At 43.9% G+C, this 63578-nt stretch overlaps 1 long non-coding RNA gene across 1 annotated transcript; it reads right to left on the reverse strand.

Moving 5' to 3' along the window:
- Positions 1–8957: 8957 nt before the first annotated feature.
- Positions 8958–58937, reverse strand: LOC140897783 (uncharacterized). Its single transcript, XR_012154810.1, has 3 exons — positions 58783–58937; positions 36869–37043; positions 8958–9046 (listed from the first exon to the last, which is right to left on the reverse strand). It is a non-coding gene; the product is annotated as an uncharacterized lncRNA (long non-coding RNA).
- Between the last annotated feature and the right edge of the window lie 4641 nt (positions 58938–63578).

Below are 63578 nucleotides of genomic sequence, written 5' to 3' on the forward strand. Positions count from 1 at the left end.
TTTGGTTAGATTAGCTCACTGCACTGGCTTCTCAGTTGTGTACGCTTTGGAAATGGAATGTGGCTTGAAGAGCCCAGTGGCAGCCCACGTAGTTGTAGATGCGTGTGTAGACTGCTTTTGCAAAGTAAGGACTGACACATTGAGGTCAAGTGATTCTGGAGGACTTGCTGATTCTAGGCTGTCTCTTACCTTCAAACTGCCTTTGAGGTCTGATGGTGCTGAGCTCTTCCACTCCCTTGTAGGGGAGGAGAAAGTCATGAGACTGAACAGGAAGTTAAAGGTGCTCAGCACTGCACAGAGTTAAGCCCTTAGAGTTAGATCCACAAAGGGGGGTTCTGAAGAACTGGGCCTGTTCCATGAACTCTCCAGACTAGTTAATATTTCTAAATATCCCTATGTATTACTTGTGTTATGGTGGCGCCTCAGAGCCCCAGTCATGGACCCAATGGTGCTAGGTACTGTACAAACAGAACAAAACAATAGCCTCTCCCCCAAAGAGCTTACACTCAAAAGCCAATTTTGATGTTGCTAATGGTAATCACTTTCCTGACGCCAGGACCCTGAATACTCCATTCTGTAGGAAGAATTAAAACATAATGCGGCAGATGTATCCTGGGGCTACCCCGTTCATTTCAGTGGCTGGATCTGGCCTGAGTTGTCTTCCTCCCATAAGCCATTTCCCAGCTGTCCCCTCAGATCGTCAGCCTGTTCCGAATGTGCATTAGCTTCTTGTATGTCTGGGGAAAGGCCTAAAGAAGCACAAATCTAAATACCTACGTCCCCCTCCCTACCACTGTGACATTGTTACAGCCACTAACTATTGAAAGGTATCCTAAAGGTTTGGCTACAAGTCCCTAGATCAGATTAATGACATTCCTCCAAGTTGAAGGTCTGACATCAAGGCTGACTTCACTAACTGCAATAATACAGGCTCTTGATGAGCTATTAATGATGCAGAGAGCATTCCAAGTCCAGGAGTTGATATTCGCTCCCTTGGGCTTCCTATGTGCAATTGGAACAGAATTAACACAGGAGGCCCCTGATTAACCCTCAATTTGATTAACCCTACATGGTGGGGCTGGATTAAAAACATATATATCCGGAGTCTAAGGCCATGTCTACACTAGCGCTCCTGTTGGCAAAAATTTTGTTGCTCAGGGGTGCATGGCATAAGTTTTGCCTGCATAAGTGGTCATGTTCAGAGCGCTATGTTGACAGGAGAGCAAGCGACAAGGGGGGGGGGGGGGGGATGGAGTGAGTGGGGCCGGGACCTCAGAGAAGGGGCAGGGCCTCAGAGAAGGGACAGCCCTGAGAGCAGAATGTTACTTTCTACAGAGCTTTGAGAAAACGGGAACATGTGCCAGGGAATCACCTGCTACGTTTCATGTTTTCTGACTCATTTCTGGTTGTCCCCACACCATGCTAATAGAAAAAGGTGGGAGTCCAGCCTCAAGGAGCTCACAAAAGCTGACAGAAGGGAAGGGAAGGGACCTACCATATAAGAAAATTGTTCAGGGAGGTGATTGGCCCCATCTGAGTGATATAAAGTTATATTAACACAAAGTTATCTGTAGTCCCCCTTACTCCTCTAACGTGTCATTATCCAGCTGCTAGTTTCCCATATGGGTCATGGCGCAGAAGAGGCCTTTCAGGAGGGACTTGAATGCAGAGGGGAGTGGAGTGGCCTGACAGATGAGCTCAGAAAGGACGTTCCACGCATAGGAGGCTGTGCGGAAGAAGGCGCAGAGATATTGCCATGCGAAGCTGACAGACTGGCTGCTGGGGTAACAGGTGGCAGCCACTGGCTCAGGATGGCACAGGGGGGTGTTGGAGGCAGGCAGGGGCAGGATGGATGAGTGGCTTGGGGCTAGTGACACCAATCCTCCAAAGGCCGGTGCTGAGTCAGGCTCCATCATCTGCTCCATGGCAGCCCATCCCGCTCTCTTTCACCCAGCGTAGTTCAGAGGCTGGGGAGAACGGAGTCCTGTATTTATAAAAGTACACGTGGTTTCACGGTTAAGTGAAAATGATCCCAGTTTAGCATCCCTCGGCTTTATGCCTTGTTTTTGCGAGAAGTGAAGCCCATTGAAAGTGGAGGGGACTTCGGCAGGAGTGGAGCGCATGGGTTCGCTTCCAAGGCTGCGTGAGTTCAGCACACAGAGGAGATGCACGGAATCAGTGAAGACAGCTCATCCCGCCACTGCGTGGCGTCTAGTCCAGGTGCAGGTTGTGCGACCTTTCAGACCATTGCTTCTGTGGCAGCGTTTGTTGGCTGCGATTCAGCCCCCTCCCAGGGTAACTGGAATGCTGGCATTTAGTCCAGGCCATTGTCACAGCCCTCCTGCACCCACGGTTGTTATTAACACAATTTGCAGCGCCAAACAGAATCTTTTCCATTCTTAATCTCTGGTTAACAAGGCTGTTAAAATCATTCGCTGCTCTGTTACACCAAACAGAATTTCGTATGACATACTGGCCAAAGGCTATGTTTGAAGTAGTCTTTAATCTCAGTTCGAGGACGGAATCATATGTAAACAGTTACAGTTTATCTGCTCTGCTGCAGTGTAATTTATTTGCTGGTCTATTTTTAGCAAAATCTAAGTGCTTCAATATTATTTTAAACAGGTTCGATGGGATTAAGTGGAACTAAATCCTCACCGGTATAGAAGGTGATTTAGGTCCGGATCCTGCAAAGAGTTATCCACATGTTTTACACGTTGCAAGTAGCTGAACTGATTTCAGTGGGGCTTTTGCAGGATTGTGGCCTTACGGTATTTTTTTTTTTTTGGCCACTTCGTAGGATATTACGGTAGATTATGTGAAAATTTTGGAATCACATCTCTCCCCCCACCAAGCAATTAACTATTTAGGGTACGGTTGTAAGTATAGTAAATTAAAGTCATTGAAAAAAACCCAGCATTTGCTAAAAGTGACTAAAAGTATCACAGCATATGGGATAACGTAGCATTTTTCCTGTCATTAGAATAGGAAACAACTCGCGCACGTCAAATTCTGTAATGTCGAAACCGTTGGGGACTGTTGGCTTTTTAATGGCTACCATTATACACTAATTCAGTCCTGTAACAAGACTGTGTAAGTCCATTAGCCACATGTGCTACATGGGACTTCAAAGGGGTTTTTATATGTTTGTGAACATCAGCTCGGACAAGTCATTACTGTAGGAATTAACTTTGCCTATAGGAAAAGTTGCTTTATAAAGTGCGTTGCACCCCCATGGAGATCTGAAAAAATTTCTTGCACGATATCGAACTGGATGCAGGTTGTGAAACCACTGTCCCCTCCAAAAACGCTTTCAATGGGATTTGGATTGTACATTGATTTATTTGTCCGATTATTGGTGAAGCAGCTGATGAGACCTCAGGAGCTGAGTCCTTTCAGGCCTAGACCTCATGTGAAGTTAAACTTTGCCCAGTATCATTTTCAGATCTACACCTTCCTCCGTCTACAGCACCTGATCTTTCCCTGTGATTTCAATGGGAGTTGGGGGCACTCAGCATCTCACTGGCTGCTAGGGTTGCCAACTATCTAATCGCACAAAACCAAACACCCTTACCACGCCCCTGCCATGCCCCTTCCCTGAGGCCCCACCCCTGCCCTGCCCCTTCTCCAGGGCCCCGCCCCCACTCACTCCATCCCCCCTCCCTCTGTCGCTTGCTCTACCTGACCCTCACTCACTTGCTCATTTTCACTGGACTGGGGCAGGAGCCTGGGGTGCAGTGGGGGTGAGGGGTCTGGCTGGGGTGTGGGCTCCAGATTGGGGCCAGGGATGAGGGGTTTGGGGTGCAGGAGGGGGCTCCGGGCTGGGGCCAAGGGTTTTGGAGTGTGGGAGGGGGTACAGGTTCTGGACTGGGGGTGCAGGCTCTGGGGTGGGGCCAGAAATGAGGGGTTCAGGATGCAGGATGGGGCTCTGGGCTTGGGCTGGGGGGTGAGGTGCAGGGGGGGTGAGGGGTCTGGCTGGGGTGTGGGCTCTGGGATGGGGATGGGGATGAGGGGTTTGGGGTACAGGAGGGGGCTCTGGGCTGGGGCTGAAGGGTTCGGAGTGCAGGAGGGAGTTCGGGGGGCAGGCTCCAGGAGGAAGTTTGGGTGTGGGACGGGGCTCAGGGTGGGGGCAGAGGGATGGGACACAGGAGGGGGTTCAGGGCTAGGGGTTGGGGCATGAGAGGGGATGAGGGCTCCAGGAAGCTCTTACCTCGGGCGGCTTCCCGACAACAGCGACATGTCCCTCAGCTCCTAGGCGGAGGCATGGTCAGGCGGCTTTGTGTGGTGCGCGCTGCCTCTGCCCACAGGCGCCACCCCCACAACTCCCTTTGGCCGCAGTTTCCAGACAATGAGAGCTGCGGAGCCAGGACTCGGGGCAGGGCAGTGCGCAGAGCCCCCCTGGCTGTCCCTCCAGCTGGGGCGGCAGGGATATGTTGCCGCTTCTGGGAGTCGCGCGGAGGCAGGTAGGGAGCCTGCCAGCCCCGCCAACTGGACTTTTAACGGCTCGGTCAGCAGTGCTGACCGGAGCTGCCAGGATCCCTTTTCAGCCGGGTGTTCCAGTCGAAAACTGGAAACCTGGCAACTCTACGTTGCAGCCTACAGGCTTGTAAAACAGAATGTTTGTATTTCCCGTTCCTGATTCTAGTTAGATTTCAGAGTTCCCCACCAAACAGTTGCACTGTGTGCCACTTAACTCCCACTTAAGGCCTATTTGATGCATGGGCCCCAAGCAGATTCTGTGCCCAGCGGCGAATTTCACCCACAGGTGCTTCTGCTTTTCTACTGGGAAAATGGCATGGAATGGAGCAACTCCATAGACAGCTTAAAACTTTCCCCAGCTTTTTTGCCTAGTATCTTGCATGCTTGAATAATGGTTGTATCCAGTGCTCTATTAATTTACCCTGGTAACAGAGATTTCCTCTCCAGGGAACCAGGTTTTACATTGGGAAATGTCAGTGCCTAATTTGTAGAGAATTGATTTAATCTGGGGCCCTGTAGCATTTTACAGCAGTTGGCCTAAGGTCCTGGCCACATACATGATCAGCTCTCATTGTTCTCCTCTTCCGAAGGCGTAAGATTTTTAAGAATGTTTCGCTGTATCCAAGGGATTCAGTCAAAGCCATTTCGTGCCCTGCCTGGCTTGTTGTGATAGTGTCTGTGTACAATTGGGGATGATCTGCATTTTATACCTGTTTTTAATAACCCGAAATCATAACCCATGGGCTTTCAGTTGCCCAGGAAGCTTGGATTTCAGTGCAGACTGAAAAGAATAATGTGACTCAATTGACTGTGAAATCCTTCTTGGAAGAGGTGTACTTGTGATCATAAACATCCATGTGATAATTTACTACCAAATTTAATCCCTACAGAGGGGAACACTTAGGGCTCGGAGAACAAGTCTGAAAAGAACTTCAAAGGCTGGGTTAAAAGATCACAGACAAGATCCTTAGCTGTGGTTAAAGACCATTTGGTACAGATAAGGGGCAGGGCTTCAGTGGTAGCTTTAGCCCATCTTTGTGTTCTTCCAACCCCGTGTAGCGATGGCTCCCAGGTAGCCAGGGACAGACCCTCTTTTCCCCATGCCCCTTCGCCAGGGCATGATTTTGAATTTCTCAGTTAATTCAGTACTTGTGGCACCTTAGAGACTAACCAATTTATTTGAGCATGAGCTTTCGTGAGCTACAGCTCACTTCATCGGATGCATACCGTGGAAGCTGCAGAAGACATTATATACACACAGAGACCATGAAACAATACCTCCTCCCGCCCCACTGTCCTGCTGGTAATAGCTTATCTACAGTGACCATCAAGTTGGGCCATTTCCAGCATAAATCCAGGTTTTCTCACCCTCCGCCCCCCCCCCCCAACTCACTCTCCTGCTGGTAATAGCTCATCCAAAGTGACCACTCTCCCTACAATGTGTATGATAATCAAGATGGGCCATTTCCAGCACAAACCCAGGCTTTCCAAACACCCCCCCACACACACCCCATTACCAGCAGGAGAGTGAGTTTGTGTGTGTATGGGGGTGGGGGGGTGAGAAAACCTGGATTTGTGCTGGAAATGGCCCACCTTGATTATCATACACATTGTGAAGAGAGTGGTCACTTTGGATGGGCTATTACCAGCAGGAGAGTGAGTTGGGGCGGGGGCGGAGGGTGAGAAAACCTGGATTTGTGCTGGAAATGGCCCAACTTGATGATCACTTTAGATAAGCTATTACCAGCAGGACAGTGGGGGTGGGAGGAGGTATTGTTTCATGGTCTCTGTGTGTATATAATGTCTTCTGCAGTTTCCACGGTATGCATCCGATGAAGTGAGCTATAGCTCACGAAAGCTCATGCTCAAATAAATTGGTTAGTCTCTAAGGTGCCACAAGTACTCCTTTTCTTTTTGCGAATACAGACTAACACGGCTGTTACTCTGAAATCAGTTAATTCAATCTCCTAATTGTTCTGTTCCCAGGTTTGGGGTCAGCCTCTCACCGATACTGGGGCAAAGGGTTGATATCAAGATGCCAGTTTTGCAGCTTCAGTCCCATCTCCACTGCGATGGATTGAGAGTTGGGGCAGTTGCCTGGCAGAGGGAGGTGCAGAGGAGAAATGTGACATTTCCTCAAAACCATTTGTTGGTGCAAAGATTTTCTGCAAGACAGATGGACAGGAATTTAAAGAGCCCTAAAAGGTCTGAGGCTCTATAAGGAAGTTGACAGGGGGATTAATGTCACCCCTGTGCTCTGGGCCAGCGCAAGGAGCCACTTATGTCCCACTGAAGCTCTCTTGGGCATAGGCCTTCTGCAGGAGATGTGTGCTGGGTTGAATGTCACCCACTGCAGCTAAGGAAATGCTCTTGGCAGTTTCAATGAGGGAAAGCGAACAGCTATAAAGACAGACACGTAGGAAGTGTTACAGAGTGATAAGGATACCAAAATGGTAAATCAAAAGCAGAGGAAGGATATAAAGCAGCATATACATAGTAAATCTTTTTAAAGGCTGACGATCAGGCAAGCAGACACTGGGGCCCTCAGAGGGATGTGAATTGGGAGAAATTGCTGAAAACTTGATTTCCTTGCCTTGATAATTAAGGAAAAGAAACTGAAGGTTGCATACTGTATTGAAGCCTGGGAAGCATGATATTTTCCTGTGTGTGTAAAGGGAGCGGGGGAAGAATATGAAAAGGTTTTATGTTTAACCAAAGCAGACAGTTGGGTAATTAAAAGTATTAAAGTGGCCAGGTTACCAGGCCTCAGCAGAATTACAACTTAGGAAGCAGAAGAACATTGCCAGGGAGCTAGAATGGCCTCTGGCAATGGCATCTCAGTGAAAGTGGCAGTACGATAGGATTGATAAGCAGATAGCCTAGTCTCCAGGCTAAAGGCACAACCTCCCCCCAGAAAATAAGTTGTGGAGAAAAAAAGGGAATATGGATAAAAGCACAGCAGTAGTCAATATTTGGAGGCCATTTTATGGACAATGGAAGAGGTCGTCAAGTACAAGATGAATTTGATTTCTATGAGCATTTCAATAGGCTAAAGATAAACTCTTTGGGGCAAGGACTGTCTTTTGTTTTGTGTTTGTACAGCACCTTGCACAATGACAGCCTGAGGCTCCTAGGTGCTACCACAATACAAATATACGCGGTAGAAATGTAGAATTCCATGCAGTTTCCCACTGTGACACACCGCATACTTACAGCAACACTCCTGCTATGTTCTCACCAGTTCTCAAGGTGAATTCCACTTAAGACAATGAAAGGAAATTCTGTTCTTAAGGTTTCAGGTTGGGTTATTCTAAATTACCCATTAAAAAGCCCCAACAACAACACAGGCTTGATTGGCTGTGGAGTCATTCACACCTGTGCAAAGAGAGCAGTGGCTTTGGAACATGCTGTAGCATTTTACATCCACTGGGTACTAATTATGGCCACTATTGTGTTGACAACTGCCAGTAAGTACAAACTGTCAAATTAAGATTCAAAGCGCCCGGCTGCACTGATCCTCCAGGGCTAATGACACTGTTGAGCCATATCCAGGAACAAGTCCCATTTCCCAGTCTTCTACAGAGTGGCCAGATCCTCTGGTCAGCATTTGTGGGAGCATATCCCATGGGTTTCTGTGCTCAGCGAGTCTATGATTTTTCCCCAGAAAATTATGGGAGAACCTGTCTGTCCTTCTGGGCACATGGGGGAAATTGTGGGCCGGTACTTGAGGACTAGCAGCAGTCATGTGATTTAGCCTGCAACCTCACTGCATAGTGGGTGGGTTACCAGCCCAAGTGAAAGCAGAATCTCTAACCCCCATCCGAAGCCATTCCAGCTATTGCAGGTTGAAAGCACCCCTGAAATTAGGTCAGAAGTTTGTGTATGTGGAGAGGAACCAAGGCAGTACCTGTGTAAGAGCCTGAGATAACTGCAGTGAAGACGTACTCTCAGAGAGAACCATATTGGGTACATTATCTAGGTTTAACTCAACTAAAATGCATCATCGTAAAAAGATCCTGCTGTGTTGAGATGCTTTCATTAATAAGGTAACATCCATTTTGTATATTATCTAGACTGAACTGCTTGGCCATCTGTTGGCTCAAGGTGCCAGGGAATGACCAAAATTGTTAGATACCTGCCTGTAGTGTTCCTCGTTATTTAAACTCTCTTTCAGTCTAATATCCCCTAAAAGCCTGCAGGACCAAGGTGTCAATTCTGACATACAGTACAACTTCAATGTCTTAATAAATTGGTAATCCCTGTCTGGGATATATAGGCAAGAGAATGGGTGGTGTCTAGAATAGATTGGCTACAATTTTCTAAATTTACAGGATTTAATATTAACTGATGTTAAACATTTCGCTTTACATTGAGAAGTCCCTGGCACCTAATACCTAAAATATCCTTCGCCAGGTGAAAGAAGAGGCAACAGATTTCAAAATTTAAGCCACTACAAAACCCAAAAACTCCAAGTCATGCTTTTCTTTTCTTTTCTTTTCTTTTCTTTTCTTTTCTTTTCTTTTCTTTTCTCAACTGGTTTCCTGGTTGAAGTCAGTTCCTGGTTAACCTGTTCCAATGAAACAAAAAAATAGTGGCAGGTTTCAGAGTGACAGCCGTGTTAGTCTGTATTCGCAAAAAGAAAAGGAGTACTTGTGGCACCTTAGAGACTAACCAATTTATTAGAGCATAAGCTTTCGTGAGCTACAGCTCACTTCCTCAGATGCATATCGTGGAAACTGCAGCAGGCTTTATATATACACAAAGAATATGAAACAATACCTATTCCCACCCCACTGTCCTGCTGGTAATAGCTTATCTAAAGTGATTTCCAGCACAAATCCAGGTTTTCTCACCCTCCACCCCCCCACACAAATTCACTCTCCTGCTGGTGATAGCCCATCCAAAGTGACAACTCTTTACACAATGTGCATGACAATCAAGCTGGGCTATTTCCTGCATAAATCCAGGTTCTCACATCCCCCCCACCCCCATACACACACAAACTCACTCTCCTGCTGGTAATAGCTCATCCAAACTGACCACTCTTCAAGTTAAAATCCAAGTTAAACCAGAACATCTGGGGGGGGGGGGGGTAGGAAAAAACAAGAGGAAACAGGCTACCTTGCATAATGACTTAGCCACTCCAAGTCTCTATTTAAGCCTAAATTAATAGTATCCAATTTGCAAATGAATTCCAATTCAGCAGTTTCTCGCTGGAGTCTGGATTTGAAGTTTTTTTGTTTTAAGATAGCGACCTTCATGTCTGTGATCGCGTGACCAGAGAGATTGAAGTGTTCTCCGACTGGTTTATGAATGTTATAATTCTTGACATCTGATTTGTGTCCATTTATTCTTTTACGTAGAGACTGTCCAGTTTGACCAATGTACATGGCAGAGGGGCATTGCTGGCACATGATGGCATATATCACATTGGTGGATGTGCAGGTGAACGAGCCTCTGATAGTGTGGCTGATGTTATTAGGCCCTGTGATGGTGTCCCCTGAATAGATATGTGGGCACAGTTGGCAACGGGCTTTGTTGCAAGGATAAGTTCCTGGGTTAGTGGTTCTGTTGTGTGGTATGTGGTTGTTGGTGAGTATTTGCTTCAGGTTGCGGGGCTGTCTGTAGGCAAGGACTGGCCTGTCTCCCAAGATTTGTGAGAGTGTTGGGTCATCCTTTAGGATAGGTTGTAGATCCTTAATAATGCGTTGGAGGGGTTTTAGTTGGGGGCTGAAGGTGACGGCTAGTGGCGTTCTGTTATTTTCTTTGTTAGGCCTGTCCTGTAGTAGGTAACTTCTGGGAACTCTTCTGGCTCTATCAATCTGTTTCTTTACTTCTGCAGGTGGGTATTGTAGTTGTAAGAAAGCTTGACAGAGATCTTGTAGGTGTTTGTCTCTATCTGAGGGGTTGGAGCAAATGCGGTTGTATCGCAGAGCTTGGCTGTAGACGATGGATCGTGTGGTGTGGTCAGGGTGAAAGCTGGAGGCATGCAGGTAGGAATAGCGGTCAGTAGGTTTCCGGTATAGGGTGGTGTTTATGTGACCATTGTTTATTAGCACTGTAGTGTCCAGGAAGTGGATCTCTTGTGTGGACTGGACCAGGCTGAGGTTGGTGGTGGGATGGAAATTGTTGAAATCATGGTGGAATTCCTCAAGGGCTTCTTTTCCATGGGTCCAGATGATGAAGATGTCATCAATATAGCGCAAGTAGAGTAGGGGCTTTAGGGGACGAGAGCTGAGGAAGCGTTGTTCTAAATCAGCCATTAAAATGTTGGCATACTGTGGGGCCATGCGGGTACCCATAGCAGTGCCGCTGATCTGAAGGTATACATTGTCCCCAAATGTGAAGTAGTTATGGGTAAGGACAAAGTCACAAAGTTCAGCCACCAGGTTAGCCGTGACATTATCGGGGATAGTGTTCTTGACGGCTTGTAGTCCATCTTTGTGTGGAATGTTGGTGTAGAGGGCTTCTACATCCATAGTGGCCAGGATGGTGTTATCAGGAAGATCACCGATGGATTGAAGTTTCCTCAGGAAGTCAGTGGTGTCTCGAAGGTAGCTGGGAGTGCTGGTAGCGTAGGGCCTGAGGAGGGAGTCTACATAGCCAGACAATCCTGCTGTCAGGGTGCCAATGCCTGAGATGATGGGGCGCCCAGGATTTCCAGGTTTATGGATCTTGGGTAGTAGATAGAATATCCCAGGTCGGGGTTCCAGGGCTGTGTCTGTGCGGATTTGATCTTGTGCTTTTTCAGGAAGTTTCTTGAGCAAATGCTGTAGTTGCTTTTGGTAACTCTCAGTGGGATCAGAGGGTAATGGCTTGTAGAAACTCGTGTTGGAGAGCTGCCGAGCAGCCTCTTGTTCATATTCCGACCTATTCATGACGACAACAGCACCTCCTTTGTCAGCCTTTTTGATTATGATGTCAGAGTTGTTTCTGAGGCTGTGGATGGCATTGCGTTCCGCATGGCTGAGGTTATGGGGCAAGTGATGCTGCTTTTCCACAATTTCAGCCCGTGCACGTCGGCGGAAGCACTCTCCGCACAGACACAGCCCTGGAACCCCGACCTGGGATATTCTATCTACTACCCAAGATCCATAAACCTGGAAATCCTGGGCGCCCCATCATCTCAGGCATTGGCACCCTGACAGCAGGATTGTCTGGCTATGTAGACTCCCTCCTCAGGCCCTACGCTACCAGCACTCCCAGCTACCTTCGAGACACCACTGACTTCCTGAGGAAACTACAATCCATCGGTGATCTTCCTGATAACACCATCCTGGCCACTATGGATGTAGAAGCCCTCTACACCAACATTCCACACAAAGATGGACTACAAGCCGTCAAGAACACTATCCCCGATAATGTCACGGCTAACCTGGTGGCTGAACTTTGTGACTTTGTCCTTACCCATAACTACTTCACATTTGGGGACAATGTATACCTTCAGATCAGCGGCACTGCTATGGGTACCCGCATGGCCCCACAGTATGCCAACATTTTTATGGCTGATTTAGAACAACGCTTCCTCAGCTCTCGTCCCCTAAAGCCCCTACTCTACTTGCGCTATATTGATGACATCTTCATCATCTGGACCCATGGAAAAGAAGCCCTTGAGGAATTCCACCATGATTTCAACAATTTCCATCCCACCACCAACCTCAGCCTGGTCCAGTCCACACAAGAGATCCACTTCCTGGACACTACAGTGCTAATAAACAATGGTCACATAAACACCACCCTATACCGGAAACCTACTGACCGCTATTCCTACCTGCATGCCTCCAGCTTTCACCCTGACCACACCACACGATCCATCGTCTACAGCCAAGCTCTGCGATACAACCGCATTTGCTCCAACCCCTCAGATAGAGACAAACACCTACAAGATCTCTGTCAAGCTTTCTTACAACTACAATACCCACCTGCAGAAGTAAAGAAACAGATTGATAGAGCCAGAAGAGTTCCCAGAAGTTACCTACTACAGGACAGGCCTAACAAAGAAAATAACAGAACGCCACTAGCCGTCACCTTCAGCCCCCAACTAAAACCCCTCCAACGCATTATTAAGGATCTACAACCTATCCTAAAGGATGACCCAACACTCTCACAAATCTTGGGAGACAGGCCAGTCCTTGCCTACAGACAGCCCCGCAACCTGAAGCAAATACTCACCAACAACCACATACCACACAACAGAACCACTAACCCAGGAACTTATCCTTGCAACAAAGCCCGTTGCCAACTGTGCCCACATATCTATTCAGGGGACACCATCACAGGGCCTAATAACATCAGCCACACTATCAGAGGCTCGTTCACCTGCACATCCACCAATGTGATATATGCCATCATGTGCCAGCAATGCCCCTCTGCCATGTACATTGGTCAAACTGGACAGTCTCTACGTAAAAGAATAAATGGACACAAATCAGATGTCAAGAATTATAACATTCATAAACCAGTCGGAGAACACTTCAATCTCTCTGGTCACGCGATCACAGACATGAAGGTCGCTATCTTAAAACAAAAAAACTTCAAATCCAGACTCCAGCGAGAAACTGCTGAATTGGAATTCATTTGCAAATTGGATACTATTAATTTAGGCTTAAATAGAGACTTGGAGTGGCTAAGTCATTATGCAAGGTAGCCTGTTTCCTCTTGTTTTTTCCTACCCCCCCCCCCCAGATGTTCTGGTTTAACTTGGATTTTAACTTGAAGAGTGGTCAGTTTGGATGAGCTATTACCAGCAGGAGAGTGAGTTTGTGTGTGTATGGGGGTGGGGGGGATGTGAGAACCTGGATTTATGCAGGAAATAGCCCAGCTTGATTGTCATGCACGTTGTGTAAAGAGTTGTCACTTTGGATGGGCTATCACCAGCAGGAGAGTGAATTTGTGTGGTGGGGTGGAGGGTGAGAAAACCTGGATTTGTGCTGGAAATCACTTTAGATAAGCTATTACCAGCAGGACAGTGGGGTGGGAATAGGTATTGTTTCATATTCTCTGTGTATATATAAAGCCTGCTGCAGTTTCCACGATATGCATCTGAGGAAGTGAGCTGTAGCTCACGAAAGCTTATGCTCTAATAAATTGGTTAGTCTCTAAGGTGCCACAAGTACTCCTTTTCTTTTTTTTTTTTTTTTAAAAAAATAGTGGGTATTTCTAATTCACTGAGTAACAATTACATTCCAAAGCCCACCCCTGTCAAAGAAGATCCAAACGCTTTTCTTTTCTTGCTTCATTCCGGGCCATGGTCACCATGCCCAGTTTACAACATCTGCAGCTTTCTCCTGAGCTACAGAGGGGATTATGGCTCCCATTACTCACGCCTGCCTCTTGGAACAGTGTACCCTTCTAGGTCGATCCAATGCCCATGGAAGTCTGCATGTATCTCTCCATTTATTTCAGTGGGCTTTGGATCAGGTCCATGGGGCCTGATCCTGAGTTGTGCCAAAGCACCTCCAACTCCTAGTGAAACCAGGGAACCATGGATGTGCAGTGTGTGAGCTCAGCCCTGAGGCCTTGAATCCTGACTGAGGTCTGGAGGAGTTTTGCCTGAGTCAGTCCTTTAGAGATTAATCCAGGTAATCAATAATGTTGAACAATTCGGCCTGGCAGAGGGTTTATAAATAGTGTTCGAAGAGGAAATGTTAACTGTAGCGCTGCATCTATGAGCCATTGTAATGCTGTTCACTAGCAGCTCCATGGTAACTCATGCTGACTAGCATGAAGGGAGCATAGAATTTGCTTCAGTGCAAAGCTATCCCCAGTTGTGACTGTCTCTGCCAGATCCCACTAACGCAACAGAGTCAGAAAGCAGATGGGAGAGAAGGAACAGAAGAGACCAGATGGCAGATGTCTATCTTTCCAGCCTCTTTCCAACTCAGAGGTCCCCATCCAAATCGGCGAGAGCTTTCTGGACGTCAAACATGGCTGGTGGGTATTTTTGGAAGCCAATCAATCAGCGGTTACTGTTTAAGTTCAGGCAAATCAAACACAGCCTACAAAGTTACACAGAAACTCTGTGTGTAATAGAAGAGGCTGGTGAGCCTGGCTAACTGGACATGCTGTGCCAAAATCCATCAGCTAACAGTGCTGGAGCTCCTTTTAGCAAGATGTCTATGAGACATAGGAGTATAAACAGGCTGCTGATTGTCAAACACACACACACTTTTTTTTTTTCATACTGAGGCAATAAATTACCATTTATGCTTCTATAGAGGCCTTCATTCAAGGATCCAAAAGTGCTTTGCAAAACATTAACACGCCTGTGAGGTTGCCCTTTTTACAGATGGGGAAACTGAGGCAGTAAATGTTTGTTTGGCAACTAGCACAATGGGGTCCTGAGCCTTGCTAGGACCTCTGGATGCTACTTTAGTGCAAATGAATAGAACAATAATAATAATTTCATCCCAGGAGAGCTGTGGATGCTGAGCATTCTGCAAATTGGGCCCAACCTGCCTCAAATTGGGGACCCAAAAATTGATACATCCTGAATTAGTGACATAATATTTACCTTATCCTCTCTGTGCCTCAGTTCAACCATCTGGAAGATGGGCGTACTACATATTTACCTCACAGAAATAGTAAGTTAATTAATGCTTGAGAAAGGCACTGTGGAAGTAGTTTTGTTCCTGCTTCTTTGCTTCCTTTTCCCCCTTCTCCTCACAATTGCAAGTCATCCTCCCTGTCTGGAGTCTGCATAGCTGCACAATCTGTAATGCGTGGCATGATCTGAAGCTTGAGATTAACTCACATGTTCCCAAGCCAGCTGGAGGGACCTACTGGGCTTTTGCTGATGCATCAGAAATATATATTTAGGAAGGTTTCCTTATAATTATCACATTATAGCTCCTTCTGGATCTCTCAGAATATAGTAAACAATCGCTATACTTGTTACAGGTCATGAATACATAAATTCATTCCTCTCTGTGAGGTCTGCTATTAAATAGTGACTTAGTTTGCACACATGTGCGCGCGCGCACAGAGTGATCAAAGGAACATTCTGACCTTGTTCAAGCCAGTGATCCGGTTCTTGTAATTTACCCGGCTTTCCTAAAGTTGCTTCTCTGAATTGTAACAATGAAAGAGCTAAAGGACACCCATTGCATTGGCTTCGTTGGTTTCGGAGCAAGTGGGGTTATGTCCCATTCTCCAAAATACTTCCCACTTTCTATGAGTTTTACATGTCACTGCTGTGTCTCATTCTTCTTTTGTTATTTATACCATGGTACTGATTAGGGACCCCAAACAAGGATCAGGACCCCACTGTGCTGTACAGACAAACAACAAAGACAGTGTTTATCATAAAGAGCTAGGTGTCAGCCAGGATCCAAGAGATGGACACAATGGGCCAAACGGGTGGAGGTGAGTGGGAAAAGGAGTAACAAAACGAACGGAGTTTAGTGGTGAAAAAAATCACAGCTCACCATCCACCATATATCTTGTGGTTTTCAGATGCCCTGATACAGAAGAAATGCAAAGATGTGGCTGTTCAGATGTTCTGAAGAGCTGCAGTACTATCCATCCCAGCAGAGCATGGAAGGCCCACATATTGCTCGACAAAGCCAGGCAGAAATTCAAAGAATACTTTGATCCACACAAAAATGATGCTTAGAGAAGAAATATTTCCGAAAAAGCCAGTTGTCAGGTGAGACCATTGACCATTATGTTACAGAGCTACATGATAAAGCCAAGTCCTGTGAATCTGAATACTTAGCCAATGGACTAATTATTAGTGGTATGACTGGGTAGCCAGGTTAAAGAAAGGTTATCATGAGCAATAGGACTTGGCTTTTCAAAGAAAGTGGCTGGTGAAACCATACTTCCCAGATGAAAATGTTAGCAAGCAGTGGAAGAACTGAAGTGTACCTCGTTAAAATGGATACACAGGTATCAAGGTACATTACTCAGGTGAATTAATCTATCAAGGCTTGACCTTGAAGTCCTAAATTTACTGTCTATAGCCATTCTATTCTTAGCTTCGGCCTAGACTGCCAACAAAGGTGCCAGCTGTGGTCATTACTCGTCCTCCTTTACTATACGTTACTGATCTCCTTCCCTATCCCATACACGATGTTGTCAATGGCTCTGAAGCGTAGACAGCATGCATGCCAACAAAACCAGAGGTAGAAAGGCGAGAGAGCCACAATTTATTCCAGCTCTAAAACCCACCCACTGCTCTATATTATAGGATAAGAACATGCTCCTGCTTTTCAGCTTTAGATCTTTATGGCAGTTTGCCTCTTGTCCTGTGTATGCATACAGCACTACAGAAGCCATAAAAATAACTTGATTTAAGAAATCTCCACTGCTGAGATATGTGCCACATTAGTGTTTCTCGTGGAAATGTTTTGTAGGTTTTGATTTATGCTGTAAACCAGCTTGAGCTACTTTTAAGATACATTAGTTTGGACAAAATGATGTCAAAATAACTCAAAGCTCTGAACTCCTCCACCTCCAACGTGTCACTCTCTAACCTGGAGACTGGAGCAGAGGATAGCATGCACAAACACACACCAGGAAGGGGAGCTAAGATTTTGACATTAAAGAAAAGAGGATGGGCAATTCAGAGTTCACTGTGCCACTTGATCCTTAATTCATCTACTCTCCCTGGTAGGATCTGTTATAAAGAGCTGCACAGAGGAGGTAATTCGCAGTGCACATCACCACCAAATTTTATTGCTTCTACAAAATCCAGGAGCTGTGCTATGCGTTCTTGAGCACCACTTCTAGCTCCTTATCTATTAACTCGCTATTTACATGTCTGCGGACTTGTGACGGTGCCTGCAGATGATATTGCACAGGTTGGTGAAATAATTATGATGCTTTATGCTTCTATAGCATTATTCCTTGGCAGATTTCAGAGAGCTCTGCAAACATTAGTGAATTAATCCTCCCTACATCCATGCGAGATGGGGATAATATAATACTGACATAAGTGGGGAAATGGAGATACAAAGAGTTTTTAGGTCTTTTTGAAAGCTTGGGCCAGATTGTAAGAAATACTCAGAAGTTAGTTGTGGGCATTCAGCAACTCTGAAAAGAAATCTCATGTCATACTCGAAGTCCATCCCTACCTTGGGCCAAGCAACCACACGGCAAATCAGTGGAAGGAGCCAAGAATAGAATCCAGGTATTGGGGTCCTGAGGACTTTGCCCTAACCACAAGCTCATCCATCCAAAGCTTGTAATGCTGGTTCCATAAAACTGAAGTACAACTTAATGAGCAAAGGATAGAATGGAAGTCTGAACAACGAAACCCCTTGCTTTGTTTGGTTTGTGTTGCATGCTCCATGTTGTTTTAATATAGACTCTAATATGCAATGCATTTTTATTGCTTACTCTAATAACTGACTGAGTGCTAAGAGCCAAGCCAAACAAGTCTTGCCAAAAAGCCAAACACTTCACTTCAACTAGCAGAACGGATGCCTCAAGTCTTACTTAGACATGTAAATCGAGGACCTTACCAGCCCATTAGAGAAAGCAAAACAAACTGCACCTCTGATGTCTGGAAAGCAGCCAATGGGTGACAGTTTCACTGGACTAGCAGCTGAAACTGCCATGGATTGGGTTGGTCTTTCCTTCTACCATTGCTCTCAATAGGAAAGAGAGAGAAAACGAGAAAAACGAGGCATGGCTATGCAAAAAGTGCCAGCTCTTCCCAAGTTGCATAAAATGGAGCTCTGGGCTGATTTTCAGAGACTGTAAGCCCCTGCAGATGCCTGGAACATCTGTAAGAGCAGGAGTCGCTCAGGACCTTTGAAAACCAGGCCACTACTTACGGACTTGTTATTTTCAATACAATTTGAAAATCCTCCCTCACCTGGTGCAAAATGAGTGTAACTCCATTGACTTAAGTGCATTTATACCCATTAACACCAGGTAGGGATCTGACCCAATTAACATCAGTGGAGTCATACCCTTTTACACCTACTGACTTCAACGGAGCTATGCCCATTTACACCTGTTGGGGATCTGGCCCTGGCATGTGTCCATTTTTTGTTGGCTCCCTTTCCTTATATTTTCCCACAATATTCTGCCTAATTTCCCTTCCCTCTCCTTGTATTCCCCTCCCCCCCAACATTCTCCACCTTCTATGCCTCTCCTCGTAAATGTTCTCTGTTGTTCTCTGTGCTCTCCCTTGTTCCTTATTTCTCCTACTCATGCTCATTTTCTCCCTTACAGGTTAGCCCTTTTCCTTCACATTTCTCTCTGCATAGATTTATTTTCATTTCTTTACCCTTTGTTTTGTCTTGTAGGTGTCTCCTTGTAAAAGCATTTCTTAGTGTCTCTCTCTCTCCCTCATCCTCCCAAAGAGATTAAATTTTAGGGCCCCAATCTCACCTTCATTCCCCGTTTCTCTCCACCTATCCCAGGGCTATCCGAACTCTTTTCCTTTCCTATAGGCCTCTCTTGCCTTTCCCATGGTCCATCCCCAGTCCTCTTCCCTGGACCTCCCATATGTAACCCATTTCCTCCACAGCAGTAACTGAGAAAGAGAGAAAATGAAGTGGGGGGAGGAACATTACATTACATCCAAGAGTGATGGTTCCTGAGAGATGCCAAGTATTGTCCTGCTAGCATTAGTCTGGACTGTTTTAATCTGGATAGACAAGTTGAACCAACCATCTCAAGCACTGACAAGAAATTCACTAGTCTTCATCCCATGTAATCGATCATTGCTCCCGAGTGATGGAGGCATTTTATTCTGCACAAGCCTGCAAATTATAAGTGTTTCAGCAAAGACGTCACAGGATGTAAACATGCTCTCCGTTCTTTTCTTTGGGATATGCACCCCGTTTTTTACTTGTTAAGCTGTAAGCATCTGTAGCTGCCAGCTAGCCGTGCTATGGCCCATATAATTAAGTAATTATAGAGATGCAGTCTCAGCTGGGACAGAAAGTAATCAGTTCTACAAGTTACAGAAGAGGCAGTCTGCTACATTGGTTCTGCCACCTTTTCCTTCGCATAAGTTGAGCACACTGTAGGAACAAAGGACCACTGAGAGCTGGCCATGCTACAGTACAGCTCTGTGTTTGCAGTGTTGGTGTAGCCATGTTGGTCCCTGGATATTAGAGAGAAAAGGTGGGTGAGGTGCTATCTTTTATTGGCCCAACTTCTGTTGGTGAGAGAGACGAGCTTTCAAGCTACCCGCAGAAGAGCTCTGTGTGGCTCAAAAGCTTGTTTCTCTCACCAGCAGAATTTGGGCCAATAAAAGATACTACCTCACCCATCTTGTCTCTCTATTCTGCTATGGTGTATTAAATGTATACCTCAAAGGTACTAAGGAATTTTCCCTCAGGAGATAATTGGGCTACATTTTAGGTAGTAGCTTCCGAACTATAACACCTCTGCCTTATGCATCCATGCAGCAGCCTGTCTGTGCATTTGTATAGGTTTGGGGAATGATCAGATATAGGAGGAGGGATGATCAGTCACTGAAGGAGGAACTTATGATCCATTCTTAGTACACTGCAGAGTCGCTTCTAATTTGCCGCGCAGAACATAACGCCTCAGACAGCCCAGAACTGCTGCATCATTCATTCACCAGCTGTGATTGACTCTCACACACTCCCACTGCCCCAGTTAATCCATGACTCATGCTTTGCCTTTCATTAACAATAAAGAAGACACATCTTTTTTAAAAAAAAAGAATACAGCTGCCCAGTGTCTTGGGGTGTAACATACCCCCTAGGACTCAGCGTTTAGAAATGACCTTCAGCCTCCTATGCCCACAGCATGTGGGTCAGGACCAGAGCTATTATGGAAGAAGGTTGGGACCAAGTACCGTAGTTTGGGTTACAACTAGCTAATCTAAGTGATCAGAGCCAAGAAGAAAGCACTGTATAAGTGGTACATTTATGAATATATGCATAGTTTGTGTTTAATCATAGAGCGCTCTCAATCATGCTCAATTGCGCTAAATATGCTCAAGCTGTGTATATTGTTTTAACAGTATGAGCCCTCAATAAATCACCTGTCACAGCCTCGCGTACATTTTAAAGCATTTATTGCTAATGGATTTTCACAATGTGGTTTAAAGGACATTGTTATTAACTAACATAACTGCATACAGTTGTAAATTTGATAAGAATGAAAGTTGCATTTATAAATTACACTTTACTTTCAACTGTTGCTAGGATTTTTAACTGATTCAAAATAAACTGGATTTAACCTTGATTTTTCTTTTTGCTAAAGCTAGGCTCTTACAATCTGAAGCTAAAAGGAATTTATAAGCACCGTAGTCCTAATTCTGTGTTCCACAGTGCTGGTGAAAATCCAATCAACTCTAATTATGTCAGTGATGTTACCCTGGCATAAGAGAGAGCAGAATTGGCCCCACTATCTGCCAACTCATGCCTTAAAACACACCAAAAGCAGGGGGAGGGGGGAATTAAAAAGGGATGATTAATATCCCTTAATAAGGATAACTTGAAAAGAAAATTATTTGTCTGTTTCTAGACAACCAATTTTTGCTAATGGACTGCTCTCCATTTCATTATCATTGCAATGACTAAAGTACTTCTTTGTGTATAAATTAATTGTGGAATTATATTTCAGTGCCAAACATCGATAGCACAGAATGCCTGGTATGGCTTAAGACTGGTATCCACCTCAAGCATGGGGGTCTGTAAACATTCATAGCACACAATGATGGGAAGTGTTATGAGTTATGTTATGGCTGCACCCTCAAACTAGCATAACATTAAATGGACAGTTGTGAGGTGGAATGTGAGAGGCAAACACTTTCATTTCTGAGATTTACTAGAAGCCAGTCCAGGCCAGGATTCATGTCTCTGGCAAAGGAGACAAGGAGTAATCACAGGAAAGCATTTGTTTGCACAATTACCAGAAAGTGTTCATTAATCAAGGAATTTCTTGGTCAGGTTGGGCTTTCTGTTGAAGACACATGATGTCCACACTTCAGAATAGCACAGAAAGGAGACAGGGGGCTAGTAGCTAGGGCACAAGACTGGGTGTCAGCAGACCTGGGTTCTATTTCTGCCAATGAGCTGTTCTATGACCTTGAGCCTGTTACTTCAGCTTTCTGTGCCTCTATTTTGCTTCCCAGGGAAGGGGCTGTCTCATACCATGTGTTTGTACAGTGCCTAGCTCCTCAAGCTGCAATACACACATACCTATCTTAGTTCTATTATGACACACAATATACCAAACCTTATATTGCAAGGTGAAGTTCGCGGTCTGCTCCAGCCTTCCCCCTAGTGGTGACTGTATTTTATTCATTCATTATAATCATTCAGTTTTCTTAATTAATTTCTGCACATAGTAGGCTATAAATAATCGTTGTTATTGCAAGGCAGCTGTGAGTTTCTGAACAGAAATGACCGAAATCTCAATTTGTCTGTTGCTGGTACAATGCAGCTGTTTTTCTAATTTTTATTGTTTTGGTATTTTATATGCACAGAAAGAAATTCTGAAGTTTACAGAAAGTTTCTTCTTCCTAGATTCATGGAGTAATCATCTCTCAGGTGCCTCTATGACTCTCTTTGCATTCAGCACTTGTAGATACTGGATTCTGGCTGATGTCGTTTTGTTTATATAGTTTAGAAGTGTAAATCCCTAACCCCCCAGCAGTTCCCCAACACAATCACCAATAATTTATCAGCTTCCACTGGGGAACATCTTATTACTGGTGGATAGCGCTCTGCAATGAAAATATTGTTTTATCCTTCTCACCTTGCAGGGGTGACTTGCCAAAGTCAGCCAAAAATCCAGAGGCACCTACCTTATTATGACTTTTGAATCATTAATATTCACCTAACATGCTATGCACACAAGACAGACACAGCCCTTCCTTAGGTTTTCGATTTGTATCGTGTCCAAGAATTGCTACTTCTATTTCTTAGAGCCCAATCCTGCTCCTGCTAAAATCCATGGGTCTGATTCTGCTCTAGTTACTCTGGTGTAAGTCAGGGGATAACGCCACTGAAAATCAATGGAGTTACAGTCATGTAAAAGTGGTGCAAATGGGACATGAATCAGACTGTGTGTGGCCAAAATCCCATTGACTTACATGGAAGCAGACAGGGTTAGATGCACAATCCATCTGGCTTTACTCTTGTCTTGCATTCAATGATTCGTGCTTCCACATTTAAGGCTCTGGACTCCGTGTATATTAAAGCCCCCTGGATGTTCTGCGTAACATGGCGAATGAAAAATTCTGCACAAATAGCTTCCAAAACAGCTTTCTCCAATGGATCCCTGCCACAGAGGGCAGACCACAAGGGCAGAGCCTTTTGGACAGTGCAGGCATTAGAAATGTACAGGAAATGTGTAGATGCTGTTGGGTTTCTTTTTCCCTTGGATCAAGTAGTCTGAGGGCCAGATTCCAATTCGAGTTCTGCTAGTATAAACTCAGTGCAAAGGAAGGCCCCAGACCCCACTGCCCCCAGCACCGCAGACACATTTGACCCTTAGTGCACAAACAAGCCTGCTCTGACAGCGAGCTCAGTACCACTGTTTGGTGTCGCAGGCCTTTACTCACAGTACCGCCTCTAGGAATGCAAAGGCCTAAACTGCTGCTGAGCTCTGTGCTCACTCACACCAGCGTAACTGAAATGAACAGGGATCCTGTGAGCAGAACAGGGCCCGAGTCTGGTAACACGCGAGGTGGGGACGGTGTCTCTCAGTCCTCCTGATTAATCAAATCTGCTGCAGGAGAGCCATTAACAATGCCCAGTTTCTCTAGGGCAGTGGAGTCTGTCAGTGAACTGAATGCAGAACAACAGCCAACAGCACATTATTGCCCAGAGCATAAGGGAAACGATGGGCAAAAACGTTAAAGGAGCCACAGGAGGCACCTGTGGGAGTTAGAATTTAATAGGCTATGGGTGCCTCCATTGAAAATGCCAGCTATTGACTATGCAGGCCCCTGGAGAAATGGGCCCAGGGCTATTGAAAGGAAATGTTACCCTGACCTGCTTTCTTTATTCAATACTCAAACTAACCAAGCCTCTGTGGGCCTGATTCTGGTCTAGGTTCTAGCCTTGCTAACTAGGAGTGCCTGTGATGAAGTCATTGGCATTGCTCCCTTTTTACACAAATAAGTAAGAGCAGAGTGAGGCCCAGCAGAAACCAGCTTTTGCAGGCATTTGTTTTTTTTTTGTTTTTTTTTGTCTCCTCCATTGCCTTTCATTGCAAGGGGCAGATTCCGCTTGTAATTTTTGTTAACTGGACACTGTCCCTTTAATGCTGAGTTCTGTTTTTCTTGCAATGCCAAAACCAAACGTTACTGAAGCAATAACCAGGCACGAAGAGAAGGCCCGGACACCAGGGAGACAAGTCTGCTTTGCGCTTCCTGCAGTGATGGGGCTGTTCAAGAAACATTTGCTCTTTCACAACAAAAATCTAATTCCTGCAAAGCTGCCAAGGTCAATAGGTGCTCGGCCCAGCACTGGCCAGGCAAGTCCAAGATGCCTGAGGGCACATGTCACTTACACACCCAACTATTTCAAGATTTCAAAGTATTTTGGAGGGGAGGAGAAGGGGAGCTTGCTCTTCTATTCCAGCACCGTGCTTTCTACAACTTGCTTTTAGACTTTAGCCCATTCACCTGCAGAATCTTTGCTATTACAAATGGTGGATTATTTATCCAGGGTATGAATCTGACCCCCCCGCCCCCATTGCCACAGTATTTGAGCGTCTCACAGTCTGTTAGTGTGTATTTATCCTCACAACACCCCTATGAGGTAGGGCAGTGCTGCTCTCTTCATTTTGCAGATGGGAAAGCAGAAGCCCAGAGAGGATAAGTAACATGCCCCAGGTCACACAGCACTTCCCTGGCAGAGCAGGGTGGTCTTACATTTCACTGCTGGCTGGGGACTTAAAACATTGGGGTTCGTCTGAGGGGGAGCCGTGTTAGTCTGTATCCACAAAAACAACGAGGAGTCCGGTGGCACCTTAAAGACGAACAGATGTATTTGGGCATCAGCTTTTGTGAATGAATGAAGAAGTGGGTTTTTTTACCCACGAAAGCTGATGCCCAAATACATCTGTTCGTCTTTAAGGTGCCACCGACAGCTCTGCCACCGACTCCCTGTGTGACTTAGGGCCAGATTTTTAAAGTTATTTATTTAGGCACTGGAAGATCCAGGTAGGTGCCTAGTGAGGGTTTCAAAAGCCCCGGTTTGAATATTGGGCACTGGTAGGGAAGGATCGGAACACAGAGCCTTACAGCACCTCCTGCTCCCGGAGCCCAAGAGCAGCAGTGGCATGGGTGATGTTGACATGATGAGTGCCCCTGAGCGCAGGCAAATGCTCAGTGGTTTGAGCATGGGCCTGCTAAACCCAGGGTTGTGAGTTCAATCCTTGAAAGGGCCATTTAGGGATCTGGGGCAAAAATTGGGGATTGGCCCTGCTTTGAGCAGGAGGTTGGACTAGATGACCTCCTGAGGTCCCTTCCAACCCTGTGATTCTGTGAAATGTGGCTTTTTTCCAGCGTGAGAACAAAAGAAACGGAGGAGAAGTTAGGCACCTAGGCGCTCTTGAAAGCCCTACTCAGTGCCAACCTGCATATTGAAGCATCTAAAGACCTTTAAAAAAATCTGGCTCTGAATTTCCTTGTGCCTCAGTTGTCTGTCAAGTGAGAATAGCCGCACTTCACCCCGCTCATTAATGGCCATGCTCAGCTATGATGGTGGTAGGGGCCATACACGGAGGAAGAGAGGAGTTTGGGGTTCTTTTACCGTCTCTGAATCACAGACTTGTGCGGCAATTGTGTCCATCTCGAAAGGATGCTCTGTTAATGAAAAGAACATGCTCAGTCCAGCAGGACCAGATGACACATGAGCCTCAAGCATGGTCTATAACAGGGAGTCAATTACTTTTTGTCCACATTTTTCAGTCAAGTTATAGGTAAGGTCCAGACTCCGGAGAAAAAAATACAAAAATAATAATATTGATGATAATAATAAGTAAATAAAAAGATTTCTGGGTCTGTTCAAAAGCATCTGGCAGTCCAGATTTGGCCCATTGTCCACCTATTGACCACACGTGGTCTATAACCACAGACCTACCAGTGAAGAAGTTATCAGCCACGTTGGTCACTTGGGGTGAGTTAAAAAGAATGGCTCCAAGTGGCGTTATAATTGTTGTGTCGTTCCAGGGGATGGGGGCACATGCGTTGCTGCTGGCAAATTAGCAGGTCTCTCACTCAGAGTCCTATTATGAAGCTGAGGGCAGCGTGAGCTCTGAGTAACTCAGCCAGTAACAGTGCCAGGTGTGTTTGATAGATGGCCCCTCTAAAATGCACTTATAATGGGGTTGATCTCTAGCTTTTCCATTAAAAACTAAAATCTCATTTCCCTTCACTGCAGCTGCAGACACTTCTGTCCTGACACTGCAAAACAGCCACATTCACCGGCTCTCAGGGAGCCCTTGCCATGACAATATCATCCATGCATCCAAGCAGCAAAAGGTGCTATGAAGCTCTGTATTCCAGCCTTCTATTATCCATTCTTTTCCCAACAGCTCCCAAGATTCAAACTTCCAGTTCATGGGCAAATTTTCTATGCCTCCTACCATTGACACTCAACAGGCAGAGTTTCCGTAGTGTAACAAGCTAGCTAAGTGTATGGTGTCTCACCTCTCATAGCCTTTCCACAAAGTGGATAACAGCCCACTACTGCTACTAGCCACCAGAATTAGTGCTTTAGCTAAAGTGGGAGAGGCCTGTGCTGGAGCCCCTACAGGTCAAACAATGGTGGTGCTATTTCATTAGTATCCTGCTACAGCACAGACCAGCTTGACCACTAAGACACAATAGCACTAGAAGAAAAATACTTATAAAAAATAGGGTAAGTGCTTTGAAGTTCTTATGCACTCTAGACTCAGGCTCCTTTAAGCGTTTTATTCTGCAAGCTGATGAGCACCCCCTGAAGGTCACGGACCGCCCTGAGCTCCCTTTGGCTTCAGTGGGTGTTGAGAGCACTCAGGCCCAGATCCTCCAAGGTATTTAGGTGGTTTCGATGGGCATTTCAAAGACCTCACCATCTGTCTGAAATGGGGCTGAAGAGCTGGATGTAAGTTTAATCTCTCAATAATAGTTGTAAATGGAAATAAAGAAAGAGATGTCTGTATTGCGACTTCCAGTTCGATTGCTAAAATAAGGTCATACGCTTACTGCTGAGAACAAGCACACTCAACTCCTTAAAGATACAAGATCAGATCAGCTCTTCAGTTGCCTTTCCTATGAATAGATGAGATTCCAGCTGTCCCAGTGAGTAATTCTGACATCCTCCCTTTGCCTTGCAGAGCTGAGTCATAGGCATTCTGCACTCCAGTCATGCATTACTTACATGGTCTGAAAGGAAACTTTAACACATCCAATGAATCATCCGGGATTGGATCATATTTAAAGTTATTCCATTGGTATTTCCCTTCTATTGTAGCACGTCTGCCAACACCTAAAACTTCGGCTAATCCAGACTCCTAAATGCATTGAGTTGTTGACATATACAGCTACTAATAAAATTAAAAAAAACAAAACAAAACATGTTCTTTAAACTTCCCTTCAATAAACAAGTGACCTTTAGAGGTTTGCTCTAGCACTTCAGAGCCGCTAATTTTGTCAGACTGCTTCCTTGTTTTGGAGTTGCTTATTTAAAGAACCCAAAGTTAAAAATGTTTCAATAGCCAGCCTTTAACTACAGAACTTAAATGACTGCAGGTTTCATGCCAAGACATTATTTGCACAGCAATGAAGTGAACGGCCCCTTGCTCTCTCTCGCTCTGTCTCTCACAGAGGCGCACACATTCCTTTTCCGACCAAGATAAAAATAAAATGCCTCCAAAGCAGAGACAAAACCATAACAGTGTTAAGTAAAGAAAACAAGGCATTAATCTGCAGCCTGCGCCAGGCCGTCAGCTGCATAATGTAGCAACAGCTCCTGAGAGGGACACAGCCGGTTGCTACCTCATTTTTCCCAGGTGTCAAAACTACATCCTATTGGTCCATCGATGGCTCAGTATTTAGAAGAAAAGGAAACATCTGGAAGAGCAGAAAATGCTCCAGCAGAATTTGGGAGAATTTAAATATAAATGTAAAACAAATATAAACATCTCTCTCTGCCAGTCTTGCAGTTTGTAACTATTTTGGACCTTTCATGCAGTATTCCCATATCTTCAATTTCAGATGAGCTAGAACTGCTAGGTGTTATTAGTTTGGGCCTCTTAAGGTCAATTTTTGTTTGTCCTTTACATGGCCTTTCTCCAGTGCTTTTCATACTCGGTGATACGAAATCATGTTTATATTGGTAATAAAGTCATTGCTAAATTGCAGTTCACTACTGAAATGCAACCATCCCTGGGGGTGAAACACAGCAGCTAGTTTAACAGCCCACAGCAACAGTGTTGACCCACTATTTTCCAAAAGTTACTACACAATAGGATATGAGAAACCACAGGTTTCACACTGTATTTGGAATGGACTATAACTCTGGTACCTGTTGACAAGTGCTGATTTTTTAAATAGCGCCTCCTGAGGTGATTCATAGAGTAGTTTTTACCCTACTACCCACGTGTGTAAACCCTCTTAGAAACCTAAACATTCCCTACCAGCTGTGTCCTTTTCTTTTTGCCCTCTCATTGGCTACCTACGGAACATGAAACGAACCTTGCTTTATTGCCGCAATGGGCATCTTTCATGGTCACACAGGTGGACTCAGCACAGTACTGGGAATAGGGTTTGCTCTTCCATCCATGTCACTCTGCTTGTCGGATGGCAACCCCTCCCTCCCTCCAGCAGAGCAAAAGCAAAATACTGCATGATCATGCAGTGCAAATTCTCAGTAACAAGGGTGGCTTGAAAGCACATTGCTCTTTCCATAAGACTTTATGCTTTGGCGAGCTGGTTGGAAAATGGGGAATGTTTTTACAAACATGTTTGCCAGCTTCCAATCACTTTTCCATCCAGGCTTTGTTTCAGCTGAAATTTTCTGCCCAATTCTAATCCATTGCCCTTCTTTAGCACTTGACAGTCAGGGATTTCAAAGCAGTTTAGGAACACTAATGAATTGAACATCACACCCATCCTGTGAGACAGACAAGCAGTACTGTCCCCATCTTACAAACGGGAAAGCGAGGCTCCGAGTGGTTAAGTGATTTACTGCTGTCACACAGCAAGCCAGAAGCGGCACTTGGATTAGAACTCAGCTCTCCTGGTGCCGAGCCTGGTGCTTTTAAGCACTACACCACGCAGCCACTCAGCTTAGAGCAACATTGCAGCCTGTGTCTACAGGCTTCCCAGACCCATGGTCACGCTGCTTAAGCTAGCATGCGAAACATAGCAGGGTGGCTGTGGTGGCTCAGGCTCTGACTCGCCTCCTCGATACAAACTCTCCCAACCTCCAGCCCAGGGTGTATAGTTGATGGATATTCCGAGCTGCTGCTACCATCACACTGCTGCTCTTCGTGCCTTAGCTCAAGCTCTCCAAACCTACACCGCACAGGACAGCTTTTGGCCATCAGCCTATGGAAATGAGAGGACTTAAATAGTCATGTCATAATAGCCTGTTGCCCTCTGTACTGATCTTTTGCTTGGCAGCACGGATAGTATCATTCTTGCTGTGCAAAGACTATGCCCCATGACAGTTGTGAGGCAAGCCTATGGAGATCAAGTGTCTGCACTTCCAATTAACAGAGTGATATTCATTGGGAAACAATATCTTTCCATTTCACCCAAGGGAAACCATGTGGGTGGAAGGCAAATGCCATTGACAGTAATGGGAACTGTGTGTGTGTGTGTATTGCAGGGGTGATTAAAATAGCTGAGGACCAAGGGACAGTGATCATCAATGACAAGATTCTGGGAGTTGAGGGAACTCAGCGCCTCACAAGATTTGGCCGTTACTAAAGAGACCGTGAAATACAGTTTGGCTTAGTTGTGAAGTTTACGATAGAAATCACCTTTGAAAGGCGTTGGCGAGAAATGATGTATTAGTTTTTCCTTTATGTTGAAGGTCAAATATGCCACGCATCCCCTTGCGGCTTGAATTACAAGTTCTTATTCCTGAAGTCCATGAAAACTGTAAGTAGCATGGACAACATTCCCCAGCCCAGAAAGCCTAGAGTAGATACAACCCGCCATAAGCCACTCATGATGACAGTCAGAGCCCAACATAGAGACACAGGATCCATAGGTCTCATGCAAATAAATATATGCAGAGAGGATGTGGATCGCTGGCTATGTAGGGTAGGGTTGGGTTCCAAATCCCGTGGTAGAACTTCAATGACTTCAAAAGGAGCTACCTCAGAGATGAAGCTTAATCTATTAATGTTTGTAAAGCTCCTTGAGATCCTTCCTTCATGCATTTGTCACGCAACGCACTGTCAACCTCTGGAACTCCTTGCCAGAGGGTGTTGTGAAGGCCAATGCTATAATGGGGTTCAAAAGGGAGCTAGGTAGATTCATGGAAGATAGGTCCATCAATGGCTATTAGCCAGGGTGGGCAGGGATGGTGTCCCTAGCCTCTGTTTGCCAGAAGCTGGGATTGGGTGACAGGATTGACGATAACCTGTCTGTTCATTCCCTCTGGAGCACCTGCCATTGGCCACTGTCGGAGGACAGGATACTGGGCTTGATGGACCGTTGGGCTGACCCAGTATGGCCGTTTTTATGTTCTTATGCTGCTATTGCAGGGGCATAGAAGCCATGGAAGAAGTGATATTAAGCCTATTCTAAAAGGACATTTATAGAATGCAGTCCATAGAGAACAGAATCACTGATGACTCTGTCTTTCATTTGCACTTAAAAAGCGGCTGGACTCAAATAATAGGCTGGTGTGGGGGGAGGGGGAAAATCTCCTACCCAGACGCTAACACATCATTGATCCAGCTTCTGCAAAAAGCTCACTAATTTCAGATTCTCCTTCTACAGCAATATAGAGTAGGGGCTTGAGATGGGTGACAACAGATGAAACTTCACTGGCTTCCCCTCCCCTACAGGCAAATAAAAGCCTCCTGCACCCATTCCTTAGAATCTCTTGCACCCTTATTTATAACCAGGAATGCTGCTGCCTTGAATCTCCATCCTGCCACTCTTTATACAGTAACACACCATGGTTAAGCAAAGATGCCACTCATGCCTATCTACAGGGGAGTCTGGGCAGACGAGAGGCAGTTGTTAGGGGGAAACCCATTGAAAAATGAGCAGGCTCTTCCTGAAAGCTGCCTGCAGCCTCCACAACTCATACGCAGAGGGACTCACTGACAAACATTCACAGCTGAATTTACGAGCCGCAGAACCCAGCCTTTAATCCACTATCACCAACTGCCCTAGTTACCTTGGGATGCCATATCCCTTCCACTTTTAGCCTTAATATTCAGCAGACATGGCATATTGATTGATTTTTTTTTCTTAAAGTAGCTTATAATGCAGCCATTAAACTCTGGGACATCGGCCTTACCTGGGAATTTAGCCCTGCCTGGCATTCAGATTGGGGAAATGTAGCCAGCCACAGTGAAACTGGAATGAAATTTCTTCAAGCTCAAGGATTCAGAGGACAGTGATCATCACAGAATCATAGAAATGTAGGGCTAGAAGGGACCTCGCACAATTACTTAGTCCAGCCCCCTGTGCTGAAGCACGACCAAGTATACCTAGAATAGTAAGGGCCACACTTTTCTAAAGCTACTCAATTTGTATAGTGGGGGTACTGAGAGCCATTGAACCAAACTGTAAACGCTGTATATGATGGAAACCACTTCAAGCCAGGAGGTATGACAGCACCTCCAGTTCCAGCACCTATGAAGCCACCAGTGATTTGCGGTGCCTAACTTGAGAGCCTTAAAGGGGCCTGATTTTTTAAAAAAAGTGACCATCTGCCCTGCGAGGTAACTCAAGTCGGGCACCCAATAACGGAACCATCCCAAATCACTAAGCTTCCTTGAAAATCTTGGCCTAATCTTCACTGTCCTCCTACTCATAGGTTGCTGCTCCCCTTCTAGCTCCTATTGCAAACTCCCTCACATTGTAAACAGTCTCTGGTTTAACGCTACCAGCTCTGATCTTATGTCGAAAGAAGAAAAAAATCGCAACCATCATCTGCTAAAGGGAGACTTGGACAACTGGGATTTCATCCATCTCCCCCAGAAAGACGTGTTTAAAATGCTAATAAAATTAAGGTCTCCTTAATAACCATATTTCCTCCTCTGAACAGCTATTTATTAAGCGTTCCCGCAGCTAACCAGAGTTCCACTGACAGAATCAGAAGCTTTGGCTGTGAAATTCGGGTATTTCCTGCAGCCACTGGTTTAATTCACATCATGTGGCTCATGTACAATTCCTATCTGATTGGATGCACCACAAAAGAGAGCTGTGAACTGGTGGCAGTTGATACTATTACAGAACAGTTCAGCTGGTAACCCCGCAAGCTAGGTTTCCAGCTGTGCTTGAAACACATCATGCTAATTCCTCTCTGGTTGGAGTCTCATCCTGAAACCTTTGCTCATGAGTCAAGTCTGTTTGTTATGCCACACAGCACTGTCCTATCTGAGCCCCTTCCAGTGAGGCACGAAGTGACACAACGACCCTTTGTCAGGCCTGGTTTGGTCTCTCTCATTCTCTCCTGTTGGGTGGGTGTGGGGGGGAGACTTGTGTGTGCAATGCATGGTTTTGTTTTTGTGGGGTTTTTATGGGTGTTGGTTTGTTTGTTAATGTCCATGCTGCTCGGCAGGTCGTGCCTCATGTTTGGAGCAGAAGGTGGGGAGGTTGCTGATGGTCCTTAGTTCCTCGGGGGGGGGAGGGGGGGTTCATTCCACAGATTCAGACCAGCCCCCCTTAGACAGCTGTTTCCCACGCAAACATTGACTTATATTTTCAAAAGTGACCAGCTATTTTAGGTGCCTCCATTTTGTGTGTGTCCAGCGTGAAATACCTTAAAGGAGCCTGGATTTCAGAAAAATGCCAGTCATAACTGAGAAGATCAAACCCTTTCAAGGCATCTTAAGTTGGGCACTGAGAAACCGAGGCACCCAAAATCTCTAGTCACTTGACAATTTAGGCCATGGGGGCTTATAGGGATCTGGGTCCTCCACACACAGGGGGCCCAGATACCACAGCAGTATGGCTCAGAGCAGCAGGGAGTGTGGAACACTACTGATTGCTGCCAGCCCATAACGCAAAGAAGGAAGATCCACTATGAACCTAGCATGGCCTCACCCGTTGCTCTGGAGGAAGGCGTTGCAGAGGCAGGAGTGAGAGTCACATAATTCGTGTAGCTGGCATGTGCAGCACAACTGACCATGCCTGAGGAAGGTTTTGGGGGAGGGGGGCCCTGTATAGGCTTTATCCAGCTTCCTCAGTATCTATACCTATGGGAGGGTGGGGGTGACTTGATTGGACTAGAATTACCTACATCGGGAGAAACTATTTGATATAAGGGAAATTTTCATGCAGCAGACAAAGATGTTACAAAAGCCAATGGCTGGAAGTTGAAGTCTGCAGTAAGATAAGAAATAAGATGCACATTTTTAACAGAGACGGATTAATCGTTGGAACAGATTGCCACGGTCTTTGTACCAAGACTGGAGGTCTTCCTGAAAGGCACAATCTAGTTCAAGCCCACGTTGCATGGCCAAAGGCAATGATCACTGGGTGTGTCTATGGTGCAGCCAGACACCTGCAGCTGGCCCATACCAGCTTGCGGGACTCGGGTTGTGCAATTGTTTTACTGCAGTGTAGACTTCCGGGCTCAGGCTGGAGCTTGGACTCAGGGACCCTCCACCTCACAGGGTCCTAGAGCCCAGGCTCCAAGCCTGGAAGTCTACCCTCCAGTGAAGCAGCCCCACGGCCCAAGCCCTGCGAGCCCAAGTCAGCTGGCACGGGTCACCAACAGGTTTTTCACTGAAGTGCAGACATAGCCGGTGTGTGCAATCTATGGCTTGTGTGGATGATGAAGTTTGGATTAGATGATCAGAATGGTCCCCGGCCTTAAGTTCCAGGAATGTTTTCTCTTTGGGGTGTGAAGGGGGAGGCTGGGGAGAATCCTTCAAATATTACAAAAGATTTATTTTAAAATATAAACATTCCCCTTTAGTGTTAAAATGCTTCAAAACATAAAAACAGTAACTCAAAACAATCAATAAAAAAGGTCCATGTTTCTAACCATGACCGGCCTTTCCTGTTTTCAGCACTAACAATATCCTGCTGGAGTAGCTTTTTGGTCTTCAGCCTATTTACTGGCGTGCTAATGCTCTCTGTGCTACACGTAAGAATCAAAGCAGAAAGATAAAGCTAATCACAACCACAGGCCTTGCCAAGGAAAACAGGCAGCCCCTTCCTTCTTACCTCGGTACCAGGGGAAGACATTTGCAGTTGTTAGAGGAGGAAATGCTTGTAAATCAAGAGAGTTCTGTGCCTAGGGATTCTTAGGATGAGGTATTGTCAGATATCGGAGGTGTCAAAACAGGAAGCGCTGAGTCAAATTGCTAACTACAAGAGCAACAAGTCCCCAGGACAGGCAGTAGAGAGGAAGGATGATTTTGTGGGTATGGCACTCTACTGGGACTCAATAGCTCTGGGATGAATTCTTAGCTCCACCACAGACTTCTTGGGTGACGCTGGAAAAATCACATCTCTTTGTACATCAGTCCCTAGTTTGAAAAATGGGGATAATTAGCCTTCCTTTCTCCTTCCCTTGGTCCGTCTATTCTATTCAGAGTGAGAGCTCTTTTTGGGGGAAGGGATTGTCTTCTAGGGCTTTTCTATGCAGGGAAATGTACCCATACCTATTCCACTATTGCTGTTCCGGAATAACTCCCCAGGTAGACACGCTTATTCCATAATAGCTATCACACTTTCAATTCACACCTTCTCTTATTCCGAAATAACTTCCCTATGTAGACAAGCCCTTATCATGTGTATGTACAACCATAATGGGGCCCTGATATCAGTTGGGGTTTCTAGGCACCACTGTAGTACAAATAATAATTCAGAAGGAATGAAAGAATGAAATGATGGAGCTGAATTGTTACGAAAAATATTCAGCCTCATTAAAATCAGCGAGAAGGTAGCAATGTCCTTATTTTTAAGAAAGGTGCTCAGGGTGATCCTTAGAATAACAGAGAGGTAAGTCTTACCACAAAACCAGGTAAACTGATTAAAATGATATGTAAAAATAGAATTATAAAACACATTGTTGAACATGATAGAATAGGGGCAAACCTGCATGGTTAATGCTGAGGAAAACCATGCATCTCTAATCTACTAGAGCATGGCATAGGCTCCTAGTGGCTAAAGAAGAACTAACTGACATAAATGATATGGACTTTCAAAAAGCTTAAATGGCAAGAGGCAATCACTGTAGAACTCAATGAAAACTTTTATTCAATGCACAGAAGTGGTCAAAAATGCAACTAAAGCATTAGAATGTATAAGAAATTGAATGGAGAATAATATAGAGAATATTATAACGCTATTTTATAAATCAATGAGAAATCCTCACCTGCAAATATTGCCTTCTCTTCTGATCTCAAAAAGGATGCAACAGGAACAGAGGAGTTCAGAGAAGGGGGACAAAAATGAGCAGAGCCCTGGAAAGATTTCTGTCTGAAGAGACTGGAAAGATTGGGGCAGTTTGGTTTAAAGAGGAGATGAATAAGAGAGGACATGAGGGAGTTATACAAAACAATGAATGGTATCGAGAAGGGAAATCGGATGCCCCTGTTTATCCACTCTCATAATAAAAGAACAAAGGCCTGTTCAATGAATTCAAAAGGCAACGCATTTAAAACTGAGAAAAGAAAATACTTTTTTATATACATAGATCGGGGTGGCCAAGCCACAGCTCGCGAGCCATATGCAGCTCTTTTACCATTAAAGTGTGGTTCACAGACCTCCCATGTCTTCCCCATTCTCCACCTACCTGACTGGGGGTGGGGGAGCTCAGGACCTCTGTCTTGCAGTGGGGTGGTAGGGTAGGGGCTTCTGCCCAGCGGGGAAGGGGGTGGGTCTCAGAACTTCTGCCCAGCAAGGATGGGGGGGGTGTCTTGGGGCTTCAGGGTCCTGCACTTAGGACAGAAGAACCCAATGCACAGCTACAGACTAGGGACCGAATGGCTAGGCAGCAGTTCTGCGGAAAAGGACCTAGGGGTGACAGTGGACGAGAAGCTGGATATGAGTCAGCAGTGTGCCCTTGTTGCCAAGAAGGCCAATGGCATTTTGGGATGTATAAGTAGGGGCATAGCGAGCAGATCGAGGGATGTGATCGTTCCCCTCTATTCGACATTGGTGAGGCCTCATCTGGAGTACTGTGTCCAGTTTTGGGCCCCACACTACAAGAAGGATGTGGATAAATTGGAGAGAGTCCAGCGAAGGGCAACAAAAATGATTAGGGGTCTGGAACACATGACTTATGAGGAGAGGCTGAGGGAGCTGGGATTGTTTAGCCTACAGAAGAGAAGAATGAGGGGGGATTTGATAGCTGCTTTCAACTACCTGAAAGGGGGTTCCAAAGAGGATGGCTCTAGACTGTTCTCAATGGTAGCAGATGACAGAACGAGGAGTAATGGTCTCAAGTTGCAGTGGGGGAGGTTTAGGTTGGATATTAGGAAAAACTTTTTCACTAAGAGGGTGGTGAAACACTGGAATGCGTTACCTAGGGAGGTGGTAGAATCTCCTTCCTTAGAGGTTTTTAAGGTCAGGCTTGACAAAGCCCTGGCTGGGATGATTTAACTGGGAATTGGTCCTGCTTCGAGCAGGGGGTTGGACTAGATGACCTTCTGGGGTCCCTTCCAACCCTGATATTCTATGATTCTATGATTCAGCCCCTCAGGGCACACCTGCTGGAGCTTGGGGCTTCAGCAGGAGTGGGGCTGAAGCCCTGAGCCCCGGCAGGTGTGCCCCAGCTCTTGAACTTCTGAAGATTGTCGTATGCAGCTCAGAAGGTCAGTAAGTTTGGCTGTTCCTGCCACAGATAATTAGCTGGTGGAACTCATGGCCACACGATGCTATTGAGGCCAAGAGTTTAGCAGCATTCAGAAAAGTATAGTGAATTATGTGCATAATGAAAACATTCACAGTTAAGTTAAGGTAAAAATATAAGGGCTATAAAGATTCTTGTCTCAAGGTGTAGGCCAACAGGGGCAGCATGGGGATTGGCAAGAAATATCCTTTATAAGCCGGTAATTCCATACTTGTCCACTAGGAGGTTTCTTCCACCTTCCTCTGAACTGTATGGTACAGAGACAAGATTCTGGACTTGAGTGACCCTTCCTCATGAATATGTAATAAACTGCCTCCTTGTGGAACTCAACTGAATTCACATTTGACTAAGCTTGTCTGTCCAGAGACGGGTACAGTGAGGGAGCCGCTGCCTAAACTTGGCATTGTGGCCAAGCCCTGACCTGGAAGGTCCAGGATTAACGTTATTACATGTATCAACTCATTTCAAACGCGCTGTCGCTTCTGTCTTCAGTGCTGGAACTGAACTTCAGGTACACTCGAAGCAGCAAAAGGGAAGCACTGCTTTGTGGAAAGAGCCTTCCTAGGCCGGGTAAGCAGTGAAGGTCCTATATAGTCTCCTGGGGAACTTCACGGGAGTGGGTCCCTGTGGGTCATTAAAGGGGATAAAACAAATTAGATTTCATGGACCAGTGCAAGAGGAGAGCAGATTATAAAGCACGTGCTAGAAATCTTTCCTTTACGTAAGGTCTGACTCCGGGTTAGCACTTGGAAGTGCGCAGGGTAAAATGTTGGGCTGCCAAGAAGAGTATACAGGGAATGTAAACATTAAAGGAATTGTGTCACTGACTTCAGCGGGGCCAGGACTTCGCCCTATGGCCCCGGGTCACCAGGGTCCTGATCCTGCCTTCCTTGAAATTTAGCTCAAAACTCCCAATGATTTTCAAATGCAGCCCCAAAAGTTCTTAGGCATGGGCATAATTATGTCCCATTGACTTCAGTTGGCCAAGTCATGTGCTTAAAGTTAGGCATGGGCTTAAGTTCCTGGCTGAATCGGGCCTTTATTTAGATTTCTTCACCAATTTGCACCTAGGACTTCTAATTCCAATTAATATTTCATCTTGAAGAATGTTTCCTTCTCTCCCACTTTTCCTGACCAGGCTGCGCTGTCAGCTGCTTTCATTTCAGTATGGACGGCGGACCCAGGTGTTGGGAGGAAGGGCAGGGGCACGTCACCCCACAGGAAGAAGGGTTTGGTGGCGGATTCCTTTTGGCTGAGAAGCATGATCCTTCCAGATGACTGGGGAGCATTTGTTCAGTCTGGTTTCTTGTAAGTGTCATTCTGAATTTGTTAAAAGTTTGAAGGGAATCACTGAAATGTGTATAATTTATTAAACAGGAGAAAAGCAACCAGAGGCCGCATTCCTTCGTGAAGACACATTTCTCTGCGGGGTGCTAGCAATATTGTATGCTCTGGACATTTTTTTTTAAAGGCTGGTAATCGAAATCTGCTAGAGGAGCACATTCATTTGAAATTTCATAAAGGGACGCAAGCACAAGTATTTGCAGGGTTGGGCATTTAAATCTGCAAACACACTGTTTATTTGAATTTAAATATCTGTAAACATTTAAGGTCTGGATCTTCGGCTAGCTTTAACCAGCCTGGTTCTGTTGCAGTCAATGCAGATATGCCAATTTCTCCCAGTTGAATATCCAGTCCTTATGGCACCTACGCACATACATAATTTCATGTGCTGTGAATGGTCAATGGGATGACTTACAGTGTGTAAAGTTAAGCATGGATGTAAGTCTTTGCAGGTTTGGGGTTTCCCCCCCACACCTGAGTTTATAAACATCAAGGTTTTTTTTTTTTAAATCTGATTGTAACTGTATTATTAATTCTGTATGCTATTTGGTCATATTTTGCATTTCACTCCACTTAGTCAAGGGGAAAAAATAGATTAGCGAGTTTCAGTTTAGTTTCTCATCCGTTTCACTTCCCTGCTCTTATGCTATAAGCACAATATTATTGTTGTTTGGGTTCTGAGTATAAAATACACTTTCTGTAAGACAATTCATGACAACTTTCCTATCCAGATTTGCTTTTGCAAGACCCCTTCCTCCTGCCTTTCAAAAAATAATAAGGATCCTAGCTGACAGTATCCCTTTAAAATGAGAACAACCACATGCCCACATTTCTTCATTCCAGGGGCTGATACTTACCTCGTCAAGGCCTCCCAGTGCTGGAGGTTCTAGTTGAACATTGCAAGAACAATAAGGATTTTTAGGGGCATTATGACTGGGTTAGTAAAACACAGCTGCCCCTGAAAGTCCCTCATTTTTCTTGCTGCCTCTCAGTGCCCTCCAGGTCCCTGTCAGCTAGGAGAGCTGACAGACTTGCTTCACTCTGGCTTGCTTGTGCTGTGTTAAAACTGACACAGGAAGGCTTCGGCAGTTTTCCCAGCCCTACTCTCCCCCTACATCCCCCCCCAGCAACAGCTCAGAGTGCCCAGCAGTGCAGGAGGTGCTTAGTCATCATAAGCTTTGCCTTTCAAGCTAAATATTGTAACAATGTGGTTATAGGCTGCAGTGCAACCACACAGACGTTTTGTCACTCGCCCCCTTTAAGCCAATCGAAATGCCACCCAGCAAACCCTGCCCGATAGCTTTTTTACCCTAAACAACTGGGGCACCAAACAAATAGAATTCTGTATTAAGAACACACAAGGAACAGGCAATCAGATCAGAGCTGGCATTTTGGCTGGGAGAAGGGGCTTTTCTCCAGCTCCGAGAGACTGATATAGACAAGGTCATTCCACAGATTAGTACTGCATGTGTTAATATACCACTCATGCTGTAATCAGAAGATAAACCGCTGTACGCTAACGGAAGGTCAGCCGTAACAATCAACTGTCAGTGGTAGGAAACCATACCCAGCTTCCCAACAGCATCAGTTACTTCTGATTTATTAATAGAGGCAGGATGGTTGAGATTTATATTAGGGGATTATTATTGATTTTTGTAGGAGCCCCAGTCATGACCCGGGACCCCACTGTGCTAAGGGATGTACAAACAGAACTAAAAGATGGACCCTTCCGCAAAGAACTTCCAAGCCAAGTAAATTTTAAAGAGGCCTATAGGATTTAGGTACCCTGCTTCTATTGAAAGTCTATGGGAGCTAGGTGCCTTTTAATGCCTTTGAAAACTCCCACTATAAATCAGCAAATTCAAGGCTGCACAGTTTTGGGTGAGAAGACCAAGGCTTTTTGTAAATTCACCAATAATTAAAAGCTTGAGTAGGTGGACTCATCAAAAGTCCTGACTGATCCCCCAAATACCTCATTTTGCTTTTTTGCATTACTTGGCCCACATCTCCATTTTCTGAACGCCTCACAGCCTTTAATGTATTTAGTCTTGCAACACTTCTATGGGGCGGGGAAGTGCTATTATCCCCATTTTAGGGTTCAGGAAAGTGAGGCACACAAAGACTAAGTGACTTGCCCAAGGACACACAGGAAGTCTGGGGCAGAGTAGGGAATCGAACCCAGGGTGCCTAAGTTCCAGGCCAATTTCATAACCACTGTCCCAGCCTTCCTCTTGCATTAAAAAAGGTGCAAACCTTTCCCTGTTCACTTCTTGGTAGTAGGCTAGGAAGAACATCATTGGTTCGACAGCCCTTAAAATGTAGCTAGTCTCCACAGAGCAAGAGCCAACAGCCCTCTGATCGTAAACAGAACAGCCTTTTGCTGTGCCCCCAGTTGCCCAGCACTGTGCTGGATTCAGTTTCCAACAGGTGTGTTAACATTCAGCTCCAAAATAAAGTAAGCTAAGCTGGCACATATCAGCCGCTTTCTCTGTACAGAACTGCATCTTGTTTGGAGCTGCTGAAGCTCCAAACACGTCATCCCCACGGATACAGCTGGTAGGTTAGTGATTCTGCTTTGCATGCAGTGTAAATGACTAGATTTTACACACTCATGCAGACGCCAAGGAGGTGTAATATTAGATTTATATCTCCCATGTCCTCTTGTGGGAGACCACATTCTGTATCTGCAGGCAATGAGAGCTCAAAACTGTCCATAAGACCCTCATTATTATTTATACAGACCGTTTTTATTTTATTGAAATTTTTTTCCCAGGGCCTGATATACAAATAAAAGGGAGTTCTTGGTCTGCATTTGCTAATAAAACACCAGCCAGGCTTCTGATCCAAACAACTTATTTGCCTCTTTTTAAAATTATGACAGCAGTTAAAAAAAAGTTAAAGCTCCCTGACGACAATGGTGTCCTTAAGGAAGCACAAAGGCCAGGCCCGGTGTAAAGGAGAGCAGAGTAAAAGCAGCAGAAGGCCCACCTGGGAAGGAGCATGACCAGCTGGCTCATTCATTTAAGGAATCTATTCTTTTGTAATGAACATCAAGTAGTTTTTGGACCCAGATTAGAAAATTGCTCTTATTATTTTCAAAGGTTTGAATGGGGTTTTCTTTATTGATTAAACTAAGCAACCTTTTTATTATTCTTTATTATTCTGGGAGGGCCTAAGAGCCCCAGTCCAGGATCATGTCCTTGTTGCACCAGGTGCTGTACATTCAAGAAACGTAGGAGACAGTCTGTGCCCCAGAGAGCTGTTGATCTAGACATTAGACAGGACACAACAGGCAGATGAAGCAGACAAACAGGCTAACAATAAAATAAAGAGAGTTTAACAGAGAATCACAGAGTGAAATCCTGGAGTCACTACCATCAGTGGGGCCAGAACTTCACTCACAGGTTATTATTCATTTAGAGCATTATCTGCTAGGTGATTGGTTCTTGCAGACGCTCAGGAAGGACAGTCCCTGGAGCAATCAAGGTAAGTGTTTTTGGATTGAACATTCCTCTTTGGCATTGCAAGTCCAGACAGTGCTGCACTATGCGAAGTGCCCCAGAAATGGAAAGCAAGACCTAGCAGTTTAGTTTCACTGTCCAAGGCCCCAAGTCAACAAAAGCATTTAAGCGTGTGCTTAGCTTTAAGCAGGTGAGCAATCCCACTGTCATTCAGCAGAGCACTTAAGCACATGCTTAAATCCCACTGACATCAGAGGGACAAGTCGTGTGTTTCAAGGTAAGGTTACGTGCTTTGTTGGCTCTGGGCCTAAGCTCAGCAAAATGCAAAAATAAGACAAGGCAAAGAAAAAAAAATCATTACCAAGCATGAGAAGTAAATTGGATTTTTAAAATTCTTTCAGCTTTAATCATCTGAAGGGGTTGTTAATAACAGACAAAAGGTTGTTTGTTTGTTTAAAGCAGGGCTATTACTTTGACAGTTTCCTTTCCAATGCAAACAGTGAAAACAAAATGTTCTGTACCCCAAATAAAGGCCCAGCTCCTCAGCTGGTGCAAATCAGCAGAGCCAATGGACCAACACCAATTCACACCAGCTTTAAACTGCAGCCCCTCATCCTGCTCCCGCTGGAGTCCATGAGAGCTTTACCGCTGATCTGAATAGCAGCAGACTTGGACTCTCTCTATTTTAAACTAGACCAAGAGCAGCTGAAAATATGTTAATAGTCTGAGAAATCTAAAAACATGTTATGTTTCTTAAAGCTGAATCTGATTGTATTTAAATGAGCCAATGGACAGAACATCAAGAAAACGGCTGACGCTCAAAGATGTGGCCTTGGAATTTATTAACGTCTTTTGAGAGATGCTGGCAATGCATGCATCCAAAAATCAGTTATTTATGGTACTTAGCCCCTGGAAGAACATACTATCTTTATGAATAGAGCCTTGTCTCCGATTTGTTCTTGAAATTATGATTGGGGCTGAGCATCACCTTAAAATGATATTATAGATCTCCAAGGAAATATTAAATCAGTGACCTCAGAGTACAAACAAATGCATATAACTTCATGGCCCACGCTATGTCAACCAGGCCTCATGCAGTGACTCAAGCAATGTGAAGTTGCACCAGATGTGCAAGATAATGCAGACAGCCATCAAGAGGTTACTAGCTTAGAGAGTAATGGAAGTTACTAGCCACACCAAAAGGCAACGGTTTAAAAAGAGACTGCCAGGCAGGGTTGATGATAGGTCTGAAATTAGACCCAACCATTTTGGTTTGGGGGGGGTGGGACAGCGTGTGTGCTGGCCTGTCGCTCTGCCCAAACCATTCTTGTGAGCAAAGCCAGTGGGAGGAATGGAAGGTCAGCCTCCACCCTTTCACTGCTACAGCTGGTATCTGGCAAGATCATCTGAGCAACATGAATATCAACCCAAACCCTTTCTTTATTCTTCAGATTCTTCCAGTAGCAAGCTCAGGGTCTGATCCTGCAGCTCACGTGAGTAAGGGTTACAGGACGGAGCCCTGAGGCACCACATCTTATCATGTTCACTGTCCAGATAAAACAACACATGAAAGTTACAAAAGGATCAGAGGCCCTCTCTCCTGCTGCAGGAAGATTCAACTGCCCCTTGCTACACCTATCTACCTCCACTGCAGAGAGCCCAGTTTACTGTGCTAATCGATGCACAGATTCCTGTGAAAGATACAACTCTTGAAAGGGCAAATGTCTTATATGGGAGAACTAAAACATCCAAGAGCAGAGAGTACGTGCAGAGGGAAGGAGGGGCAGTACCAGTGCATAACTGGAAAAACACCCAGGCCCCAGGGCTGGTTAGGAGCATTTGAACCATCTGCATTTTAGTTGCTTTGATGTCCTCAATTTGGAAGACCCTTTCCCCCTCCTGTATCAGAAGAGCCGGAAAGCCCAAGTTATTTTTAGGGGAGGCTACATTTGAGGCCTATTAATCTTGCCAGTGTCTCTTTGAAACCTGTCAGGTTTGGAGAATCAAACACACCATGCAGATTTTCCATGGAGTCTACCTAGAAAAAACAGCAACCCAACAATGCAGGAGCCAATAGTTCAAATAGTAACTTTTAATGCTCATCTAACTCTTTCACCCCACTGCGATGACCTCACCACTATTTATGTGCAGGGGACTCATACACCAGAAGCACAGAGCAAGGCACCTACAGTACCCGACTCAAAGTACATTAAATAAAATATTTAGTCACCATAATAAACAAAGAAAGGCCTTTCTGGCGGCTCCGTAAGTGGGACGAAACTGGCCAATGGTGTATGGCTGCAAAAGACTTTTTAAAATGATCAGTGTCGGCTTTGCTGTTCGATAGAAGGACCCCAGACACACGCCCGCAACAGCATCACAAAACTAAGCTAAGCCCTTGACAAAAATAAACCACTAAACCAAGCTTGGACTCTGGGGGAAGAAGTGCTGTGGGCATGACAGCTGGGGTACTACACTGCTTGGGGAACAAGAACAGAAGGGGAAGTGCTGGGAATCCATCAGTGGCACAAAGGCACTGGATCTCTGCGGCGAGGATTCTGGGGTTACGTAGCTTCCTTGGGATCTGCAGGGGTTTGCATCAGCCCCTGCAATGCCTGACCAATTAATTGGGGAGAAACTCCACAAGGGGTTCTCCTCTTTGGGTTATACTAAGTGAAGGGTGATCCGGCCCAATGGGTTGATCAAGGAAGCTTTGCTACTGAAGACAGTACCAAAGGAGATATAACAGAAGAGGTTAGAGTCTGATAAACAACCTCAGGGCAGGCCAGATTCTGATCTCAGCTACACTTGCGTTAGGCCAGAGCAGCTCCACCAAAATCAGTGATTTTAGCCTGGCCATCCACAGGTATAACTGAAATCAGAATATGGCACACAGAGTCCCTTTGCATTTAGGAGACATCAGACGTTTATTTAATATTTATTTGATTTAAAGACACCCAACTTAGTATCACAAACACCTGCCTAGGATATGTATTGTTCTTACCACAGTGAGATCCTATCATCAGAGATGTGTCGACTTAAAATTGTAATGGAAACAGTTGGTTTTAAACCAATAAAGAGTCACCTAAAGCATGTAAGGCCCTGATTCAACAAGACACAAACGTGTGCTTCACTTTAAACATGGGCTGAAAGACTCAACCACGGCAGCACTAAGAACCTGGCAATGCAGCTGACCGCCACCAGCAGAGGAACGGACGTCAGTGATGTGCCTTGGCCAAAGTGCTGAGCAAGGCAAAAGTAGTAAGCCAACATCAGGAAACAAAGTGCCAAGCAAACTAGCTTTTTAAAATGATTTCCTTTTCATTAAATAAGGAATGATGAATAATATCAAGGAACATATTATTCCATTGACAACATATGGATTTTTAATCTAAGGACTGGCCCTGTTGTACCATTGACATTTAATGTGATTTGGGTGCCTAACTCCCTCAGGTTTCTTTGAAAACCCCACCCCAAAAGCACCTTCAGATTCACCCTTTATCACACACATCAGTACTTTTTAGAATTCCCAGGTGCTGATAGGGCAAAGCACTTAAGCCCGGGAGTAATTATATGCTTAAAGTTAAGCACATGCTTAATTAATTTGCGGAAGAGAGAGGCGATTAGTCATATGCTTCAAAGTTAAGCATGTTAAGTGCTTCGCTGAACCAGGGCCATTAATCTGATCCAATGGGTTATGTAAAACTCCTACTTCCCCAATTCCTTGAGGCCCAATAATTTGGGAATTCACTAGACATCCTTTTATTGACACACTGATAAAATACACAAGGTCAACATGAGTCTGATTATAGAGTCCAACACAATAGCTCACTTTTCTTACAAAATTATTTCTAACATCCCTAGTTTACCTGGAATGGATATTACCAAAGATTAGTAACATTAATATATCACATACCTTTGCCTATTGTCTACTAGCGCTCTTTCTTATGCTGAATATTCTGCCATGTGCAACGTGAGTGTTAAAATAAAAGGTTAATTTGATTTCCATTTTAAAAAATTGCCTCTAGAGCCTGTATCAATATCACACAAACAGTTATACAATCTCAGGGGACTGGCACATGATAGGAAAGGACCATGTGCTGAAGACAGAGGATCGGTACTAAGGAGTCTGCACTGATTGGTTCTCTAGGCTGTGCCAGTTACAAGCCCTGCAGAAAGGGGATAATAATGGTCATTTCATAAGGGTGTCAGGGGGATTAGAAAAGGAGTACTTGTGGCACCTTAGTTAGCTTGTATTTGGGAAACAATCTGAGATCCTCCAAAGAAAATGTGAAATATTGTTATTACTAGCTGAGGGCCTGTCACATGACAGGGTACAGTCAATGAATCATGGGTCAGGCCTGGTTATTTGTGCAAAGTCACATTTTATTAGCCAGAACATTACAGGATGTTTGAGTGTTTTTCTTGTTGTATCTTTCCGCCTCCTCAGCACAGAGTTATTCCCAGCTCATAATTGCAGGAAAATCAAATCTCCTCCATTTCCAGAAGGTGAAAAAATTGAACCAAGAGAGTCAACACAAAACTCCACTTCTTGAAACATAACTGCTACCATTTATGGTTTTGCAACAGAAACTCATGCTCAGGCAAGTTGGATGAAATAAACAAACTGGCTTCTCAATAAGGAATCCACATGACCTATCAGTAGTGCCAGCTGGACCAATTTGAAAGGGGGGTACTCTCCACCCGGATCAAAACCTCTTTTAACAGTGACAGACCAGGAGATTTCAATTAGCATGTGGCATGTGCAAATCAATTTTCAATGGCCAACCAAGACAGCAATGATTTTGATTATAAGGATTAGAGAAGAAGGTTGTGTCAATTCTGTAGGATGCATCTGCCAATAGAAACAACCCTTGTGAAAGAAAATAGCTACAGTAATTAATAAATTGTGGCTACTACTTTCAACCAATCCAGTTCTGTTCTTTGTTGTCAGTAAATTCAAGAAAGAGCACATTTTAGTCACCAGGGAAAGTGAGAAAGAAGAAAATATTAGATTGCCAGAAAGATTTCACATTGAACCCGAATTTTCTCTCTCCTTTCACATTGTTAATAGGATAAACTCTCTCTTTAAAACTGTGCAGCCTTTGGATTAAAGTCTCATGTTTTCTTGGGCATTTACATCGATCTACTATTAAATACAAGAAAATCTTCCACCCCCCAAAAAATAAAAGTCTGTTATTAGACAGTATATCTGCTTAACTCAATTGCTACATGGCTTTTATGTACTGGGGAATTTGTAAATGGACTTTTTTCCACTTTGATCTCAACCTTGTAACTTGTTTAGATTGTCTAACTGTAGGAAACAATTGCTAGACATACTGTAAGTGATATTTGGACATATGCTATATTTTGGGGGTCAATTTTGTATTAAAAAACCTGCTTGTGTGAGTAAAGGTCACAGGAACAGGTCCCTGATTTATTAAATTCCATTAATTAAGCTAGAATGGTGTCAGCAACATAAAGTTCATATTTTAAATATCGTCCTTTTCTCTGTTGCTAACACATACGATTCATAGGAGTAAAGGTTATCATCATTTATGGGCAGCAGTAAAATCACAATGTTCAGTCTGACCAACACATATGCAATCTATATGCAATGTTGCCTATGGGGACTGTATTTGAATATGATCTCTGGCCAATGATTTGTTAGCCAATACATATATGTTAGGCACAGTATAAACCACATTAATGGGTATTAATGTGCACAGTATTAATATAAGTGTTTGGAAGTTATGTTAACTGAATGTATTATGCCCTTCCCACAATTATGTTCTCTCATGCTAAGTATCCCATAACACTTGGCAAAGCTGACATCAGCTTTGGCAATAGCTCATAGAGAACTTGTCAAATGCAAAATATATACATTCTATGTCCTAGCATAGGTATTTTCACAGGCAACTGGTTTAGAATATAGTATCCAAAACAGAAAGAAGAAAAATACAGATCAAAACAACAAGTTAAGGAACTGTTACAAATTGATAGGTTGGATTTTAGTGACGTACAGTAAGTTTTGTAACTTGTAAAACCCATACTATAAACTTAGCTAGGTTAAATGCATATTTCCAAAGCACAGCTTCTATGTCAGGTGAACTTGCTATAAGATAAGAATTGCTTCCCGGAAGCAGTGTATGTATGTCTCCTTTTCGTATTGTACTGTTTTGTCTTTAGACAATAAATTTGGCTACGTTCAGTTATTTAGTCTCTTGAATACTTTTAAGAACGAATTGTGACTGTGGTCAAACAATTGACTACACCTTTAACTCAATAAATTAAACAGTAAAGCAATCTGTTACAGTAGCTACTTCATATGTCCATAACTTTAAAAATATATGAAAAGAAAAAAAGTGTGTGTAAAAGGGGCAGGAGTATATAAAAGTTAAGCAAATCTATGTAATATTCTCCAGACAAAACGTGCAAAGGATAACATTTGCAAAAGTGCCTAACTGACTTAGGTGTCTAAGCTCCACCTTCAAAAGAGCACGTTCAATGAGAGCTGTGTGAATAACTGGATTTGTGGTTTGTTGGACGAAACAAAAAAAAAACTGGGGAAAAATTGTTTCAGGTTGAAATGATTTTTTAGGAGAACTGAAAAAGTTGGGGGGGAATTTCATTTTTTAAACCTTTAAAAAAATTAAAATGGAAGTAAAATTCCAAACAAAGTCATTTCAATTAGAAAAAATCAAAACTTTTGGTTTAGAAAATGCCAAAACACATTTCAATTTTTTCAGATTTTATTTTTTACTGAAACAATTTAGTGAATTGGACATAAATTCGCAAAGTGTTTTGGTCAACCCGAATCTGCAGTTTCCAAAGGGAAAAAAGTTTAGGCCAAAACTTCTACTGAAAATGAGTCTTAGATTTCTAAGTGACTTAGGAGCTTTTGAAATTTTAGTCAGTATCAGCATATGTATTTTTAATGGTTTACTCTTCCCTACTCTTACCAAGAACTGCACAGTAAAGGACTGAAAAAAGTAAATTTATATTTTATACATTATAAAACTATATTTACAAAAATGGGGCTTGATCCTCTTTCCACTCTAGTTAATAGGAGTTTTAGTATTGGCTTCAGGGCAGCAGGATTGGATCCACAGTACCCTGTCTGTACTTGATTGTGCTCTCACTGAGGTCAATGTGATGGTCTTCTCCTGGACTTTAACAGGGTTTGGGATTAGGTTTATTGGCTAATGCCTGCTGTTCTGAATCCTGCATTGTATAATAATAAAATAAACAGCATACATATTTATTGAATAGACAGGACTCTGCTGAGTTTGGAAAACTTCTGGCCTCCCAGCTTGTGCCATCCAATCCCTTTTTGTGTTTTCCTCAAGCTCAGACAATGAAAACAGCCTGCTCGGTTTCACTTTTGTTTAAAGCCGTTTTCCTTCCTGAGTCTCACACAATAGCTTAGTGATGCTGTCCAGGGCTGCAGCACTGCTGGGGAGTGTTGAAAGTTTAAGAAACTTCATGAAAACAGCTCTGTTCAGGCCAAATCCTCAGATGGTGTCAATCGGCATCACTCCAGGCAAGTCAGTCTGGTGGGAGTTTACTTTTGAAAGCTATTTTTGGATGTTTACACCACATTGTTTCTCGTCCAAAATGGAGTTGTGACTCTCCAAGGAAAAAAGTACCTATGTCTGCAGATAGCTAGGTCAGATCCTCAGCTGGTGTAAGTCAGCATAGCTCCACTGAAGTCAACATCTATGTCCATTTACAGTAGCTGAGGATCTGGCCCATTATGTTTTGCAAAAGCGTATTTACAATTTTAATTTTTAAACACTGAAATCCGTTTACAGTCTGAAAATGGCTGATTGTAACAGTAGTATCTAGTTATAAGGTATTTGTCTTTCAAAAATGTGCATCCGATGAAGTGAGCTGTAGCCCACCAAAGCTTATGCTCAAATAAATTGGTTAGTCTCTAAGGTGCCACAAGTCCTCCTGTTCTTTTTGCGGATACAGACTAACCCGGCTGCTACTCTGAATGCTTCAAAATGATATCTCAGAGCACTGTTTCAGATTGATAATACAGCGTGACATAATTTACAAACATTTCTTTAGCACGGAATATTGAGAACAACGATCCAGGTGAAAAGACTCTCCAGATGTTTGTCAGAAAATTGTACTGTTCACAAAAGTTACATCTCAGCTGGGGTAAATCAATGTAGCTCCATTGACTTTGGCGGAGCGAAGCCAGTTTACACCAGCTGAGGATGTGCTGTAACTGCTTACAGCCGCAGTACTAGTTCCTTGGAGAGTTGCAGCTCCATTCTGGGTTACATACAATGTGGCATAAATATAAAATCCCAATTTATCTTTCATGATTAAACTCCTACCAGATGTTTTGAAATAAAGCTACAGATTAAAAAAACAAAACGAACAATATCCCAGTGTTAAAAAATATGTCAAAACTTTAGACAAACTATATTATATAAACACCCTATATTGGCTAGTAAGCATTTTCCTTACTCTTTGCAATGTTTACACTTTAAAATAGGGTTGCATGAAACTACTGCTCCGATCACTGTAATCACCACAAGATAAAGACACTCCAGAGAGAATTCTGCAGAGGGAAGATTATTGCTGTGTTTGCAAAGATCTCAGTGGAGAACCACTGTCAAAAAAAGCCGCCATTTCATTGTGGCTAGTAGCTTTTAGTGCCTCTTGATAAAGAAATTAAATAAAGTCCTTGGAGGAGGGACGAGATAGTGTTAGTTTTACAGCCTCACTATGCAGAACTTCCAACTGCATATAGCACTAATGTCATAAATGTGTGTGAATGTCCTCATTCAGACTATAATTTAGTCCCCAAGGAGATGCTAAACTAGCTCAGCTATGCTAAATGTGAACCAAACTCTCCCAATGAAGTGAGTGCAGTATATGTATCCCAGAGCTAAATTTAGTCTGAGGCTTTCTGTAATTCTAATCTCAATTTACCACTTATAACTGCAACAGACAAACATTATAAAATGATTCCGTGAAGTCTGTTAGAGTAGGCAGCTATATTGGGTTAAGTTCTAAAAAGTCTTTATTAACTAAGATTGGGGAAATTTATTTGAAATTTACTCCTGATAAGTTACTCAGTGTACTTGAGCGTTTGATTTTTTTTTAAATGTAAATTATTTTCTAACACTTAATATTTTCAGGTTGTTTTTCAGGTCTTTTGGGTAGATGAATTTCAAACAGGTACTGTTAATATTAAAAAAATCATTAACTGTCTTACTGAAAACACCACAATGACATTAAAAAGATAGAAGCTGTAAATATCTGAATGTGCTTTTCACTATTCTGACATTTGTTTACTTTTATGTATTTTGTTCACCTTGGACGATAAAAGTACATTGGTCAATTCACTTTTGTGTAGATTAGCTTTCTAGCTCTCGTAGTGCATGACTGTTGCATTTGTATTTGATCCCTTTTTTCCCTTCCCCAAAATGTTTTTATTGAAATTAGTAAGCAATAACATTTATAGATTACACATTTGTATTCTTATTAGGTTTTTTACAAAATAATAATTTTAAAACACAACCTAGATTTAAAATGTCATTAACGCTATCCCTTTAATTATAAAAGAGATATTTAAAAGTGGAATAAAGGACATTATTTCTTCTAGGAACTATCAAAATAATTTTAAAAGTGTTCTTAAAATCAAGCTCATTTAAACTGATCTATGTTCAAATTGTTGTTTCATAATTAAAAATCTTTTGATTTGTTTCCCCAAACAAGATGTTTCGCTACCACCTAGCCTGGAAAGCTCCATATATGTTTGCCAGGACTTGTTTAATAGGAATAAAATCCATTATATGTTAAGAAGTCTATTTCCAATAAGCTGAGCACTGCCACCAGACCTTAAGGCTTCCCATTGATCAATCTAGTTGGGAAAGTCTGAGGTTTTAAAAAGAGATTTTGCTGCTGTTTTTAAAAGAGATTGTGGTCAAAATTAAGATTCCTGACAAGGTCTTACTCTTTCACGCTATAAATTCTTAATTGGTTTTCCAGTATTTGTAGGTTGCTGTTAGCTCCGTTCACTCAAATATCAGCCCATCCTTGCTCTTCCTAAAAAAAATTCCTTTTTATGGAAATATGATATTATTCCAGATGTTTCAACATACAGCAATTCTGCTTAACTCAACCTGATCACAGCTCTGTAATGAAGCCGAGAGTTAAATAGCTTCTGGAACTTATTCCTTAAACTACTGCACTTACATATTTGAATTTAACCCCGTGGATAGCACAGGATTCAAAAGCCACGTCCTTTGTAATACCGCACAGATCTGACTAAAGGTTTTTCCATATCCACAAAACCTTTGGTTCGAGAACTGCGTTAGCTTGGTGTCTAGTTATTTGCTGAATAGTTTTGACAGACAGCGTATCAAATTAAATTTAAACATGTTTTAAACTGTGTTCTTCATCGAATTATAAAGGAAAGTGTAGTTTCTGAACAAATGCTATTCTGGCATTTTAGTTCTAGGAAATTGCATACCTAAAACTGAGAAAATTGACAATGCAGTTTAGAGATTCAAAATAAGAATATCTAGCTTTTAGCACCACCGTAGTTAGTGGGAACTTTTCAATTACAGTGAATGAAAGCAGGATTAGGCCCATATAGTGCTTTTCCTCACTAGATCTCACAGCTCTTTACAAAGGAGGACAGTATTATATTCCCATTTTATGGAGGACTGACCGTGTCCCATTCCCCAGAAGTTATTAGACTAATATCAGTGTTTTGTTAGCTCTTTTAATAGTGTGCATTTCATTGTTATTTATTATTATCATTGTATTTTTATTGTCCGTTTGCGGCCCAGAAGCCTTGGTCAGGTGAGACTCTTTACGAGTAAATAAATATTTGTGACCAAGACTATAAGGTGGATAGAAAGTTGGCTAGATTGTCGGGCTCAATGGGTAGTGATCAACAGCTCCATGTCTAGTTGGCAGCCGGTATTCAAGTGGAGTGCCCCAAGAGTCGGTCCTCAGGCCGGTTTTGTTCAGTATCTTCATAAATGATCTGGAGGATGGTGTGGATTGCACCCTCAGCAAGTTTGCAGATGACACTAAACTGGGAGGAGAGATAGATACGCTGGAGGGTAGGGATAGGATACAGAGGGACCGAGACAAATTAGAGGATTGGGCCAAAAGAAATCTGATGAGGTTCAACAAGGACAAGTGCAGAGTCCTGCACTTAGGATAGAAGAATCCCATGCACCGCTACAGACTAGGGACCGAATGGCTAGGCAGCAGTTCTGCGGAAAAGGACGTAGGGGTTACAGTGGATGAGAAGCTGGATATGAGTCAACGGTGTGCCCTTGTTGCCAAGAAGGCCAATGGGATTTTGGGATGTATAAGTAGGGGCATTGCCAGCAGATCGAGGGACGTGATCGTTCCCCTCTATTCGACATTGGTGAGGCCTCATCTGGAGTACTGTGTCCAGTTTTGGGCCCCACACTACAAGAAGGATGTGGAAAAATTGGAAAGCGTCCAGTGGAGGGCAAAAAAAATGATTAGGAGTCTGGAACACATGACTTATGAGGAGAGGCTGAGGGAACTGGGATTGTTTAATCTGCAGAAGAGAAGAATGAGGGGGGATTTGATAGCTGCTTTCAACTACCTGAAAGGGGGTTCCAAAGAGGATGGATCTAGACTGTTCTCAGTGGTAGCAGATGACAGAACGAGGAGTAATGGTCTCAAGTTGCAGTGGGGGAGGTTTAGGTTGGATATTAGGAAAAACTTTTTCACTAGGAGGGTGGTGAAACACTGGAATGCGCTACCTAGGGAGGTGGTGGAATCTCCTTCCTTAGAAGTTTTTAAGGTCAGGCTTGACAAAGCCCTGGCTGGGATGATTTAGTTGGGGATTGGTCCTGCTTTGAGCAGGGGATTGGACTAGATGACCTCCTGAGGTCCCTCCCAACCCTGATATTCTATGATTCTAAGACCACAGGTCTGTATAAGAGGTACTAGACTCATAATGGGTACCACAATAGCTAATCTTACTGGGGAATATATTCAAACCATGAGCAATGCAATGGAAAATGGGAACAGATTGTCCCATGGTAGAGAACCCTGGGACACTTTTAAGGAGTTTCCCCAAATTATCAGGGAGGTCTGGAGAGAAACAGGATGTCCCCCACACCACCAGCATGGGAAAAACACAGGGTTCCGCTACCAGAACCTTTGGATCCTCCAGGATCCACACAGATCCTGTGGAATCCACAGGAGCTCTGAGCCATCTCTCTTGGGCCCTGGGAGGGTAACCATTTGGACTACCCCAAAACTGATCAAATAGGTCATGAACCCTTAAGCTGTTCATTAGACAACACCCTTTTTTGGGTTCCCATAGCAATACATCAATTAATAAAGTAAAAAAAAAACACAAAAACCCTCCAGCAAGCAGAGCTGTTATCCCAAAACAGGAGAAACACCAGAGACTGAAGTCCATAGGGACTGACTATTGCTGCTGGTTTTACATGAAGCCACTCAAATACTACGGTGATGAGGGTTGAATAAAACCCCGAGACAGATAGAGAGTGCAACGTCAGGCAACTTACGATGTGTTCTAGCCGTTCATCTACCCCATCTCTTCCATTTGGAATCAGTGACCTTTTGCTATTCAGATACAGGTGGGGAGGGAAACTATCATCAGCACTGACAATTTGGAAGCATTGTCTTTCCTTTATCATTCAGAAATGTTTAAAAGAAATTGCAAACATTCCTATAGTTTGTGACTGTGTTTCTTTAAGAGCTGCACTTTAGAAAGAGCTTACGTTATACACGGCAGGCACACCACATGCTCTGCATTCACCATGGGGGTGCACGGGGCGCCAGATTCCGAAAAGAGCAGAGCATGTTGGGTACAAGTGGGGTGCTAGGCTCTTGTGAAAATCTGGGCCCTCTCATGTACTGAACAGCAGAGCAAAGAGCAGACAGTTCATATAGAATATTATCCAGATTGAGAACTCCTTCAGTCACATACATGTGTAAAACGGATTCTCCAGGCTCATTATGTTCCAGACCCCACTGTAATTCTTCAGACTCTCAGCTTTTGGGGTTCCCTATCATGAAGGTCTCTATTTGAAAACATGGAAAGACAGTGGTTCCTAAACACTGCAAACAAACATTCTGCTTCTCTCTCCACAGTTCAAGTAGTGAGAATCCAGCTCGAACCGCACCCCTCTCCTCAACAAACTGAGCCCTTACTACTCAGATAGTTTTCTTTCAGGCCTTATCACAGACAAAACCACAGCCCTTTTTTGTGCCGAAGGAGTAGGACCTGCTAAATATACACCAACTCTTTCAGAAGGCTGAAAATGTCAGCCTGCAGTATAATAAACTTCACAGTAAAGGCTCTGACAAAGAGAGAGACAAGCAACTCTGCGCAGAACTAGGTTATTGTGGGGGTACATGCTGTCAGCTCTGACTGCTGAGGAAAGTCTATTTGTACACTGAGAAAGATTAGTGAAAGAGGTGCAAAGTTTAGAAGTGAAAATAAAACAAAGCCCCATTATTAACAGGGAAAAAACCTCACTGAGCCTGCAACCCAGAAAGCATAGGACATTATGAAATACAGATTAACAGTAAAATCACCAGTTAAGAAAACTGTCATCAGCACAACAACTTGCAGCAGAAGTTTGAAACATTTACTGTTCTAAGGTGTTAGCTGGGCCAAACCTGATGCCTAGTCTAAATATGCTTCATGTCCAATTAAAAAAAAAGCTAATTATTTTTACTTCGTAATTTGTCAAAATCACTTAGGAGTTGAGGGAATTTTAGATTCAAGTTTGATTTTTTTTAATCCAATCAGAATGGTTAAATAGAACAATTTAATGATGCCAAAAAATTATTTGCATTAGCTTGTATGGCTCTTTGGGGAAGGGACTGTGTTTAGAAAGTGCCTAGCACATTGTGTGTGCTGCTGAAATCTAAACAAATATTAATAATGAAGATGAACGGGGAAAAATAAAATTCCTAATATCAGCATGTCTGTCACTAGAGTTCTCTCCGTGATAAACAACTGCATCCACTCTGGTTCAAAACAGATGGATTGTACTTGAAAAAGTTTGTCCTTTCGCCTTGATGAATGACATGGTTAAAGAAAAAGCTTTTTAGAAGTGACGAGTGTTTTGGAATGCTCAAATTGAGACACTTAAAGGAGCCTGATTTTCCAAAACAGCTGAGCACACAACCTCTGAAAATTAGTCCCTTTTAATAGGTTTCAAACTGGGCACCCAAAATTTGGAAACCCACAGTCACTGGTCATTTTTGACAATTCTGGCCTAAAATGCACCAAGGAAGGAGAGGAAAAAAATATTGCTGGAAATAAGAGATTTCAGATCGTCATAAACCTGGCAACTTATGGAACTTTATAAAGCAAACCACAAGAAAGAAACACTCCTTGTGAAAGAAAAACTTTAGCTGTCTCATCGGATAGTCCCAAGAGACTGAATAGTGAGAAATAACGTGTATAATCTTGACTCAAAATTGCACTTCCCTTGAAACAGAAAAAGTGATGTCCAAAAAGTTGCACGGAGAGGTAGAAAGACGACGGATATGGCTTCAGAGGCGACGTACTCAGCAATAGACATCTCTCCCACGACTCCACTCTACAGGCTATACCGTACTATCAGCTTTTAAGTCTAAATCCCCACTGGAATCAACAAGCCCACATAAAACCTGATGGCAGGATACAGCCCTGTACGCCCAATGTACTTTTACAATGTGCTACCTTCGCTCGTCTTGCTGTAGCTCCCATATGTTTCAGGGCAACTGATTAGAATCAGTTTGCTGTGATTTCATTACAGATTAATGTAATTTAAGGCTAATGATCCCTAAGGAGGAGGGGTGGCATGTAGTCCAGAGACAGAATTTACATTCTATAACCACCTTCGTGTGACAAGGACAACATTTATAATCTTGGGGCAAGCCCACTATTTTAGATTTTTGCCTTCACTGCTTAGTTTCACATACTTTTCCTTCATGTACCCACCAGACAGAGCTAGGTAGAAAACTGGTGGGGTGGGGAGAAATTTGAAAATAAAAAAAAAAAGTCCCTTGAAATGTTGTTTCAAAGAAAGTTTCCCAATCAGCTCTTAGTTCAGTGTTTTATAAAGATATCAGGCCCAATCGAGCACTCGCTAACTTCACGGACAGTAGGCTCAAGTCATGAACTGAAAACATCATAAATGTCTACACATGGGCAACAATTCTTTGTGTGTTAAGACTAATATGCCTCTGATACATTCTGGAAGATTATTATTTGATTATGCAATGAACAATGTGCCAGTGCAAATGTGTGTGTGTATATAACAACGTTTGCAAAGCACTTTGGGATTCTTCAACCAAAAAGCATTATGTAAATATTAATAATTATTACTGTTATAAATGAGTCCTTTAGAATTTGATAGGGATGAAACTGATAGGGTTCTTCAGAATCCCACATAAAACTGAACATAGAAGGTATGCTTTCTATATTTATATATAATCATCCTTATACAATTCTGGAGCAGAGATATTAAAATGCGACATTACCCATTAAAAACAAAAATCTGTTAAATTCTATAGGATGTCTCAAAAATCCCAAAGAAAGGTTATCGATCTCAATTAAATTTGATACAATTTGTATACAATTACTACTTGGCCTTGCTCCTTGTTCTATTTCAATATTCTAGCCTTTAAAACGGAGAACAAGGCAAAACTCTTTGGCCCTCAAAATATTTCCTGCATAAGAACTTGAGGAGGAAAAAAGTTAATAGTAACGCAGAAGGGCATGATCATTATTATTTTTCTATTAGTGATTGCGCCCTTCTGCACACCCATATATATATATATTCATAGACACACACTTAAAGCTGGGTATGAATGGGAGAAATAGGCACGATTTAGAGCTGTAAGGTGCAGATCATAAATTAAGGACAAATTTTAGGGCAAATTTCGGAGGGTTGGTGATATTAACACGAAGAGATACAATGGGCCGAGCTATTTAATATATGAATAAATAACCAGATCTACAAAAATCTGATCAGCTGTGTTTTCTGAAAGTGAAAGTTGGAAGAAACAAGTCCTGTGAGCACACAGACAGTTCCTGCAGAGAATTCCGATTTTTTATAGAAACCCAATGCTGACAGTGCACATAGCTTTCACTGTTTCCCCTAAAAGAGGCTTTCTAGAATTATGTGCAAATTGTGCTCCTACAGTGCAGTCAAGAATCATGGGACCTCAAAGTGATACAGTCAAAATTAATTACAACAGAAACTGCATGCCATGTGCAAAGGTAGGACTTTTTCTTGAGGTTCCAGCGAAACGCATTTCAAAATTCCCAGAGTGACATTTTTTATGGCACGACTCTTCTCCTTTGGCTTTACAACATCCCAGCTAGTATGAAAAGTTAGTGACCTCTCCCTCCAAGAAAGAAGCCACTGCCAGCATATGGCTGACAACCCCCCGTTAAAAAACCAAAACCTTCTTCTGAGCTTTCATATCTGAATACATAAACAAATAATAATGAATTTGTTTACAGTCCAGGATGAATTGTACTGGGATCTTGGTTTAGTTACACTCAGAATATAAAAGAAGTGAGTTGGTTGTTGTTTCCTGGGGGTGAAGAAATACATTTAACCATCCTCTAAAACGAATTTTTAAAGTTCTGTCCCTCGGACGAGCAGAAACTCAGAGCTCACACATCTAGTACCTGGAAATCTGTAAAACACAACAGCCTGTTGCTGATTTGTGCAGCTCAGCAAGGCCAGTCAGCCCCTTTCCCACCAGCACAATGCCAGGGTGGGTGCATGCAAGAGTTAATAGCCCTGAGAACGATGATGGTTTTTTAAAACCAAGATCTCCTCTCCCACCCCCTGGCTCTAACTTTCAGCTGTTGTCACTCTTCAGTGGTTTCACTGCCCTATGGCACTGCAGGTCCTGGGAGCCGAGAACTGGGACTTTGTAGGCCAGTTGAATGCACAAACCTCTCATCTCGCCCGCAAAGACCCAGCCCTAGACTCGCCCAATCCGACGCCGAGAGCAAAACACGGGCTTTGAACGGTCGTTTTGAAAAGAGGGATTTTAGCACCTGATCTGGCAGCCGGAGACTGTTCTAAAAAAAAAAAAAATCAACTCGCAGCCAATTGGCCTTGTCGCATCGGCCCACACTACGGGCGCGGGAGCCCCGGACTTCAGGCCACTCGCCCTCAAACCCCCGGCCCGTGGGTCGGAGGCAAGCGGGGCTTCTGCTCCAGGGACTTAAATCCGCCCCCAAACGGCGGCGACTAGCAAGTGTCACGAAGCAAAAGGAGTGGGGGGGGGGGGCAGCAATCCGGATCCATGGTTTATGCTTCGAGCCAGACCGAGGGGCAGCGCTTTCCGCCTGACCCCCCCGAAGGGTTAACGCGCCAGCCGGTTCCCAGCGCCGAGCCCCGGCACCCGGGAAGCGCCTCTACAGCCAGGCCCGGTCTGCAGAACGGGAGCCGGAGCGGAGCCGCTTTTCCGACAGAAAGCAAGAAGTTTGCACGAGGGGGAGGAAGGGGAAAATCGTCCTCGCGTGTTAACAAGCCGGTTACCTTCTCTCAGGGTGGTGGGCACCGGGCACCGGGGTGCGGCTCTTCGTGCCCGGCCCGAGCCTCCGCCAAGCAGGTCTCCGAATTGCGGGCGGCAAAGCCTTGACAATTATGCGGAGAGAAGCAATGGGTAGCTCCCCCCCCTCCCGCGACCCCCCCCCCCGCCAGCTCCCGCCGCAGCCCATTCGCCAGAAGGCGGATATTTAAGCTGGTATTGACCGCGCTGCGACTTTTTTTCCCACCCTTCCTCTTTGCCCTTGTTAAAAATAAATAAATAAATAAATAAATAAAAAGTGCAACCGGGACAGGACAACATTTCCCATTAAAAGCAAAACTCTGTGACATTTGCCCGGGGGGGGGGGAGTCCCAGCCCGCCAAGTAGAAGGGGGAGGGGAAAACCCACCCCTCCAAACCAGAGAGAAAAAGGCGACTGGATCCTTGCACCGTTAAGACACGTTTCCAATTCCGCGGCGTCGCCGTCCAAGTTGCAGAGCAAGATCCTTCGAAAGTTCGCCCGGCGCAGCCCCACGTGTCCGCGCCCCATCCCCGGGGCGCCCGGCGGCGGCGGGGGGTCGCCGGCCCTGCCGCCGCGGCCACGGGTGACAGGGGAAGCGCACCCTCCTGCCGCGCTCAGTCTCTCGCGCTCTCCTGGCTGTTTAAGGAAGCACCCTAGTCCCCACCCCCTAAATTAGACAGCTCTTGCTGCAAGTTAGCCTGGCAGATGTGGAGGCTGGAGGCTTTCCGTTGCTGCCACCCTCCCCCCCCCCCAAAAAAAAATCATTTGGTCAGTTAGGATTTGCACAAGACACGAAATGGACAGTCGCTGCTTCAGGGGGTTTCCCCTAAATCATTGTGCCTTCTTGTTTCCAGTAATGTTCCTCTTTTTCCCTCTCTCTCCATTCGCTTCCAGTTGAGCAATCCAAATCGGATTTTCCTTTCTCTAAACTAGGGACCGAGAGGCCCCCTAGTGGATCTCTCAGCTGATACTGTGGAGAGCGGCCGCTTTCCGCCTAGGGCACTGCAGAGGTCTTCCAGGGGGAACATCAACTCCTCTAGCTATTTGCCTGGTTTTACAACAGGCTACAGAAAAAGCACCAGCGGAGTCAGGCCAAACTAAAATTTCACACAAAGAGGAGATACTGCTCTGCAAACTGTCCCCTGAAATGTAAGTGCAATATTTATGTTCCAATCGATTTATTTTAGAATGATCTGGTAAAAAGGAGAAAGGAAGCAATTTGTCAGTACCTGTACTAGGGCCCTCTGACCCATGTGTATTTTTAGGTCTGATTTTTGTAAGCAGGTAGTTTTTAAGTGAGGTGAAACTTGGGGTACACAAGACAAATCGGGTTCATCGCAAGGGGTACAGTAGTCTGGAGAAGTTGAGAGCCACTGATCTAGAGCTCATGCAGCACTGGCAGTGAAGGGGCAGAGGGATTACCTGAGTGTCAGCCACATTTCAAAAGAGGCCACGGATGTTAGGGATACCTCAGTTTTGCAGGGGCTTGGGTTGCAAGAGCATGAGCCTGATTTTCAGAGGGGGTGGGGTGGAATGGAATGAATGGGATGGGTGGTTGCTCAGCCGTTCTGAAAATCAAGGCCAAGGTCTCAAAGTGAAGCAGTCAAAAAGCAGTAGTCATGACTCAAAATCATGGGCCATGTCTGCTGTGATGTGTAGGTGCTATAGAATGAGGGCCACATAAAGCCATTCAGACTGGAGCTGTGTACTTGTTGTTTATCCAGTCCAATCCAATCTGACTTCAGTGAAGCCAGAATCTGAGAACTGATGTTCTTCCTGCAGGCTCATATTTTACTGTATATTGGTGTATGGTACCTGAACCTTGTCCTTGGATGTGTTCTACTTCTAGGTGGCTGTCTTTATACTTGCATATAAGACTTCTCTTATCTATTTTTCTGTCTTTCTCTCTCTCTTTATTTTAATCTGCATATCTGTTAGTCCTGTGCACTTTCTTAGGTAGCTGTATTAATATTTGTGTAGGGGTTTTCACCTAGCTTATGATAATATCAGCTATTTATGGGGCTAAGATAATGTGAAATTTCATATTCTCACAGTACTTCAGCTTTCCAGGGACTATAACACTGATTAGATCTCACATCAGTCGTGGCCTCCAGCATGTCGTCCTGAAGCAGAGAGAGTGTGTGTGAGAGTGTGATTCAGGAAGACATGGTATATTCCCATTTCCTATTTATTGGGTTATTCACTCAGGTTAGGGCAATACAGCAAAGGGGAGTATCCCCGATGGCCTAATAGGTCTTCTCCATCTCTGGACTCTGCAATTCTGCAATAAAGTCATATTGCTTCATGATCATGATGAGGTTAGAATTACAAGTGGATGTTGGGTCTGACAATACAGTCAGAGTCATACACTGAAAACCAGGGACTGCTGATTCATTCCTCTCCTACTCTAGTTGCATCTACTGCTACCTCACTGTACATTTCTTGTTCAGTGACTGCAGGCTTGCATTGGTGTAGGGAATGACCATGGTGGCTGTGCAGAGGGCCTAGAGACAGAGCATTGGATGGGCCTAGAGACAGAGCAAAAGTTCTGTACAGCCCCAGGAAGAAACTTGAGAGAGAGAAACAGACCTGTGCTTTCAACTCAGTCACTCATTCAGGGGGCTTTAAAGCCAATGCAAAATACATCCAAGTTTTTATTTAAAAAGAAACAATTTTAAGTAAACAGAAAATGATTTAATTGCCCCAAGATCCCACTTCAAAAATATTTCACATGCCCAGTTATAATAGACCTGTTTTACAGAAATCCTGAGCACCATAAACTCCACTTGAATTCAAAGAGAGCTGCGTCTGAAGAAGTGGGGTTTTTATCCATGAAAGCTTATGCTCAAATAAATCTGTTCGTCTTTAAGGTGCCACCGGACTCCTTGTTGTTTTTAAAGGGAGCTGTAGGTGCTCAACACCTGTGAAAATCTGGCCTTATGTTTGTACTGCAAAAAGAAACAAAAAAAGAAAATCTTCCAAATGAAGAGTACTTTTTCTGTGCGCATGCATGTGTACACACCCACCCACACGGTAACTTGCCTTACATTTATGCATGGCAAGATGACATACACAAGATGGGTACTCAACTGTCCAGTGCCATTGTAGCTGAAGAATCAATTATTCCCACACTATCTCATTAGGAGTAATATATCAAGGGATGTTTGTATCTTAGGTTTCATGCTTGAAGACTTGAGGCCTGATTACTCTGGGCCTGATTAGAACTCGCTCTTGCATCTGATCCGATGAGTGTCATCATCTTTAATGGTCTTTATAATACATGGGTCCAATCCTTCTCCCATAGGATATGAATAAATCCTGTTGACTACAATGGGAATTACTCATACTCAACAGGGTGAGATGAGGGCCCCAGACAAGGCTGTAAATACATCAGGAAGTGAAAGGAAAGGAGGGCAGTACATCTATATACATCAGAAATGACTTAGCCAGTCAGCATATAAGTGACTTGTTACTTTGGATGCTGTAGTCTTCTTGGTTAGAAAATCCATGTGTCTTGTAGTAATGGAACATGGAGGAGGTCAGAGACTATGGTAATGAGATAGATAGATTTCACAGAATTTCTGGAGAAGTAGCTATTGTGAAATGTCATTTTGTGCCAGTTTGGGAAATATGTTTTAAATTATATAGAGGCCATTACCCAGGGCAATGCAGAGAGTGATCATTTATTTGTTAAATTTTAGTGGTGAGTGGAAGCTGCCCAAACATCTCCAAACCACAAAGCGAGGTAAACAGTTTGCCAAAATATATGTAATAAAAACAGCACTTAGCATTTATGTAGGATCTTTCCTCCAAAGACCTCAAAGTGCTTTGTAGAGGCAAATATTTTATTCACAGGGGAAACTGAGGCACAGAGAAGTTAATTGATTTGCCACGGTTGCTCAACAATGGCAGAGTGAGGAAAAGAACCCAGATCTCCCAGTTACTAATCCCATGCTCTTGCTGGTCTGCTGCCACTCCCAAATAACATGAAAACCAAATAATAATCTATGGAGAATAAAGTTATATGTTCCCTGGTTAGAAGGTTGCTGAATGTTTAGAATCAGGGAGTATGCAAAATAAATAACGGATCATGGGCTAAAAGGCTAAAGAATAAACTGTATGGAAAGTATTGAGATAACATATATGAAAGGTAGGTGTTAAACTGGTGCACTTGCTGGCCATGTGTGATGATAACATAGAGATAATCACATCATCACTACAGAATAATGCAATTCTTGTGAAAAGAAGATTTGCAAACACTGTTCAAGGGACTAAAGCTCTCTCCCTGAGTGATGTAGTGATGACATAGAAATTACTTTTCATGAAGGAATAACACTGGTAACATTTGATTTAAAGTGATAAGATCATTACTGTGTTTACAGAGATCACAGGGTAGCATATGCTGTTCATTCGTTATTTTACCATACTGGGTTTTTCTATAGTATATTCTTCTTGCTCCTTTTGGCCAGTTCCATTAACAGCAGCTGAGACAGAAAGGGTGCTGCATTTCTTACTTGTGGTAAGCCCTAAAAACTCAAAGCTAAGAATATGTAAAAACAGGAAGAGAGAACAAGCCAGGAATAGAACATTTGCCACCGCTCATATTCACAAGAGGGAAGGTAGATACTTCTCCCAAATTAACATGATCACATATTGCTTAGCTGGAGCATCCGTGAAACAGCTGTTTACTTTGCTATTTTCAGTACCATGCATGTTGATTCAGGTCCTGATCTTACTCCCAATGGAGTCGAGGTCAAGCTCCTATGAATTTCAATAGGAGCAG

The sequence above is a fragment of the Lepidochelys kempii genome, chromosome 14 (assembly GCF_965140265.1).
Source record: "Lepidochelys kempii isolate rLepKem1 chromosome 14, rLepKem1.hap2, whole genome shotgun sequence".
NCBI classification, from domain to species: Eukaryota; Metazoa; Chordata; order Testudines; family Cheloniidae; genus Lepidochelys; species Lepidochelys kempii.